At 40.1% G+C, this 72,089-nt stretch overlaps 2 long non-coding RNA genes across 17 annotated transcripts; both read right to left on the bottom strand.

Moving 5' to 3' along the window:
• Window positions 1-26,622: 26,622 nt before the first annotated feature.
• Window positions 26,623-27,582, bottom strand: LOC138357693 (uncharacterized). The gene is made up of 2 exons (XR_011225115.1): window positions 27,245-27,582; window positions 26,623-27,043 (listed from the first exon to the last, which is right to left on the bottom strand). It is a non-coding gene; the product is annotated as an uncharacterized lncRNA (long non-coding RNA).
• An 8,173-nt stretch (window positions 27,583-35,755) lies between these two features.
• Window positions 35,756-65,042, bottom strand: LOC123764537 (uncharacterized). 16 transcript variants are annotated; one of them, XR_011225077.1, is made up of 22 exons: window positions 64,909-65,042; window positions 60,577-60,654; window positions 58,289-58,339; window positions 52,715-52,765; window positions 51,046-51,108; window positions 50,713-50,745; window positions 49,825-49,852; window positions 49,164-49,264; window positions 48,958-49,004; window positions 48,666-48,698; window positions 48,433-48,504; window positions 48,141-48,204; window positions 45,874-45,950; window positions 45,373-45,394; window positions 43,518-43,563; window positions 43,125-43,183; window positions 42,618-42,710; window positions 40,513-40,558; window positions 37,779-37,824; window positions 37,386-37,444; window positions 36,880-36,972; window positions 35,756-35,860 (listed from the first exon to the last, which is right to left on the bottom strand). It is a non-coding gene; the product is annotated as an uncharacterized lncRNA (long non-coding RNA). The 16 variants fall into 16 exon arrangements; XR_011225076.1 differs by having other exon boundaries at window positions 64,925-65,038; XR_011225080.1 differs by having other exon boundaries at window positions 36,880-36,968; window positions 64,925-65,038.
• Window positions 65,043-72,089: the final 7,047 nt, after the last annotated feature.

Raw genomic sequence — 72,089 nt, 5'->3', positions numbered from 1 at the left:
TATCTGAACTACCCAACAACGTAACATAATCGTATGTTACAGCATTGATAATAGTAGGTAAGTTTCACAACCCAGGTGGGACCTGAAAACTAAAATTTTCATTAAAATTGAACCAATCACGACTATTCTGCGGTCTACGGCGATGGACGGGTACTCTGAGACGTAAATTGGTACGTGAGGAAGAGTTAGTGCCTTGAAAAAAATAACTGGGAATATACAACATATGTACTAATTCATAAGCAAAATATTGATTATAAGCATTAAGTCATATATGTGCTGTCTTATGCGAAAACGGGTTGAACACCTGTGTGAATTAAAACAAAATATTGTGAATATTAAAGTCAGGCTTCAAAGTGGTATAGAAAACCACGACCAAAGACTTCCGTCGAAGTGTGGAGAACAGAACACGAGTAAAATTTAAAAGATTAAAAGTTAATATTATATATAAATAAAAATTTATTCATTATTATTATTTTATAAAATATAAAAAAAATATTAATTTTTGTCAAAAAATTTGCAAATTTTATTCATATATTTAAAAATTAGTATAAAAACTTACGAATTACAAAAATCTTAGATTTAAATTAAAGGTATCATAAAAATGTCACATATATTTAATGTATTTATATGATATATAATAATTTTTACTGCGTTTACGCGCTATAAATAGAATATTGTATTGGTTGATATATGAGTCTGTGTTCATAATATCACGGCGTACGTCGGCAAGCAGTTGTCACTTAGCTACTGTGTCAGTGTTCACTGCTAGGGAGAGTGGGAGGGGTCAGTGTTCACTGCTAGGGAGAGTGGGAGGGGTCAGTGTTCACTGCTAGGGAGAGTGGGAGGGGTCAAGTGTTCACTGCTAGGGAGAGTGGGAGGGGTCAGTGTTCACTGCTAGGGAGAGTGGGAGGGGTCAGTGTTCACTGCTAGGGAGAGTGGGAGGGGTCAGTGTTCACTGCTAGGGAGAGTGGGAGGGGTCAGTGTTCACTGCTAGGGAGAGTGGGAGGGGTCAGTGTTCACTGCTAGGGAGAGTGGGAGGGGTCAGTGTTCACTGCTAGGGAGAGTGGGAGGGGTCAGTGTTCACTGCTAGGGAGAGTGGGAGGGGTCAGTGTTCACTGCTAGGGAGAGTGGGAGGGGTCAGTGTTCACTGCTGGGGAGAGTGGGAGGGGTCAGTGTTCACTGCTGGGGAGAGTGGGAGGGGTCAGTGTTCACTGCTAGGGAGAGTGGGAGGGGTCAGTGTTCACTGCTAGGGAGAGTGGGAGGGGTCAGTGTTCACTGCTAGGGAGAGTGGGAGGGGTCAGTGTTCACTGCTGGGGAGAGTGGGAGGGGTCAGTGTTCACTGCTGGGGAGAGTGGGAGGGGTCAGTGTTCACTGCTGGGGAGAGTGGGAGGGGTCAGTGTTCACTGCTAGGGAGAGTGGGAGGGGTCAGTGTTCACTGCTGGGGAGAGTGGGAGGGGTCAGTGTTCACTGCTAGGGAGAGTGGGAGGGGTCAGTGTTCACTGCTGGGGAGAGTGGGAGGGGTCAGTGTTCACTGCTAGGGAGAGTGGGAGGGGTCAGTGTTCACTGCTAGGGAGAGTGGGAGGGGTCAGTGTTCACTGCTAGGGAGAGTGGGAGGGGTCAGTGTTCACTGCTAGGGAGAGTGGGAGGGGTCAGTGTTCACTGCTAGGGAGAGTGGGAGGGGTCAGTGTTCACTGCTAGGGAGAGTGGGAGGGGTCAGTGTTCACTGCTAGGGAGAGTGGGAGGGGTCAGTGTTCACTGCTAGGGAGAGTGGGAGGGGTCAGTGTTCACTGCTAGGGAGAGTGGGAGGGGTCAGTGTTCACTGCTAGGGAGAGTGGGAGGGGTCAGTGTTCACTGCTAGGGAGAGTGGGAGGGGTCAGTGTTCACTGCTGGGGAGAGTGGGAGGGGTCAGTGTTCACTGCTAGGGAGAGTGGGAGGGGTCAGTGTTCACTGCTAGGGAGAGTGGGAGGGGTCAGTGTTCACTGCTGGGGAGAGTGGGAGGGGTCAGTGTTCACTGCTAGGGAGAGTGGGAGGGGTCAGTGTTCACTGCTAGGGAGAGTGGGAGGGGTCAGTGTTCACTGCTGGGGAGAGTGGGAGGGGTCAGTGTTCACTGCTAGGGAGAGTGGGAGGGGTCAGTGTTCACTGCTAGGGAGAGTGGGAGGGGTCAGTGTTCACTGCTGGGGAGAGTGGGAGGGGTCAGTGTTCACTGCTGGGGAGAGTTTCGACTAGTTTTCCTCGTTTAGTCTACTTCCACACACACCAATATGAAGTCCGTGAAAGCCAATAAGAAAGGCTTACATAGTTTACAGTTAGAATGTTCACCATTGGGGGATTCATTACCTGCAGCCACCTGCCATATATATCGATATCCCAGCCTAGTTCTGGCAATTACACTGTCACACTGTCTAGTGGATGTTTCATGCTTCCCGTACATATAATTCTCGGTTCTAAACATGTCATGGCTCCTTAGACTCGTGCTTTCTGGCCTTTGAGTGTCAGTAACTGCTTTTCTGTCTTCCCTAATTTCCTGAAATATTGCTACTTCTACAGCAGAGATTGAAACGCTAATATCTAACTCAATTTCAGGTTTATCACATGTAGTTTTAGCTGACTTGTCTGTATCATCATGCTGGACAAGGCCTATGTGAGATGGAGATGAGTTACAAACAGAATGTTTGATTTCTAGAGAGACCTAGTACATATCATGCCTACCTGCTTCACTGGGTTCTGGGAGTTCTTCTACTCCCCAAGCCCGGCCCGAGGCCAGGCTTGACTTGTGAGAGTTTGGTCCACTAGGCTGTTGCTTGGAGCGGCCCGCAGGCCCACATACCCACCACAGCCCGGTTGGTCCGGCACTTCTTGGAGGAAACAATCTAGTTTCCTCTTGAAGATGTTCACGGTTGTTCCGGCAATATTTGTCTGTGCCTAAAGGCCATATTGGCTTTAGGCACTGGGCACATCTTGCCCATACGCACAGCGTTTTGGGCAAGATGTGGGAAAAATAGTTATTTATTTATTTAATTATTTAGTTGTTTGTATATATACGAGAAGGTACATTGGGTTTATGAGAGTACATAGCATTGATAATGCTATGTTTTTACTGTAATATTTTTACATTCTTCTAAAGTCTCTAACACGCATAGCGTTTCGGGCAGGTCCTTAATATAACAGATGATTTTAAGTAAGTAATTTATAGCAAAATTGAAAAAATGTTAACATGTACATTGTAAGAAAATCTGAAGATCAGTAGGTACATTATAGTAAAATTTGAGGGTTATCAACAGGCACATTGTAGCATAATTTAAGGATTATTTCTAAGTATAATGCGGTAAAATATGCGCTCAGTATAACAGCCATGATATAAGATAATAGCAATGATTACAGCGGTAAAGTTGAATGGCTTAGGTACATATATCCTGGGGAGTGGGTAACACAAGATGCTGCGAGAGTTTGAAGCACTAGGTAGAAAACTATGAGGATGAAATTTGGTACTTTGGTATACTGCCTCGTATTAGGTATACGAGGCAGCTCCTATTTATAACCACCCAATCCCATTCATATGCATGTCCAACCCATGCTTGAAACAATCAAGGGACCCCACCTCCACCACGTTAAGAACATAATAACAATTCACTTAGGGTATATTACACTAACAGTAGAAGTCTAAGAAATAAAATTAACGAATTAAATGCTCTTGTCTGCACAGAAAAAATAGATATTATTGCACTTACCGAAACGTGGATGAATGTAGAAAATAGAGAACTATTAGCTGAATATCAAATATATGGATTTAAACTATTTCACACAGATAGATATATTAGACGAGGAGGTGGAGTAGCCATATATGTTAGGGACAATTTGAAATGTAGTCTCAAAGAGGGAATCAAAACAGAGCCACACACAGAAACTATTTGGATTGAATTAAACGAAAAAGCTAATAATATTATAATAGGAGTAATATATAGGCCACCAAATTTAGACAGAATGGAAGCAAAGCATCTATGGGATGAAATATCTAGAGCATCTAGATCTAACAGTATTTATGTCATGGGTGACTTTAATTTTAGCGGAATAAACTGGTTGAACAAAACAGGGAATAGTGAAGCAGAAGATTTTCTAGAATTAATTGACGATTGCTTTCTTACGCAACACATTAGGGAGCCAACACGGGAGGATAATATTTTGGATTTGGTGTTGACTAACAGGGAAACGCAAATTAATGACATCGAAATAGGGAGTGAGCTAGGGAGCAGTGATCACAAAGAAATCAGATTTAGCATAGAATGGAATAGACCAGTAGGAGAAAATTCTGTTAAAGTGCCAGATTTTCGAAAAGCTGATTTTAATAGCCTAAGAAATTTTTTGGGTCAAATTGATTGGAAAAGCTTGGGTATGGGGTGTGGGCCGGTCTTGGAGCGAGACATGAACCCAGCGATAGGTGACTTAAATGGGGATTTCGATGTGGATTCAATATATAACTTATTTAAGAATATTCTAAACAAAGCACAGGAACGTAGTATACCATACAAATTGAATAGATCGTATACTAATGACCCAAAGTGGATAACAAAGAATTTGAAGAACCTTATAGGTAAAAAGAGAGCTTGGTACAAAAGGATTAAAAATGGGGAGGTCACTTTAGAACAGGAATTCGTACAACTGGTTAGAAATGTCAAAAAAGAGATAAGGAAAGCAAAAAGAAACTATGAAGTTCGCATAGCAGGGCAAGCAAAGACAAATCCTAAAGGGTTTTTTCAGTTATATCGTACTAAGACTAGGGAAAGGATAGGTCCATTAAAAACTGAGACAGGTCAAATAACAGATAGTGATGAAGAGATGAGTAGTATTTTTAATAAATATTTTGTATCTGTATTTACTAAAGAGGAACTTAACAATATGCCTTCAGCCGAACAAGTCTATGTGGGTGGGGACGAGGACAGGTTGACGAGTTTAGCAGTTACCAGGGAGGATGTTCTTAAACAAATAGTAAAACTCAAACCAAACAAATCCCCAGGGCCGGATGAAGTGTTTGCCAGGGTGCTTAAAGAATGCAAAGAGGAGCTTTGTGACCCACTGTCAACCATATTTAATAAATCAATAGAGTCAGGCAGAGTGCCAGAGTTTTGGAAAGTTGCTAATGTGATACCAGTTTTTAAGAAAGGAGATAGATCACTTGCGTCTAACTATCGACCAATTAGCCTAACGTCTATTGTGGGAAAGTTACTCGAATCTATAATAGCAAATAAAATTCGTCTTCATCTTGAAAAACATAAATTAATATCTTGCTCTAGTTAGGCCCCATTTAGATTATGCAGTTCAGTTTTGGTCGCCATATTATAGAATGGATAAAAATTCACTTGAACGTGTCCAGCGTAGGATGACTAAGTTAATTCCCCAAATTAGAAATCTTTCATATGAAGAAAGATTAACAAAGCTTAAGTTGCATTCACTGGAATGGCGAAGAGTTAGGGGTGACATGATAGAGGTTTACAAGTGGATGAATGGACATAACCGGGGGGATATTAATAGGGTATTAAAAGTATCAACACAGGACAGAACACGAAACAATGGATATAAATTGGATAAGTTTAGATTTAGGAAAGACTTGGGTAAATACTGGTTCAGTAACAGGGTTGTTGATTTGTGGAACCAATTGCCGCGTAACATTGTGGAGGTGGGGTCCCTCGATTGTTTCAAGCACGGGTTGGACAAGTATATGAGTGGGATTGGGTGGTTATAGAATAGGAGCTGCCTCGTATGGGCCAATAGGCCTTCTGCAGTTACCTTTGTTCTTATGTTCTTATGTTCTTATGTAATAATTGAGTCGCAACATGGTTTTATAAATGGCCGTTCATGTTTAACAAATTTGTTATCTTTTTATTCTAGCATTGTTGAGGCAGTTGATAGTGGTAAGGATTGCGATGTTGTATACCTTGACTTTAGCAAAGCTTTTGATACAGTGCCACATGAAAGACTGATTAAAAAAATAGAGTCTCATGGTATTGGGGGTGCTATATTAAGCTGGATTAGGGCATGGCTATACCAAAGGAAACAGAGAGTTAGTATAAATGGAATCAAGTCAGAGTGGGAAAATGTTGTAAGTGGAGTGCCTCAAGGCTCTGTCCTGGGACCTCTGTTGTTTATAATATATATAAATGATTTAGATTCAGGTTTGAGTAGCAACATTTGCAAATTTGCCGATGATACGAAAATCGGTAGGGAAATTAATTCGGAGGAGGACTCACTATCACTTCAAGTTGATCTAGATAGGGTTTTGAAATGGTCAAAGGATTGGCAGATGCAGTTTAATGCTGATAAATGTAAAGTTCTGAGGTTAGGTAATGATGATAGAGTTACAAGATACGAGCTAGATGGTGTTGTGATTGCGAAGTCGGATTGCGAAAGGGATCTGGGAGTTATGATTAGTAAGAATTTAAAACAAAAGGATCAATGCATAAATGTTCGTAATAAGGCAAATCGGACACTTGGATTTATTAATCGCAGCGTTAGTAACAAGACACCTGGTGTGGTTCTCAAGCTATATCTTGCTCTAGTTAGGCCCCATTTAGATTATGCAGTTCAGTTTTGGTCGCCATATTATAGAATGGATATAAATTCACTTGAACGTGTCCAGCGTAGGATGACTAAGTTAATTCCCCAAATTAGAAATCTTTCATATGAAGAAAGATTAACAAAGCTTAAGTTGCATTCACTGGAAAGGCGAAGAGTTAGGGGTGACATGATAGAGGTTTACAAGTGGATGAATGGACATAACCGGGGGGATATTAATAGGGTATTAAAAGTATCAACACAGGACAGAACACGAAACAATGGATATAAATTGGATAAGTTTAGATTTAGGAAAGACTTGGGTAAATACTGGTTCAGTAACAGGGTTGTTGATTTGTGGAACCAATTGCCGCGTAACATTGTGGAGGTGGGGTCCCTCGATTGTTTCAAGCACGGGTTGGACAAGTATATGAGTGGGATTGGGTGGTTATAGAATAGGAGCTGCCTCGTATGGGCCAATAGGCCTTCTGCAGTTACCTTTGTTCTTATGTTCTTATTTACTAAAGAGGAACTTAACAATATGCCTTCAGCCGAACAAGTCTATGTGGGTGGGGACGAGGACAGGTTGACGAGTTTAGCAGTTACCAGGGAGGATGTTCTTAAACAAATAGTAAAACTCAAACCAAACAAATCCCCAGGGCCGGATGAAGTGTTTGCTAGGGTGCTTAAAGAATGCAAAGAGGAGCTTTGTGACCCACTGTCAACCATATTTAATAAATCAATAGAGTCAGGCAGAGTGCCAGAGTTTTGGAAAGTTGCTAATGTGATACCAGTTTTTAAGAAAGGAGATAGATCACTTGCGTCTAACTATCGACCAATTAGCCTAACGTCTATTGTGGGAAAGTTACTCGAATCTATAATAGCAAATAAAATTCGTCTTCATCTTGAAAAACATAAATTAATAATTGAGTCGCAACATGGTTTTATAAATGGCCGTTCATGTTTAACAAATTTGTTATCTTTTTATTCTAGCATTGTTGAGGCAGTTGATAGTGGTAAGGATTGCGATGTTGTATACCTTGACTTTAGCAAAGCTTTTGATACAGTGCCACATGAAAGACTGATTAAAAAAATAGAGTCTCATGGTATTGGGGGTGCTATATTAAGCTGGATTAGGGCATGGGCCCCCAATACCATGAGACTTTCGACTAGTCGGTCAGGTGAAGTCACAGTGAGAGGTTGTGTTAACCGGAGCTCCTGAGTGTTGTTATATTATCATAGCAATATGGAAGTTGTAGTGAAGGACCTGGTGACTCTAGTGGGAGCCCTGAGGACAGAGTTGGACTCTCTGCGGGAGGAGGTGCGTCAGCTTAAAAAACAACGAGAAGTAACGAAGGAGGAGACCAGCAGTAAAGGGACCTCGTCTTGGAGAGTTGCGAAAGACAGGGGCCTTAAGAAGACTTTGATAAAGCCACCTTCAAACGCCATAGCAACTTCAAATTCATTTGACGTTTTGGAGGACGAGTGCTGTGGAGAGACTGTGGATCGCGCAAAAGGGAAAGCAACGAAGAGAAAGGAAGCGCAGGCCCCTCAGAAAGTAAAGGAAGTACCTAAGCAAACATTAGTTGTGGGAGATTCCCAGATAAGGTATTTGGATAGAACGTTTTGTGCTAGAGATAGGGGGAACAGGTTAAGGGTTTGCTATCCCGGAGCTGGCATTGGTGATATTATAAACAACATGAATGATATTATGGCTGGTAATGGGAACAATCCCATTATTTGCATTAGCGTGGGAGGAAATGATGTTGGTCGAGTCAGGAGTGAGGAACTGATTCAGAGGTATAAAACAGCCATAGAGTTAGTGAGGAGCAAGGGAGGAATCCCGATCATATGTGGCATTCTTCCAAGAAAGGGAGTGGGAAATGAATGGATATCGAGGGCACTTGGTGTCAATTGCCGGCTGGAAAGATATTGCAAATCAAATGCAATATCTTTCATAGACAACTGGGAACACTTCTATGGAAGAAATGAAATGTATGCTCGTGATGGGGTGCATCTATCGAGAGCTGGGGTTGTTGCTGTTGCGAACTCGCTAGAAGAAGTGGTTAGAGGTGTTTGTTTGGGTTTAAACTGTTAGTAGATAGAGGTATGGGAATTGATTTGGAGGAAGGAGGTAATAAAAGTATGTGTTTGTGGGAGAAAGGAATTGGCAAAACGATCAGGGAAAGAGAAGGTCCGCAAAATAACAATTCACTTAGGGTATATTACACTAACAGTAGAAGTCTAAGAAATAAAATTAACGAATTAAATGCTCTTGTCTGCACAGAAAAAATAGATATTATTGCACTTACCGAAACGTGGATGAATGTAGAAAATAGAGAACTATTAGCTGAATATCAAATATATGGATTTAAACTATTTCACACAGATAGATATATTAGACGAGGAGGTGGAGTAGCCATATATGTTAGGGACAATTTGAAATGTAGTCTCAAAGAGGGAATCAAAACAGAGCCACACACAGAAACTATTTGGATTGAATTAAACGAAAAAGCTAATAATATTATAATAGGAGTAATATATAGGCCACCAAATTTAGACAGAATGGAAGCAAAGCATCTATGGGATGAAATATCTAGAGCATCTAGATCTAACAGTATTTATGTCATGGGTGACTTTAATTTTAGCGGAATAAACTGGTTGAACAAAACAGGGAATAGTGAAGCAGAAGATTTTCTAGAATTAATTGACGATTGCTTTCTTACGCAACACATTAAGGAACCAACACGGGAAAATAATATTTTAGATTTAGTGTTAACTAACAGGGAAACGCAAATTAATGACATCGAAATAGGGAGTGAGCTAGGGAGCAGTGATCACAAAGAAATCAGATTTAGCATAGAATGGAATAGACCAGTAGGAGAAAATTCTGTTAAAGTGCCAGATTTTCGAAAAGCTGATTTTAATAGCCTAAGAAATTTTTTGGGTCAAATTGATTGGAAAGGCTTGGGTATGGGGTGTGGGCCGGTCTTGGAGCGAGACATTAACCCAGCGATAGGTGACTTAAATGGGGATTTCGATGTGGATTCAATATATAACTTATTTAAGAATATTCTAAACAAAGCACAGGAACGTAGTATACCATACAAATTGAATAGATCGAATACTAATGACCCAAAGTGGATAACAAAGAATTTGAAGAACCTTATAGGTAAAAAGAGAGCTTGGTACAAAAGGATTAAAAATGGGGAGGTCACTTTAGAACAGGAATTCGTACAACTGGTTAGAAATGTTAAAAAAGAGATAAGGAAAGCAAAAAGAAACTATGAAGTTCGCATAGCAGGGCAAGCAAAGACAAATCCTAAAGGGTTTTTTCAGTTATATCGTACTAAGACTAGGGAAAGGATAGGTCCATTAAAAACTGAGACAGGTCAAATAACAGATAGTGATGAAGAGATGAGTAGTATTTTTAATAAATATTTTGTATCTGTATTTACTAAAGAGGAACTTAACAATATGCCTTCAGCCGAACAAGTCTATGTGGGTGGGGACGAGGACAGGTTGACGAGTTTAGCAGTTACCAGGGAGGATGTTCTTAAACAAATAGTAAAACTCAAACCAAACAAATCCCCAGGGCCGGATGAAGTGTTTGCTAGGGTGCTTAAAGAATGCAAAGAGGAGCTTTGTGACCCACTGTCAACCATATTTAATAAATCAATAGAGTCAGGCAGAGTGCCAGAGTTTTGGAAAGTTGCTAATGTGATACCAGTTTTTAAGAAAGGAGATAGATCACTTGCGTCTAACTATCGACCAATTAGCCTAACGTCTATTGTGGGAAAGTTACTCGAATCTATAATAGCAAATAAAATTCGTCTTCATCTTGAAAAACATAAATTAATAATTGAGTCGCAACATGGTTTTATAAATGGCCGTTCATGTTTAACAAATTTGTTATCTTTTTATTCTAGCATTGTTGAGGCAGTTGATAGTGGTAAGGATTGCGATGTTGTATACCTTGACTTTAGCAAAGCTTTTGATACAGTGCCACATGAAAGACTGATTAAAAAAATAGAGTCTCATGGTATTGGGGGTGCTATATTAAGCTGGATTAGGGCATGGCTATACCAAAGGAAACAGAGAGTTAGTATAAATGGAATCAAGTCAGAGTGGGAAAATGTTGTAAGTGGAGTGCCTCAAGGCTCTGTCCTGGGACCTCTGTTGTTTATAATATATATAAATGATTTAGATTCAGGTTTGAGTAGCAACATTTGCAAATTTGCCGATGATACGAAAATCGGTAGGGAAATTAATTCGGAGGAGGACTCACTATCACTTCAAGTTGATCTAGATAGGGTTTTGAAATGGTCAAAGGATTGGCAGATGCAGTTTAATGCTGATAAATGTAAAGTTCTGAGGTTAGGTAATGATGATAGAGTTACAAGATACGAGCTAGATGGTGTTGTGATTGCGAAGTCGGATTGCGAAAGGGATCTGGGAGTTATGATTAGTAAGAATTTAAAACAAAAGGATCAATGCATAAATGTTCGTAATAAGGCAAATCGGACACTTGGATTTATTAATCGCAGCGTTAGTAACAAGACACCTGGTGTGGTTCTCAAGCTATATCTTGCTCTAGTTAGGCCCCATTTAGATTATGCAGTTCAGTTTTGGTCGCCATATTATAGAATGGATATAAATTCACTTGAACGTGTCCAGCGTAGGATGACTAAGTTAATTCCCCAAATTAGAAATCTTTCATATGAAGAAAGATTAACAAAGCTTAAGTTGCATTCACTGGAAAGGCGAAGAGTTAGGGGTGACATGATAGAGGTTTACAAGTGGATGAATGGCCATAACCGGGGGGATATTAATAGGGTATTAAAAGTATCAACACAGGACAGAACACGAAACAATGGGTATAAATTGGATAAGTTTAGATTTAGGAAAGACTTGGGTAAATACTGGTTCAGTAACAGGGTTGTTGATTTGTGGAACCAATTGCCGCGTAACATTGTGGAGGTGGGGTCCCTCGATTGTTTCAAGCACGGGTTGGACAAGTATATGAGTGGGATTGGGTGGTTATAGAATAGGAGCTGCCTCGTATGGGCCAACAGGCCTTCTGCAGTTGCCTTTGTTCTTATGTTCTTATGTGATTGCGAAGTCGGATTGCGAAAGGGATCTGGGAGTTATGATTAGTAAGAATTTAAAACAAAAGGATCAATGCATAAATGTTCGTAATAAGGCAAATCGGACACTTGGATTTATTAATCGCAGCGTTAGTAACAAGACACCTGGTGTGGTTCTCAAGCTATATCTTGCTCTAGTTAGGCCCCATTTAGATTATGCAGTTCAGTTTTGGTCGCCATATTATAGATTGGATATAAATTCACTTGAACGTGTCCAGCGTAGGATGACTAAGTTAATTCCCCAAATTAGAAATCTTTCATATGAAGAAAGATTAACAAAGCTTAAGTTGCATTCACTGGAAAGGCGAAGAGTTAGGGGTGACATGATAGAGGTTTACAAGTGGATGAATGGGCATAACCGGGGGGATATTAATAGGGTATTAAAAGTATCAACACAGGACAGAACACGAAACAATGGATATAAATTGGATAAGTTTAGATTTAGGAAAGACTTGGGTAAATACTGGTTCAGTAACAGGGTTGTTGATTTGTGGAACCAATTGCCGCGTAACATTGTGGAGGTGGGGTCCCTCGATTGTTTCAAGCACGGGTTGGACAAGTATATGAGTGGGATTGGGTGGTTATAGAATAGGAGCTGCCTCGTATGGGCCAATAGGCCTTCTGCAGTTACCTTTGTTCTTATGTTCTTATGTTCTTAAGATGAAGACGAATTTTATTTGCTATTATAGATTCGAGTAACTTTCCCACAATAGACGTTAGGCTAATTGGTCGATAGTTAGACGCAAGTGATCTATCTCCTTTCTTAAAAACTGGTATCACATTACCAACTTTCCAAAACTCTGGCACTCTGCCTGACTCTATTGATTTATTAAATATGGTAGACAGTGGGTCACAAAGCTCCTCTTTGCATTCTTTAAGCACCCTGGCAAACACTTCATCCGGCCCTGGGGATTTGTTTGGTTTGAGTTTTACTATTTGTTTAAGGACATCCTCCCTGGTAACTGTTAAACTCGTCAACCTGTCCTCGTCCCCACCCACATAGACTTGTTCGGCTGAAGGCATATTGTTAAGTTCCTCTTTAGTAAATACAGATACAAAATATTTATTAAAAATACTACTCATCTCTTCATCACTATCTGTTATTTGACCTGTCTCAGTTTTTCATGGACCTATCCTTTCCCTAGTCTTAGTACGATATAACTGAAAAAAAACCTTTAGGATTTGTCTTTGCTTGCCCTGCTATGCGAACTTCATAGTTTCTTTTTGCTTTCCTTATCTCTTTTTTAACATTTCTAACCAGTTGTACGAATTCCTGTTCTAAAGTGACCTCCCCATTTTTAATACTTTTGTACCAAGCTCTCTTTTTACCTATAAGGTTCTTCAAATTCTTTGTTATCCACTTTGGGTCATTGGTATTCGATCTATTCAATTTGTATGGTATACTACGTTCCTGTGCTTTGTTTAGAATATTCTTAAATAAGTTATATATTGAATCCACATCGAAATCCCCATTTACGTCACCTATCGCTGGGTTCATGTCTCGCTCCAAGACCGGCCCCCACCCCATACCCAAGACTTTCCAATTTGACCCAAAAAATTTCTAAGGCTATTAAAATCAGCTTTTCGAAAATCTGGCACTTTAACAGAATTTTCTCCTACAAGTCTATTCCATTCTATGCTAAATCTGATTTCTTTGTGATCACTGCTCCCTAGCTCACTCCCTATTTCTATGTCATTAATTTGTGTTTCCCTGTTAGTTAACACTAAATCTATAATATTATTTTCCCGTGTTGGTTCCTTAATGTGTTGCGTAAGAAAGCAATCGTCAATTAATTCTAGAAAATCTTCTGCTTCACTATTCCCTGTTTTGTTCAACCAGTTTATTCCACTAAAATTAAAGTCACCCATGACGTAAATACTGTTAGATCTAGATGCTCTAGATATTTCATCCCATAGATGCTTTGCTTCCATTCTGTCTAAATTTGGTGGCCTATATATAACTCCTATAATAATATTATTAGCTTTTTCGTTTAATTCTATCCAAATAGTTTCTGTGTGTGGCTCAGTTTTGATTTCCTTTTTGAGACTACATTTCAAATTGTCCCTAACATATATGGCTACTCCCCCTCCTCGTCAAATATATCTATATGTGTGAAATAGTTTAAATCCATTTATTTGATATTCAACTAATAGTTCTCTATTTTCTACATTCATCCACGTTTCGGTAAGTGCAATAATATCTATTTTTTCTGTGCAGACAAGAGCATTTTATTCGCGGTAATTGGTTCCTCAAATCAACAACCCTGTTACCGAACCAGTATTTATCTAAGTCTTTCCTAAATCTAAACTCATCCAATTTATACCCACTGTTTCGTATTCTGTCTTGTGTTGATACTTTTAAAACCCTATTAATTTGCCCTTTGTTATGTCCATTCATCCACTTATAATCCTCTATCATGTCACCCCTAACTCTTCGCTTTTCCAGTGAATGCAATTTAAGCTTGACTTGTGAGAGTTTGGTCCCAAAGTTAATTCCCCAAAGTTAATTTGGGGAATTAACTTTGTCATCCTACGCTGGACACGTTCAAGTGAATTTATATCCATTCTATAGTACGGCGACCAAAACTGAACTGCATAATCTAAATGGGGCCTAACCAGAGCAAGATATAGCTGAAGAACAACACCAGGTGTCTTGTTACTAACGCTTCGATTAATAAATCCCAGTGTCCTATTTGCCTTATTACGAACGTTCATGCATTGATCCTTTGGTTTGAAATTCTTACTAATCATAACTCCCAGATCCAACTCATCATAACTAATCATAACTCCCAGATGTTGGTAAGGAACCAACACGGGAAAATAATATTTTAGATTTAGTGTTAACTAACAGGGAAACGCAAATTAATGACATCGAAATAGGGAGTGAGCTAGGGAGCAGTGATCACAAAGAAATCAGATTTAGCATAGAATGGAATAGACCAGTAGGAGAAAATTCTGTTAAAGTGCCAGATTTTCGAAAAGCTGATTTTAATAGCCTAAGAAATTTTTTGGGTCAAATTGATTGGAAAGTCTTGGGTATGGGGTGTGGGCCGGCCTTGGAGCGAGACATGAACCCAGAAAAGGATCTGGGAGTCTCATGGTATTGGGGGTGCTATATTAAGCTGGATTAGGGCATGGCTATACCAAAGGAAACAGAGAGTTAGTATAAATGGAATCAAATCAGAGTGGGAAAATGTTGTAAGTGGAGTGCCTCAAGGCTCTGTCCTGGGACCTCTGATGTTTATAATATATATAAATGATTTAGATTCAGGTTTGAGTAGCAACATTTGCAAATTTGCCGATGATACGAAAATCGGTAGGGAAATTAATTCGGAGGAGGACTCACTATCACTTCAAGTTGATCTAGATAGGGTTTTGAAATGGTCAAAGGATTGGCAGATGCAGTTTAATGCTGATAAATGTAAAGTTCTGAGGTTAGGTAATGATGATAGAGTTACAAGATACGAGCTAGATGGTGTTGTGATTGCGAAGTCGGATTGCGAAAAGGATCTGGGAGTTATGATTAGTAAGAATTTAAAACAAAAGGATCAATGCATAAATGTTCGTAATAAGGCAAATCGGACACTAGGATTTATTAATCGCAGCGTTAGTAACAAGACACCTGGTGTGGTTCTCAAGCTATATCTTGCTCTAGTTAGGCCCCATTTAGATTATGCAGTTCAGTTTTGGTCGCCATATTATAGAATGGATATAAATTCACTTGAACGTGTCCAGCGTAGGATGACTAAGTTAATTCCCCAAATTAGAAATCTTTCATATGAAGAAAGATTAACAAAGCTTAAGTTGCATTCACTGGAAAGGCGAAGAGTTAGGGGTGACATGATAGAGGTTTACAAGTGGATGAATGGACATAACCGGGGGGATATTAATAGGGTATTAAAAGTATCAACACAGGACAGAACACGAAACAATGGGTATAAATTGGATAAGTTTAGATTTAGGAAAGACTTGGGTAAATACTGGTTCAGTAACAGGGTTGTTGATTTGTGGAACCAATTGCCGCGTAACATTGTGGAGGTGGGGTCCCTCGATTGTTTCAAGCACGGGTTGGACAAGTATATGAGTGGGATTGGGTGGTTATAGAATAGGAGCTGCCTCGTATGGGCCAATAGGCCTTCTGCAGTTACCTTTGTTCTTATGTTCTTCTTATGATCCCTTTCGCAATCTCATCACCATCCAGCTCGTATCTTGTGACTCTATCATCATTACCTACCCTCGAAACTTTACATTTATCAGCATTAAACTACATCTGCCAATCTTTTGACCATTTCAAAATCCTATTTAGATCAACTTGAAGTGATAGTGAGTCTTCTTCCGTGTTAATTTCCCTACCGATTTTTGTATCATCGGCAAATTTGCAAATGTTACTACTCAAACCTGAATCTAAATCATTTATTTATATTATAAACAACAGAGGTCCCAATACAGAGCCTTGTATTGGGACCTCCACAATACTCCACTTACAACATTTTCCCACTTTGACTTAATCCCATTTATACTAACTCTCTGTTTTCTTTGGTATAGCCACGCCCTAATCCAACTTAATATAGCACCCCCAATACCATGAGCTTCTATCTTTTTAATCAGTCTTTCATGTGGCACTATATCAAAAGCTTTGCTAAAGTCAAGGTACACAACATCGCAAACCTTAATAACAATTCACTTAGGGTATATTACACTAACAGTAGAAGTCTAAGAAATAAAATTAACGAATTAAATGCTCTTGTCTGCACAGAAAAAATAGATATTATTGCACTTACCGAAACGTGGATGAATGTAGAAAATAGAGAACTATTAGCTGAATATCAAATATATGGATTTAAACTATTTCACACAGATAGATATATTAGACGAGGAGGTGGAGTAGCCATATATGTTAGGGACAATTTGAAATGTAGTCTCAAAGAGGGAATCAAAACAGAGCCACACACAGAAACTATTTGGATTGAATTAAACGAAAAAGCTAATAATATTATAATAGGAGTAATATATAGGCCACCAAATTTAGACAGAATGGAAGCAAAGCATCTATGGGATGAAATATCTAGAGCATCTAGATCTAACAGTATTTATGTCATGGGTGACTTTAATTTTAGCGGAATAAACTGGTTGAACAAAACAGAGAATAGTGAAGCAGAAGATTTTCTAGAATTAATTGACGATTGCTTTCTTACGCAACACATTAAGGAACCAACACGGGAAAATAATATTTTAGATTTAGTGTTAACTAACAGGGAAACGCAAATTAATGACATCGAAATAGGGAGTGAGCTAGGGAGCAGTGATCACAAAGAAATCAGATTTAGCATAGAATGGAATAGACCAGTAGGAGAAAATTCTGTTAAAGTGCCAGATTTTCGAAAAGCTGATTTTAATAGCCTAAGAAATTTTTTGGGTCAAATTGATTGGAAAGGCTTGGGTATGGGGTGTGGGCCGGTCTTGGAGCGAGACATGAACCCAGCGATAGGTGACTTAAATGGGGATTTCGATGTGGATTCAATATATAACTTATTTAAGAATATTCTAAACAAAGCACAGGAACGTAGTATACCATACAAATTGAATAGATCGTATACTAATGACCCAAAGTGGATAACAAAGAATTTGAAGAACCTTATAGGTAAAAAGAGAGCTTGGTACAAAAGGATTAAAAATGGGGAGGTCACTTTAGAATAGGAATTCGTACAACTGGTTAGAAATGTTAAAAAAGAGATAAGGAAAGCAAAAAGAAACTATGAAGTTCGCATAGCAGGGCAAGCAAAGACAAATCCTAAAGGGTTTTTTCAGTTATATCGTACTAAGACTAGGGAAAGGATAGGTCCATTAAAAACTGAGACAGGTCAAATAACAGATAGTGATGAAGAGATGAGTAGTATTTTTAATAAATATTTTGTATCTGTATTTACTAAAGAGGAACTTAACAATATGCCTTCAGCCGAACAAGTCTATGTGGGTGCGGACGAGGACAGGTTGACGAGTTTAGCAGTTACCAGGGAGGATGTTCTTAAACAAATAGTAAAACTCAAACCAAACAAATCCCCAGGGCCGGATGAAGTGTTTGCTAGGGTGCTTAAAGAATGCAAAGAGGAGCTTTGTGACCCACTGTCAACCATATTTAATAAATCAATAGAGTCAGGCAGAGTGCCAGAGTTTTGGAAAGTTGCTAATGTGATACCAGTTTTTAAGAAAGGAGATAGATCACTTGCGTCTAACTATCGACCAATTAGCCTAACGTCTATTGTGGGAAAGTTACTCGAATCTATAATAGCAAATAAAATTCGTCTTCATCTTGAAAAACATAAATTAATAATTGAGTCGCAACATGGTTTTATAAATGGCCGTTCATGTTTAACAAATTTGTTATCTTTTTATTCTAGCATTGTTGAGGCAGTTGATAGTGGTAAGGATTGCGATGTTGTATACCTTGACTTTAGCAAAGCTTTTGATACAGTGCCACATGAAAGACTGATTAAAAAAATAGAGTCTCATGGTATTGGGGGTGCTATATTAAGCTGGATTAGGGCATGGCTATACCAAAGGAAACAGAGAGTTAGTATAAATGGAATCAAGTCAGAGTGGGAAAATGTTGTAAGTGGAGTGCCTCAAGGCTCTGTCCTGGGACCTCTGTTGTTTATAATATATATAAATGATTTAGATTCAGGTTTGAGTAGCAACATTTGCAAATTTGCCGATGATACGAAAATCGGTAGGGAAATTAATTCGGAGGAGGACTCACTATCACTTCAAGTTGATCTAGATAGGGTTTTGAAATGGTCAAAGGATTGGCAGATGCAGTTTAATGCTGATAAATGTAAAGTTCTGAGGTTAGGTAATGATGATAGAGTTACAAGATACGAGCTAGATGGTGTTGTGATTGCGAAGTCGGATTGCGAAAGGGATCTGGGAGTTATGATTAGTAAGAATTTAAAACAAAAGGATCAATGCATAAATGTTCGTAATAAGGCAAATCGGACACTTGGATTTATTAATCGCAGCGTTAGTAACAAGACACCTGGTGTGGTTCTCAAGCTATATCTTGCTCTAGTTAGGCCCCATTTAGATTATGCAGTTCAGTTTTGGTCACCATATTATAGAATGGATATAAATTCACTTGAACGTGTCCAGCGTAGGATGACTAAGTTAATTCCCCAAATTAGAAATCTTTCATATGAAGAAAGATTAACAAAGCTTAAGTTGCATTCACTGGAAAGGCGAAGAGTTAGGGGTGACATGATAGAGGTTTACAAGTGGATGAATGGACATAACCGGGGGGATATCAATAGGGTATTAAAAGTATCAACACAGGACAGAACACGAAACAATGGATATAAATTGGATAAGTTTAGATTTAGGAAAGACTTGGGTAAATACTGGTTCAGTAACAGGGTTGTTGATTTGTGGAACCAATTGCCGCGTAACATTGTGGAGGTGGGGTCCCTCGATTGTTTCAAGCACGGGTTGGACAAGTATATGAGTGGGATTGGGTGGTTATAGAATAGGAGCTGCCTCGTATGGGCCAATAGGCCTTCTGCAGTTACCTTTGTTCTTATGTTCTTATGTTTCCACTATCAACTGCCTCAACTATGCTGGAATGAAAAGATAGCAAATTTGTTACACATGAACGACCATTGCAAAATCATGTTGTGACTCGTTTATTTATGTTTTTCAAGATGAAGACGAATGGTATTTGTAATTATCGATTCAAGTAACTTTCCCACAATAGACGTTAGGCTAATTGGCCGATAGTTTGATGCAAGTGAAATAGCTCCTTTCTTAAAAATTGGTACCACATTAGCAACCTTCCACGACTCTGGCACTCTACCTGACTTTAATGTTTTATTAAATATGGTATACAATGGATCGCAAAGCTCCTCTTTGCATTCTCTTCCATGTTTTCTGTGTTCTTTGTCATTTTTTTAATGTCCATCGCTTGTTCTCTGTACAACTGTAATACTCATTATTCATGTTCTCTTCACGTTCAAATCATATTTTTTCATCTGTTTCTCCTTGTTCTCTATATTCTTCAAAAAATGTTCACAGCATGTTCTTACTCATATTCTCCGCTTTTCATGTTCTTTGTTCTTTTTAACCAATTGTTTTCGTCCATTCAGTAGCTGGTTCTTTGCCAAAATATTATTAACCACATTACAGTTCCCTCAACAAGTTTAGTCAGTCACCCAGTTTTATTTTCAAAACAACGTCAATGTAATTCTCTTTATCAACTTATTATTTCTTACCAACATTATTCTTACACAAATCTGCACTTTATTCAGTACTCTTCCCAAGATAAACTTTTCTTGTCAATAATTAAACTAAAAGTTTTCGTCAATCAACTAAAAAAAAATAGTCAAGATTAACCTCGTTTAACGCTGTTCTTAACTAAAATAACCTTTTTCTCTTAGTTAAAATAGTCAAAGAAACTTTTCAACACAGTTCATAGCTAACTTTATCCATCGTCATTCAACTAAAAATGGTCTTAATAATAGACTAATAAAATAAATAATTAATTATTAATAATTTTATAATTAATAAAAATAGTCTTAGCTAAACGCTTTTGCCAATCAACGGAAAATAGCCACGTTCATCATTTTTTCTTATCGTTTTTTAACTAAAATTATTCTTCCCCTCAACTAAAAATAGTCAAATGTAACTTCTTTCAGCACTTTCATAACTAACATTATACATCGTGGAGTAATAATAATAATAATAATAATAATAATAATAATAATAATAATAATTTATTTAGGAACAGTACATACATAGTTGCAGCGTTACAGTACAAACATTCTGTTATATTTAAAGATAGAGTTAGTACATACAATACCTAAAGCCACTAGTACGCATAACGTTTTGGGCAACGTACAAAAATAGTCAAATGTAGCTTCGTTCAATTCTTTCTAAACTACAATCTAATCTCAGAGCTATCAAAAGTTAATCTCAGTTGTCAAAGTTGTTCTCTAAGACATCAAAGTATTTCTCAGAGTCATCAAAGGTAATCTCTAACTCACCTTCATTCATCAGTGTTGTTCTCTAAGACATCAAATAACACTCTCATACATAACTAATTCAGCTTTTCAAATCAAACTTGCACTCTAAAAACTTTAAAAAATATATCTAACCTAACGGAGGGAGGTTAGATATATACAAGGGAGCCGGTCGGCCGAGCGGACAGCACGCTGGGCTTGTGATCCTGTGGTCCTAGGTTCGATCCCAGGCGCCGGTGAGAAACAATGGGCAGAGTTTCTTTCACCCTATGCCCCTGTTACCTAGCAGTAAAATAGGTACCTGGGTGTTAGTCAGCTGTCACGGGCTGCTTCCTGGGGGTGGAGGCCTGGTCGAGGACCGGGCCGCGGGGACACTAAAGCACCGAAATCATCTCAAGATAACCTCAAGATATAACCTATCTTAACCTAACTGACCTAACCTAACCCAACCCAACCTAACTTAACCTAACTTAACCTAACCTAACTTAACTAACCTAACGTAACCTATCCTTACTTAAGGTATCTTACTTAACCTAACCTAACTTGTAAAACCTAACCTATCCTAACTTAATGTTAATAACCTAACTTAACCATATCTAACCTAACTTAACTTGCATAACATAACCTATCCTAACTTAATGTATCTTACCTAACCTAACCTAACCCAACTTAACTTGCATAACCTAACATAACTAACCTAACTTAACCCAACCCAACCTAACTTAACATAACATAACTTAATATAACCTAACTTATCATATCCTAACTTAACGTATTTTACCTAAACTAACCTAACTTAACCTAACCTAACATAATTTGCATGACCTAACTTAACCTAACCTAACTTAACTTGCATAACCTAACTTATCCTTACTTAGCGTATCTTACCTAACCTAACCTAACCTAACTTAACCTAACTAACTTGCATAAGCTAATCTATTTAACCTAACCTAACCCAACCCAACCTAACCTAACTTAACCCAACCTAACTTAACCTAACCTAACTTAACCTATCCTAACTTAACGTATCTAGCCTAACATAACCTAACTTAACCAAACTTGCATAACCTAATTTAACTCAACCTAACCTAACTTAACTTGCATAACCAAACCTATCCTAACTTAACATATCTTACTAACCTAACCTAACTTAACTTGCATAACCTTACCTAACTAACCAAACCCATCCCAACCCAACCTAACTTAACCTAACCTAACTTAACTTGCATAACCTAACCTAACCTATCTTAATTTAACTAACCTAACCTATCCTAACTTAACTAACCTAACCTATCCTAACTTAATGTATTTTATCTAACCTAACCTAACCTAACTTAACCTGACCTAACTTAACTTGCATAACCTAACCTATCCTAACCTAACCTAACCTAACTTAACTTGCATAACCTAACCTAACTTAACTTGCATAACCTAACCTATCCTAACTTAACTAACCTAACCCAACTCAACATAACTTAACCTATCCTAACTTAATGTAACGTTCCTAACTTAACCTAACCTATCTTAACCTAACCTAACTTAATATAACTAACCTAACCTATCCTAACTAAACGTATCTTACGTGACCTAACTTAGCTTACCTAACCTATCCTAAGATAGCTTACCTAACCTCCTCCACCTAATGTACCTTACCTAACAAAACTTACCCAAGCTGACATAACCTAATTTACATAAATATTCCTGCCTGTCTTTTTGTGTTTCGTCAATCAATGTATCATATTTATTTGTTCGTTTCAAGGGATAATTTCTCAAATGGTCATTTATGCCTTTCAATGGTTATTTGTTAAAGTTAGGGCACTGTAGCATTTAAAGGGATATTCGTTAGGTATGACAGTTTATGCACTTTGTATCATTTTTTACTTAAAATTCGTCAAGTTGCTCATAGGTTGTATTTACAATGTTTGAAAAATTTGTTCTTATTTTTTTCCCCTTTAACCTCTTGTGATCTTAGTGTATTTATTAGGTTTTATATAAATTGTTCTTATTATTTGACTTTTAACCTAACCTTTCAGATGTAGTTTATTGTATTGGACATATTTTGTTGAATATATTATCCTTAACCAAACCTTACAGATATATTTTTTTTTCCTTTTGTATATTTTACCCAAACCCACCTCCCTAAACTTAGGATAGGTTAAGTTAGGTTAGGTTAAGGTAGGTTAGGTTAGGTAAGACTCATTAAGTTAGATTAGGTTAGTTAAGTTAGGATAGGTTTGGTTAAGTTAGTTAAGGTTATGCAAGTTAAGTTAGGTTAGGTTAGCTAAGATACATTAAGTTAGGGTAGGTTAGGTTATGCAAGTTAAGTTAGGTTAGGTTAGGTTATGCAAGTTAGGTTAGGTTAGCTAAGATACATTAAGTTAGGATAGGTTAGGTTATGCAAGTTAAGTTAGGTTATGCAGGTTAATTTAGGTTAGGTTAAGTTAAGTTAGGTTATGCAAGTTAAGTTAGGTTAGGTTAGGTTAGGTAAGCTACGTTAAGTTTGGATAGGTTATGTTATAGGTAGGTTAGGTTAAGTTGGGATAGGTTGGGTTGGGTTAGGTTAAGTTTTGCAAGTTAGGTTAGGTTAGGTAAGATACATTAAGTTAGGATAGGTTATGTTATTCAAGTTAAGTAAAGTTAGGTTAGGATAGGTAAAATACATTAAGTAGGAATAGGATAAGTTAGGTTAGGTTAAGTTAGGTTAGGTTAAGCTAGGTTAGGTTGGGTTTGGTTAAGTTAGGTTAGTTAGGTTAGGTTATGCAAGTTAAGTTAGGTTAGGTAAGATACGTTGAGTTAGGATAGGTTACTTTAGGTTAGTTAGGTTAGGTTAGGTTAAGTTAGGTTAGGTTGGGTTAAGTTAGGTCAGGTCAGTTTAGTTAGGATAGGTTAGGTTAGATATTTTTTAAAAGAAGGGCAAGTTTGATATGAAAAGCTGAACTAGTTATATTTGAGAGTGTTATTTCATGTCTTAGAGAACACCACTGATATCTTAGAGAACAACTTTGATGAACGAAGGTGAGTTAGAGAATAACTTTGATGAATGAAGGTATACATTATACCTTGATAGTATATATCAGCTATATACTTTATATATAGATGATATACTACTATCAGCTATATAGTTAGGCCCCATTTAGATTATGCAGTTCAGTTTTGGTCGCTTTACTATAGAATGGATATAAATTCACTTGAACGTGTCCAACGTAGGATGACTATCTTATCTTGAGGTTATCTTGAGATGATTTCGGGGCTTTTTAGTGTCCCCGCGGCCCGGTCATCGACCAGGCCTCCACCCCGAGGAAGCAGCCCGTGACAGCTGACTAACACCCAGGTACCTATTTTACTGCTAGGTAACAGGGGCATAGGGTGAAAGAAACTCTGCCCATTGTTTCTCGCCGGCGCCCGGGATCGAACCCGGGACCACAGGATCACAAGTCCAGTGTGCTGTCCGCTCGGCCGACCGGCTCCCGGTCTAAGTTAATTCCCCAAATTAAAAATCTTTCACATGAAGAGATATTAAAAAGGAAAAAATAACTTAAATTGCATTCACTGGAAAGGCGAAGAGTTAGGCATGACATGATAGAGGTTTACAAATGGATGAATGGACATAACAAAGGTGATATTAATAGGTTATTGAAAGTATCAACACAAGACAGAACAGGAAACAATGGGTATAAATTGGATAAGTTTAGATTTAGGAAAGACTTTAAAGTAAATGCTGGCTCGGTAACAGGGTTGTTGATTTATGGAACAAATTATAGCGTAACGTGGTGGAGGTCCCTCGATTGTTTCAAACGTGGGTAGGACATGTATATGAGTAGGATTGGGTGGTTATAAATAGGAACTGCCATGTATAGGCCAATAGGCCCTCTGCAGTTACCTTTATTTGTATGTTCTCCCTAGCAGTGAACACTGACCCTTCCCACTCTCCCTAGCAGTGAACACTGACCCTTCCCACTCTCCCTAGCAGTGAACACTGACCCTTCCCACTCTCTCTAGCAGTGAACACAGACCCTTCCCACTCTCCCTAGCAGTGAACACAGACCCTTCCCACTCTCCATAGCAGTGAACACAGACCCTTCCCACTCTCCCTAGCAGTGAACACAGACCCTTCCCACTCTCCCTAGCAGTGAACACAGACCCTTCCCACTCTCCCTAGCAGTGAACACTGACCCTTCCCACTCTCCCTAGCAGTGAACACAGACCCTTCCCACTCTCCCTAGCAGTGAACACAGACCCTTCCCACTCTCCCTAGCAGTGAACACAGACCCTTCCCACTCTCCCTAGCAGTGAACACAGACCCTTCCCACTCTCCCTAGCAGTGAACACAGACCCTTCCCACTCTCCCTAGCAGTGAACACTGACCCTTCCCACTCTCCCTAGCAGTGAACACTGACCCATCCCACTCTCCCTAGCAGTGAACACTGACCCATCCCACTCTCCCTAGCAGTGAACACTGACCCCTCCCACTCTCCCTAGCAGTGAACACTGACCCCTCCCACTCTCCCTAGCAGTGAACACTGACCCCTCCCACTCTCCCTAGCAGTGAACACTGACCCATCCCACTCTCCCTAGCAGTGTACACTGACCCATCCCACTCTCCCTAGCAGTGAACACTGTCCCCTCCCACTCTCCCTAGCAGTGAACACTGACCCCTCCCACTCTCCCTAGCAGTGAACACTGACCCCTCCCACTCTCCCTAGCAGTGAACACTGACCCCTCCCACTCTCCCTAGCAGTGAACACTGACCCCTCCCACTCTCCCTAGCAGTGAACACTGACCCCTCCCACTCTCCCTAGCAGTGAACACTGACCCCTCCCACTCTCCCTAGCAGTGAACACTGACCCCTCCCACTCTCCCTAGCAGTGAACACTGACCCCTCCCACTCTCCCTAGCAGTGTACACTGACCCCTCCCACTCTCCCTAGCAGTGAACACTGACCCCTCCCACTCTCCCTAGCAGTGAACACTGACCCCTCCCACTCTCCCTAGCAGTGAACACTGACCCCTCCCACTCTCCCTAGCAGTGAACACTGACCCCTCCCACTCTCCCTAGCAGTGAACACTGACCCATCCCGCCCATAGTGGCCTCAGAAAACGGTACACAGTAGATAAGTGACAACTACTTATCGACGTACTCCGTGCTCTCAGAAACTTATATCTTTATCAATATTATAATTATAGCGCGTAAGCGCAGAAAAAATTATATAACATACAAATACATTTGACATTACGTGACAATGTTATGATGCCTTTAATTTTATATATAAATTTTTCTAAGTCTTTACATTTTTATACTAATTTTTATTTTTTTTGTAAATTTTGCAATTATTTTAACAAAAATTAGTTTTTGTTTTATATTTTGTAAAACATTGTTGAGCAAATTGTTATTTTTGTTTAATAGTAATTTTATTATTTTAAATTTTACTCGTGGTCTCTGTTTTCTTGCACTCCGAAGGACGTCTGAGGTCGTGGTTTTCTATACCGCTTTAAAGCCTGCCTTTAATATTCACAATATTTCGTACTAAATCAAATCAAATGTTTATTTAGGTAAGGTACATACATACAAGAGATTTTACAAGGAGTGATGGATTTATAGATAGGGCTAGTACATACAATGCCTAAAGTCACTATTACGCAAAGCGTTTCGGGCATGAGTTAGTTAAGTTAGTTATGAGTTACTAATTCATACAGGTGTTACAGCAGAACAATATTGATTGATAACAAGTATAACAAATTACAACTAAGTAGCTTAAAACTTGTAATCAGACTGCCCAGAGTTATATTCGCAATATATTTAGCATAACATTAGGATGAAGAGACTTTACTGAAATTACATGAAATTATAGTAAATGCTTCGAAGGACCAATATAAATATCAAAGATAAGAGAACCAGTGGCTTATGGAAGTCTAATAATAAATTCATAAATGTAATTATATATATTTAGAGAAATAGAATGTAATATTAATAATAATTCAGAACTAAATTCTTGCACCCTACAACTTGGGGGGGGGGGTTAATTAATGGGAAGTTAATGGACTTCAGTAATGAATTATTGAGATGTTAATACACATCTATTAGTGAAAAATATATAAATATAATTTGACTCTTAATAATAATAAATGACTATCTACAATGGAAGACTGGAAACGTCTTACACTACACTACACACAGAAATCACAATTGCGTGATGTATCAAATGAACAAATCCACGTCTTAGCTGTTTCGGATGATCGTAGATCACGTCCAGCCTCTACCACACGTTTAAACCAGTCCGAGACAGTTATCCGTGGGAATACGTGATCATGGAATCAGTAACACGTTTCCCTCAGTCTTAATACAACCCTGAAAGACAAAACTTATATAATTTTCATTCCAACCTAGTATTCGCGCATTTAACCGCAAGATAACCTCAAGAATCTAAAATAATTTGAGAGATAAGAGCTGCACTTACATGGGTGTTTTATATCGCCTGAGTCGTTACGACAGAGCACCTACATTAAAGTATTAAATCAGGCCTAATCATATATAAATGAGGTATAATACCTTGCCGAACGTGGTGTCCGTAAGTTGTGAAAGCTGCACCCTCAATCGGAAGCTCGTAGGAGTACGGATGCTTGCAAAATCGATTGATAGTTGTTGAGCCGCTTCGGAATACCTTTCTGTTAGCATAATATGGAGAGTCTTCCGCCTTCCTCCTTCCAGTGACGCATGCGCACTCGCGCCTATACAATGACTCTTGGGTATAATTTGTAATATTTCAAACAGAGTACCAAAAGGATGGAGACTTGTATGACGAATATTTATGTCATAATACGGAGTTTTATAAGATAGTAAATGATGTTTCGTAGCGCGGGTCAATTAATTTAGCTGACATTAAACGCACGTAAATATTAAAAGTGGAAATCAAGTTTATTGTTTTATGTACTGGAACAGCTGATCGAGACAGTATAAATTATTTCCAGTAAACGAACATATATAATATTAAAGGAAACTAAATATATTATTAATTAATTATCCTTAATAAAGAAAGGTAAATGAGGTTGGATTCAACTCAATCCATTAATATGTAGAAATTATTCCTTGTGGCTGGCTGACTGACGCAACACGGCCATGATTCTAGGAGGAAAATCGGGCGGTATTACGCCTTAATTAAATGAATTTAATTTCACTACTCTACTGGTTAGTAGTGTTAGTAGATTATAATGCCTAGTACAATAATTACATCTTGTTGTACTAGGGGTTAGTAATTAAGTGTTGGAAATTTCCAACAAATATATCTGTATGTGTGAAATAGTTTAAATCCATTTACTTGATATTCAGATGATAGTTCTCTATTTTCTACAATCATCCACGTTTCGGTAAGTATAATAATATCTATTTTTTTGTGTGCAGACAAGAGCATTTAAATAGTTTATTTGGTTTCTTAGACTCTTACTGTTCGTGTAATATACCCTAAGTGTATTGTTATTTTGAGGCCCTTCTCTTACCCTGATCATATTGCCCGTTTGTTTCTCCCACAAACACACACTTTTATTACCTCCTTTCTCCTATCAATTCCCATACCATTATATATTAACAGTTTAAACTCCAAACAAATCCCTCCAACCACAGGTTCAAACTAGTTTGCAACAGCAACAACCCCAGCACTAGCTAGATGCACCCCATCCCGAGCATACATGTCATTTCTTCCACAGAAGTGTTCCCAGTTATCTATGAAAGATATTGCATTTGATTTGCAATATCTTTCCAGTCGGCAATTGACACCAAGTGCCTTCGGCAACCATTCATTTCCAACTCCTTTTCTTGGAAGAATACCACATATGATCGGGATACCTCTCTTACTCCTAAGTAATTCTATAATTCTATGGCTGTCTTAAACCTCTGTATCAGTTCCTCCTAACTCGTCCAACATCATTTCCACCTACACTGATACAAGCAGTGGGTTTGTTCCCATTTCCAGCCATAATATCATTCATGTTGTTAACAATATTACCAATTCCAGCTCCCGGATAGCAAACCCTTAACCTGTCCCCCCCCCCTATCTCTGCCACAAAAAGTTCTATACAAATACCTCACCTGGGAATCTCTCACAACCAGAACTCGCTTAGGTACACCCTTTACACCGTGAACAGCTTGAGGTACCTGCACTCCCTTCGTTGCCCTCCCTCTTATGTTGTCTGAAGACAGAGTTTTGCTGAATGATGATAGACTTCAAATCATCAGCGACTTCATATTTGTGCAGTGGTTTAACCCATGGACAGATACACATGTTTCACAGGGATAGATTTGTGAGTGGTATAGTGCGAGAAGAACAGAGTGGAGTACTTGGTATCTGATACCATAGGACTCTGGTACATGGTCTTTAATACGCGTATTTATTTATTATATATTTATTTATTTATAAGGTACATTGGGTTTGTGAGAGTACATGCCATTGGTGTTCTTGCATTCTTGCAAAGCCACAACACGCATAACGTTTCAGACAAGTCCTGAATAAAGTAATCCACATTTATCCACAGATAATTATTAATAGGTACAGTGTAGCAAAATTTGAATAATAATAATAATAATAGGTACATTGAAGCAAAATTTTAAGATTATTAATAGGTACACTGCAACAAAATTTTCACTTAACATAATAACTAAACTTACTCTTCTTTTGATAATTACTTTCTTAACAGGCTTAAAGCACTTTACTAATGCAACTAATGTATGTACTATTGTTAATTAAAATATTATCATCATCATACTATGGTATCCGAGGCCCTTGCTCTGAACTATATTCGTTCCTATCTCAGTGACAGACACCAGTATGTAGCCATCAATAACATCACCTCCCCCACTCTACCATTAACTGTAGGGGTGCCACAGGGCAGCAGCTTAGGACCCTTCTTATTTCTTGTATACATCAATGATTTACCAAATGTTTCTTAAATTTTTAAACCTATATTATTGGCTGACGATACTACCTTCATCTATTCTGACCCACACACTAAATAATATTGTCAATAATGAATTTAAAAAGTCCACTCATGGATGTCAACCAACAAACTCACACTTAACAGATAAGACCTGCTACATGCTGACTTTCTCCAGGATGGTGACCTAGATTACGATCGATGAAACTATCAGGGAAGGACCATCCACAACCATGGGGACCATCCACAACCATGAGGACCATCCACAACCACGAGGACCATCCACAACCATGAGGACCATCCACAACCATGAGGACCATCCACAACCATGAAGACCATCCACAACCATGAGGACCATCCATAACCACGAGGACCATCCACAACCATGAGGACCATCCACAACCACGAGGACCATCCACAACCATGGGGACCATCCACAACCATGGGGACCATCCACAACCATGAGGACCATCCACAACCACGAGGACCATCCACAACCATGAGGACCATCCACAACCATGAGGACCATCCACAACCATGAGGACCATCCACAACCATGAAGACCATCCACAACCATGAGGACCATCCATAACCACGAGGACCATCCACAACCATGAGGACCATCCACAACCACGAGGACCATCCACAACCATGAGGACCATCCACAACCATGAGGACCATCCACAACCATGAGGACCATCCACAACCACGAGGACCATCCACAACCATGAGGACCATCCACAACCATGAGGACCATCCACAACCACGAGGACCATCCACAACCACGAGGACCATCCACAACCATGAGGACCATCCACAACCATGAGGACCATCCACAACCATGAGGACCATCCACAACCATGAGGACCATCCATAACCATGAAGACCATCCATAACCCATGCAAGTACTGTAACCATGGGGACCATGGAGCCGGTAGGCCGAGAGGACAGCACACTGGGCTTGTGATCCTGTGGTCCCGGGTTCGATCCCGGGCGCCGGCGGGAAACAATGGGCTGAGTTTCCTTCACCCTATGCCCCTGTTACCTAGCAGTAAAATAGGTACCTGGGTGTTAAGTCAGCTGTCACGGGCTGCTTCCTGGGGGTGGAGGCCTAGTCGAGGACCGGGCCGCGGGGACACTAAAGCCCCGAAATCATCTCAAGATAACCATATATCATACATAACCAGATATCCATATCTATGGGAATGCAGGCTTACGTTTCTTAAGACAGGTGTGCCAGCAACAACATACTGGGCAACAGTCTCCGTTGAAGATGGCTGGGAGGATGAGGGACAACAGCCTGGACAGACAGGCAGTGTGCAGCCTGGAGGGTCCAGAGACAGGGAGGAGAGCTGGGAAGAAGGATCGGGGGGAGATGGGAAAGAAGACATAGGAGACATGGCAGACTGAGAAGAGAGGAGGGAAACACCAGATGGAGAACCAGGACCCCGTAGTTCAGAACGTAAAGGAGCAGGGAAGGGGCAGTGGGCGTGTCCGGGTCTAAGGCTTGGAAACGGTTACGAGACTGAGAAAGGAGGGGAAGGGCGAGGAAAACTGGAACGCCACACACGAGCGTAAGATATGTCAGCGAAAGAGGAGAGACGGTGGACTTTGTGTCTCGCCTCAGGAAAAGACAAACGTTCGCAGAGCTTCAAATTGAGGATGGCTTCCTCAAACTTGTAGTCGATACACCGGCGGGATAAGGTAGGGTGGGCCTCACCGCAATTGAGGCAGGTAGCCTAGAAATAAGAGCACTGTCTTAAGAGTGACCAGAGACCCCACACATGGGACATAGTAAATAATTATCAAAAGAAGGCACTAAACCGGGAAGGCTATGTAGCACCATCAAATGTGCGGGATAATCAGAGGGCGCTAAATATCACCAAGGATGCCTATTTGAGAACTGAAAGGCATAAGGGGAACGGTATCAAAAGTATCCGATTCACCAAGAATTCTATCGAAGGACAAGTGACCGCGGGGGACGGTCGGAAAGCAAGACACGCTCGTCCTGGAAGTCAGGACATTCAACAAGGATATGCACAACTGTAAGAGGGACAATGCAGTTAGGACAATAAGGAGGATGGCGCTCCATTAAGTGTCCTCGAGTTAAGCGCGTATGGCCAGGCCATACGCAACCTTGCCAGAGCAATTTCCCACCGCCGGTTACAGTGGTAGGAAGGCCACAGGCACAAATTATTGAGAGGCAGGACCAAAGAGCCAGAACTCAACCCCCGCAAGCACAATTTGGTGAGTACACTACTCTTAAGAGAATGCAGTTTGTTACCAGTAACAGAAGACTAACAGCCCTGCCAATGGGCAAGGATGGAGGTATGAATAACTGGGTAAATTCGGAATAAGGAATACCTTTACGGGAGATGGGACAAGTGAAGACAGCTTCCCTAGCGGCAGCGTCCGCACGCTTATTTAAAGACACCTTTGACAGGGTGGACAAAGACACTCTTCAGCACGGGTGGGACACGAACAGGGGGACACAGGTGGAAACTTAGTACCCAGATGAGTCACAGACATTAGAGAGAATTTTTCAGTGTCATAGTAGTTAATAAATGGAATGCACTAGGAAGTGATGTGGTGGAGGCTGACTCCATACACAGTTTTAAATGTAGATATGATAGAGCCCAGTAGGCTAAGGAATCTGTACACCAGTTGTTTGACGACAGAGAGGCGGGACCAAAGAGCCAAAGCTCAACCCCCGCAAGCACAATTAGGCGAGTACACCTGTATGGCTGGGAACCCAGCAAAACTCAACTGTCTTAAATATAATAGATTAGAAACAGCCAATGTTGAATTTCGACTACCACCGGATGGACTGGATTAAAGGACTAGCCATGAGAGTACTGCAAGAGTCAACTACAACCACAAAGGAGAATTGACAGCGAGAAAGCAGGAGACGAAGAGCATAGAGAATAGCATAAAGTTCTGCCGTAAAGATGCTAGTCTCCGGAGGCAGGCGACACATACAGATGTGTGTGGCCAGGAAAAACAACAGTAGCCTACAACGCCTGCAGACTTAAAGGCCCATCGGTGAAGATGGAAACCGAGTGGGAATTTGAAGAAAAGTCTTCAAGGAAAAGGCGTTTCAGAACTGTAGGAGGAGTAAAAGTTCGTGGGACAGATACACTGCACTTGTGTATTTCAGGGCACCATGCCCAAATTTCCAGCATTTATTGCAAAGCCTAGGAGAGGGAATGTACTCCTGAATGGAGCATCTGGCACCAGCAAAAATTATAGAAGGCGGAAGGGTCTACTATCAAAAAGTGATCTTTACAACTCGAAGAGGTTGATGACGACCATGAGGGGGTCGGGTGAACGTATCAACCTGGACAGAATGGCCTTGGGCTTCGAAGATATGTTTAATATCCTCGAGGCTAGTTTTTCAGGTCCCAAACACCAGTCGCAACATGGTGCAGAACAGTGCCAATACTGGCATTTAACCGGCCATTTTTGGAGAACCTAACAGAGGGTCTCCCCAATACTGGCCAATGCAGCCAAGCAGGTAGCTGCAGCCTGAGCAGCAGCAGCAACGACACTACCAAAACGGGTGGGGTTTAAAGTCGGTCATCCACCGAGTCAACGAGATGTTTATGGAAGGAGACATCGTTAGTTAGTGAAGACTCCAGATGGTCGAGATCAAAATATTTAATTCATGTAGCAGGACCAAACAAGGTGTGGAACGTATCGGCATTGAAAGGAATCGTTTGTGTGTGTTGGGGGGTCGGCGCCGAGCACCCCCTCCCAAGTAAGAGGGGTGGGGGGTTAAAGGGGTCAGTTATCTGTGAGGAGCCACTCCACTTGTGGTGGTCACCACAGGGGGGCTTGGGGCTCAACCCTACTAGAGGAGGGAGAGGAAAGGGAAGGGTGGGGGAGTCTGGAGGGTCAAAGGAGTAGCTTAGTCTGGGCCGAATGTAGCGTGGGCTAGAGCCCGGTCTTCCAACACAGACTTGTGGGCTTGGTTGCCCACCCCACAAGCCTAAGAAGTTATAAGATGATCATTCAGCGACAAGGAAGCAAGGAGGTAAAAATTTCAATCACGAATGAGCCCCCACACCTATAATGGAGCCACAATTAGAGGATAGGACACCCAACAATTGAGGCCAGGGCCCCCTAGGGGTGCATCGTGAGTATACGCCCCGCAATCGCCACCTTAATAACCGTCAGTCCATTGAGATCGGGTTCAGCAATGAAAGGAGGATTGACAAAAGCGTCACCTCACTCGCATCGTCGGGTACCAGTTCTACAGGCAAGTATGTGCCGCCCCAAACACCCGGGCGTAAAAAATGATGTCCGAAAGAATAATAAATGGCAAAAGGTCGGCAGGAAAGATGATGAGAAAAGAGAAAGGGGGATGAAAGATAAGCATGAGGAGATATTGACCAGCAGAAGTAAAGACGCCAGCAGGAGCATAAGGCTCCAAAAGGAGACAGGACCGTCCCATGGAGCATCACACTCCTACAGCCATCAACCAAACCCCCACACGACAACGGGCTGGAAAGGGAGGGGGGCCCATTAGGAATGCAAAACACGATCGTCCTGAAAATCTGAACAATCCACACGTTGCAGGACTGAGAGCACGGTTTGGACAGAAAGGGGCACGGCGGCACTCCATTACAAGTGCCCACGAGTTAAGCAGGTACAGCCAACACGTAAGCTGGCCAATGCCATATCAAAACTTCGGTGGTAGGAAGGCCAATAGCATGTTACCTTTGAAAGCGTGCAGTTTCTTAGCCCTAGTACAGCCTAAAGGCACCAAACCGGAAAGGCTATGTAGCACCATCAAATGTACAGGATATTCGTAGGGCGCTAAATATCAGATACCAATACGAGTAAAGTGCGAACGATATCAAAGGTATCAGATTCAACACTTAATTCTATCGAGGGACAAGGGACCGCGAGGGATGGTCGGGAAGCAAGACACGTTCGTCCAGGAAGTACAGTACTGACATTCAACAAGGATATGCACGACCGTAAGTGACTGCAATTTGGGCAAGGAGCATGACCAATATTTAATCTCGCCAGAGCAGTTTCCCACCACTGGTTACGATGTAATGCAAAAAAAAGCAACCTAACCTTTAGTTTCCTATGACTAGTTGAGTACAAGTGTACTATATTAGGCCCAAAATTGCATATGCAAGCCTACGGAGAGTTCGGCCTACGAAAAGTTCTGGCCAATCCATGCAAAACGTAAATTATTGTACAGCAGATGGGTCATTTAATACATATGCGAAGAGATACTAACATTCGTACAAGTTGTGGTTTACACAGATGTATGCCGTAGTTGCAGCACAATGCAGTTAAGTCCTAGACTATACATGACTAACCTATAGTTGTCTTAACCCTCTAAAGGTTGGTAGGCCCTATGTACATTGCTACCCTTCTAATTTAACTTAAATTATGGTTTGCTTGGATACTCTTAATTTTCAGAAAATTGCTTACTAATGGCTTACAAAATTGTTAACATAGCAAATCTTATCTAAGCAACTAGTCTACTCTACTAAAACTATTTTAAATATTACATGAATTCTTACAATTATTTGAAAAGGGGCAATGCAGTCAGTCACTCAAAACTGAAGCCTTTGATACAGGAAGTATAACTTCAGCAAGCAAAGACTATACCTTCCGATGGAAAATATTGAAAGGGGGCACCAAGCAGGAGAGACTATGTAGCTGTTCCAATTTTAAGCTTTCCTAGACATATTGGAAGCCATGTCACTCCTGACAGGCAGTATATGGAAAACATTCTATAGCTGCATCAGGTTTAGGTCTACTTAATTAGCATTCAACATATCTTTTACTGGAAAAATGTGAGCCTTGTAAACCTCTTCAATTAATCAGCATGAAAAATGCCCAATAACCTCACTTGCAACCAACCACAAGGTTGATTGTACCATTTACTCCAATGTATATACCTTGGTTGATGGGGTTCTGAGAGTCTTGGAGCGGCCCGCAGCGTATATGCTCAAGGAGTATAAACATTCTGTACACATTCAACGCATTCAGAAAATATTAAAATGTTTACAATGTCAAAAATTACGAGGAATTTAATTTCTCAATTTGAGGAATCCGTTTCATTTTAACCCAGAAACAAAATTTAGTCAATTGAGGAATATAAAAACAAGAATGCGTACAACTTTTATTGCAGTAATGTATTTTATCACTTGTTGAACATTGACACTATCACTTTGAAAGAGGCTGCATGATAACTTGTCGCACTGGAACAGTTTACCTGGAAAGAGAGATCTGTTAACACCACAAGTTACCCTAAAATTAGCTTTGTACAAGAATGCTTATCAGATGGCCGTTCTTGCTTTCTTCAAAAACAATTACAGAACAGGTCTGCGAACAATCATCACTTTAGTTTCATATACAAAGCTCATCAAGGATCCTTCCATACCGCTTTCTCATCCACTTGCAAAATCAAATCATTAAAATCAACGTTATATCTTCCTAGACTATGCAGCTTCGGGAGGTTGGGGGAGCATAACCATAGAAATTGCTTCAGTTCATGCATTTATGCCAGATTTCAAGTAGGGAAGGCAATACAGTATCCAGCTACATACAGAATTCACAAAGGCTTGTATCCATGTTGAAATATCCACCCAGCCACCTCAAACTCTGGAATTATTTGGTGGCTAATACCAACATAAAATAAGAATGTAGACACTTTTTTAATTGCAACAATGCAAGACAATCTCTCCCAGCAATCCTAGTATTTGTTATTAGGCCATATATAATACATAGATTGCTATACTATGAATATGTAAGTGCAGTTTTTAAGCATCTTTTTGGTCAATAAATGCATAAAAGGGAATTTACTGGTGGTCTATCAGTATATATTTCTATTTTCGACCAAATAAGTTACTTTCAAGTACTATTATATTAGGATGGGATGAAATTACCCAAGAGGTAAAATTTGAATATCATACCTAGGTTATTACTGCCTTTCACAGTATTTCACAAGAAATTGCATTAACTGTACTGAAAAAAAATCATAGGTCTGCACAATTGGCTGCAACTTTAAAATTGAATTTGGCTAAATTTTATTTTTGAATCTTTGGTTAGGAAACAGTTTGGGGGCAAGAGGTGGATTAGTAATAAAAAAAAAAATATTGCACCCACTTCTATTCATTGGGGAAAAAAGGCTGTAAGCTACACTACCACAATCTCAAATTTCTATCCTTGGCCATGTGTAAGTAAATAGACACAACACCCACCGAACATTTTAAACTAACACTAACAGCCTACCAATTAGGAATTTAGTTGAGCTGGCAGCAAGAAACTCAAAGCTTGACTCCAGACACTTCAGACAGTCACCTCAACACCACAACAGCTGCCTATCTGGAAAAAATATACCTGTTAACAACACACACTACACTAAAATTTATTTTATACAAGAATCATTATCAGATGGACGTTCTTATTTTCTTCAAGAGACTTACAGAACAGGTCTGTGAATCATCACTATTGTGTAATCAATACCAGTGAGTTGAAAATCCCTCAAGAGTTGAGTGGGAAGGTGTGGACTGTAGAGCATTAGAAAACAGTCTATACCATAATGTGTTGATACATGGCATAAAGCTAATCCTCAACAATGTTGCATTGCAATAAGTGTTTAGACATGATCAACCCCCAATGCAGTACACAAAGTACATGAACTATTTAGGCATCTAGTGCTATTGCATTTCCATATCTCCACAAATCTTAAGACTGCAAATTTACTACACAATACTGGACAACTTGGGACCACTTACCTCGAGCCCTAAACTAGAGTAGTTTCAGTTGGGAACTTGCAGAACCTAGCAACTCATTCCTGGAAAAAGTGATTAAATAAGGCACTGTATAAAGAAAAGATATTTTACTCAAATGTATTGAAAACGTTCAGAATGTATTGAACATCACACTGTCAGACATATGCTTGTCTATATTCATCATCAACACGAGGGAAAAATTTTACATTTATACAACCATATAGATTACTCAGTTGCCACTACCACACAGATCAGACCATAATATGATCCACGTACATGGCAGTTGTTAAAACTTTATTCTTCAATATTTAACATTTACTCTAGTTCAAAATTTAGCACTAAAGGAACATTTCACTCTTGGCTATGGGCTTAATCAGAATAATGTTAAGTTATTACCTTCACAGAAGTGATGCCATCACCAAAAACTGCAACACCCTTTTTCCTGGAAAGAAACGTGATTATTTAAAAAAAAAAATTGGTTGGCTAAAAATAAATTCTAGAGAACAACCGTAATCAGATGGCCGTTCTTGCTTTCTTCATACAATTACAGAACAGGTCTGCGAACAATCATCATTTAATATTCTCATCTAAGAAATCCATTGACCAATAATTTAGCTTTAAAATATAATGTGCTTTTTATTACCGATTGGCATTTCAATTTGCACACCTGCAGTTTTTATATACCCATATTAGCAGACTTTCCCAATACTTGCCAAGTGACTCACAGCCAGTATGCCCAAACAATTTGTGTTGGTGCATATCCATGATCCATCACTAATTTAGGATCTGCAATAGGGCATCACTAAGTAAACAAACCTTAACACTTTCGCGCGCCCAAGTGCACCCGGCGAACAAGGAAAAGAGTCAGCGCAATGTGCTCTCTGTGTTTGCGGGCGATCGAGCGGAAACACTGAAAAGTGTATACTCTTTTCACTGTCCTGATCTTAATTTTCGATGTACAGATTTCATTTTTTTACCAATGTGTTCGCAATAGAATGTTTTAGAAGAACATACGTATAAAATGTCACCAAACTGATTTAAAGCACTACCAATAAAGAAAATACGTGGATCACTAGCCGTGAGCTAGTGCACGAGCTCCAAACAGCGAAGAGATGTTTCCATTCTTTTCAGGGTTGTCAACTCCACACTTGTCCTACAGCGTTAAATTTGGTATCTTTGAGATCGCAATAAAATTCCCTACACGGAACCATTAACACTTTCATCCAGGCATGACGCAATGTTGCGTCATCCGTTTACTGTCGGTCTGAGATAACACAATGCTGCGTCGTTCGCTAAAATAGCCAAAAATTAGGTTTGTTCGATTTTGGGGGGACTGGTTTTAAAATGCGCGCCTATCGTGATGGAGCAACCTCAGTGCAGCAGGTAACTCAACAAGCCAAATACAATCTGACTACAATACAAACATGAAAGGTGTTGATCACTTTGACCAAAGTATCTAATATCACTCACAAGGAAAACTCACAAATGGACGAGGAAAATTACCTTCTATTTTGTGCAAATGGCTATCTACAATGCTTATGTGATGTACAACTACTACACAACAGATAGAAGGACTACTAAGCGTGGGCTGGAATTGGTTGTGTAGCTGGAAGGCGTCTGGGCGCTCGCGGCTAACGCGTGGCCCGTCTTCAACTCTTCAGCGGGTGGAGCGTGACCAGGTTTTTTTATTTGATATGCTAATGTTCCTCTAGAGAATTCTATTGCAAACCCATTGAGACCAAAATGAAAGACCTAGGATAAAAATCGAGGTGACCAGAGTGAAAATAGTGAAAACATTTTATCGCGTTTGCGCGCTCCTGGGTAACTCGTTCGCACTTTGTTTGCTGCGGGTAATTAGCCGGGCTTTTGGAGTTTATATGCATTTAGTGCTGTAGAGAATTCTATTGCGAACACAATGATACCAAACTTAATCTCGTAGGACGAGAATCAAGGCGACAAAGTTGGAGAGTATACACTTTTCAGATTTTACGCGCACTCCCGTGACACCCTGGGTCCCATATCGCACAGTTGAGGGGTGGCGAGCGGGGTGCACCAAAGTGTTAAATAAGGCACTGTATAAAGACATTTTACTCAAATGTATTGAAAACGTTCAGAATGTATTGAACATCACACTGTCAGACATATGCTTGTCTATATTCATCAACATGAGGGAAAATTTTTACATTTATACAACCATATAGATTACCAAGTTGCCACTACCACACAGATCAGACCACAATATGATCCACGTATATTATAGCACTAGTCAAGTGCATTAGTCCAAATTGGCACAAATGCCACCTAAGAGGGGTAGCTGGGGATGCTGGCCTGCTTTGATATCACGCCAAACATGTCTCCTGAAGCCCACATCAAAAGAATAACATCGGCGGCATATGTGAGGCTGGCTATCATAACTGCCTTCAGAAAGCGTAAGGAATCTTTCAAAACCTTGTATATCACGCACGTAAGGCCAATCCTGAAGTATGCAGCCCCAGCATGGAGTCCGTACCTTGTCAAGCACAAGACCAAGCTGGAAAAGTTCCGTTATGCCACTAGGCTAGTCCCAGAACCAAGAGGCATGAGTTAAGAGGAAAGCTGAGTGAACTGCACCTCACGTCGCTGAAGACTGAAGAGCTCCGAGACATGATCACTACTACAAAATTCTCAGGGGAATCGACAGGGTAGACAAGGACGGATTATTTAACATCGGTAGTACACACACAAGGGGACACAGGTGGAAGCAGAGTACCCAAATGAGCCACAGACATTAGAAAGAACTTTTTCGGTGTCATTAGTAAGTAAATGGAATGCACTAGGAAGCAATGTGGTGGACGCTGACTCCATACACAGTTTCAAATGTAGATGTGAGCGCAGGCAGCTCAGGAATCTGTACACCAATAGTGACGGTTTAGACCAAAGAGCCAAAAGCTTAACCCCCGCGAGCACAACTAGACGAGTACCTTTAACCTAATCTTTCACTTTGCAAAATGTACTCTTACTAAATGGCAATTGTTAAAACATTATAACTTTATTCTTCAATATTTAACATTTACTCTAGTTCAAAATTTAGCACTAAAGGAACATTTCACTCTTGGCTATGGGCTTAATCAGAATAATGTTAAGTTATTACCTTCACAGAAGTGATGCCATCACCAAAAACTGCAACACCCTTTTACCTGGAAAGAGATGTGCTTATTTAAAAAAAAAAAATTGGTTGGCTAAAAATAAATTCAGAGAACAACCGTAATCAGATGGCTGTTCTTGCTTTCTTCAAAAACAATTACAGGACAGGTCTGTGAACAATCATCACTTTAGTTTCATATACAAAGTTCATCAAGGATCCTTCCATACCGCTTTCTCATCCACTTGCAAAACGAAATCATTAAAATCAACGTTATATCTTCCTAGACTATGCAGCTTCGGGAGGTTGGGGGAGCATAACCATAGAAATTGCTTCAGTTCATGCATTTATGCCAGATTTCAAGTAGGGAAGGCAATACAGTATCCAGCTACATACAGTAATCACAAAGGCTTGTATCCATGTTGAAATATCCACCCAGCCACCTAAAACTCTGGAATTATTTGGTGGCCAATACCAACATAAAATAAGAATGTAAACACTTTTTAATTGCAACAATGCAAGACAATCTCTCCCAGCAATCCTAGTATTTGTGTTATTAGGCCATATATAATACATAGATTGCTATACTATGAATATGTAAGTGCAGTTTAAGCATTTTTTTGGTCAATAAATGCATAAAAGGGAATTTACTGGTGGTCTATCAGTATATATTTCTATTTTCGACCAAATAAGTTACTTTCAAGTACTATTATATTAGGATGGGATGAAATTACCCAAGAGGTAAAATTTGAATATCATACCTAGGTTATTACTGCCTTTCACAGTATTTCACAAGAAATTGCATTAACCGTACTGAAAAAAAATCATAGGTCTGCACAATTAGCTGCAACTTTAAAATAATTGAATTTGGCCAAATTATATTTTTGAATCTTTGGTTTTTCAGTACGGTTAGGCAACAGTTTGGGGGCAAGAGGTGGATTAGTAATAAAAAAAATATTGCACCCACTTCTATTCATTGGGGAAAAAAGGCTGTAAGCTACACTACCACAATCTCAAATTTCTATCCTTGGCCATGTGTAAGTAAATAGACACCACACCCACCGAACATTTTAAACTAACACACTAACAGCCTACTGTTACGAACCCGGATCTAGCGTCCGATCCCGGAGCAGTCACGACCGCGCCATCTGTGGGTCGGCTCCCGAAACCCCCACCAAATGGACGACGACACCTGGAGAGGGCGACGTGTACTAGCTACGAGGGTCAGTTTCCAGTCCCGTTCAGCACTCTACACCGCCGCTGCTGACCTCTGGTGAGGTGGTGCTCAGACACCAGCGCCATCTACGGAGTGGATAGGTGGGCGTTTGTGTCTGAGCCTGTAAGCGAGGTGCCTTAGTGTGTCCGAGTTATTGATGACGTGTCTGCTTACAGAGTCGACCTGGGACTGCTGTGATGGGAGATGAGTCAGTCTACCCGAGGCAGCCGTCTCCGAACCTTGAGCTTTGCTGCAGCAGTTGCGAAGTTGTCCCCCCCGGAAGAACACTGTGGTGTGTTAGCCTGCCAGTGGAGTGGCAGTAAGAGGTTTACCCGGGACCGACTGTTGGAGACTATCGTCCACTGGGGTATCGAGGACAGGAGAGCGATTTGTGGTGTCACACGAGGCTCCTGTCTAGGGCGTTCCCCTTATATCGTTCGTGGAGTGGCCTGACCAGCGTTTGTAGGTCTGGAACCTGCCAGCAGACCGGCTGGATTTGTGGTTGACGGCCTCCACGGCGGTGCCCCCAGTGGACCTGTGTTTTGGCTGACCTGTGGCCAGGGTAGGCTCGACGTCTCAGAGGAATTCGTTGTGAGGCCACGAAGAAGCACCGAGAGCGAGGATCCATAGTCTTCAAGCAGAAGACTAGTGTATTTTCCCCTGTAAATAAGTGTTTATTCCCCTCCCCCTTGTGAACTCATTTTATATCTTATTTATATATTTGGTGACGGTGAATTATAATAAGTTCTTAGCTTTCTTTCCCTTCCCCCTTTAAGTTACTTGCGTCACGGATCACATCCCTTGATAGCCACTACTGGCTTGGGAACGGATATATATCTTCCTCTAACAACATCAGAGTAAGAACCCCGTTGCGTCCCGAGAGGGCCGTAACACCTACCAATTAGGAATTTAGTTGAGCTGGCAGCAAGAAACTCAAAGCTTGACTCCAGACACCTCAGAGAGTCACCTCAACACCACAACAGCTGCCTATCTGGGAAAAAATATACCTGTTAACAACACACACTACACTAAAATTTATTTTATACAAGAATCATTATCAGATGGACGTTCTTATTTTCTTCAAGAGACTTACAGGACAGGTCTGTGAACAATCATCACTATCGTGTAATCAATACCAGTGAGTTGAAAATCCCTCAAGAGTTGAGTGGGAAGGTGTGGACTGTAGAGCATTAGAAAACAGTCACCATAATTTGTTGATACATGGCATAAAGCTAACCCTCAACAATGTTCCATTGCAATAAGTGTTTAGACATGATCAACCCCCAATGCAGTACACAAAGTACATGAACTATTTAGGCATCTAGTGCTATTGCATTTCCATATCTCCACAAATCTTAAGACTGCAAATTTACTACACAATACTGGACAACTTGGGACCACTTACCTCGAGCCCTAAACTAAAGTAGTTTCAGTTGGGAACTTGCAGAACCTAGCAACTCATTCCTGGAAAAAGTGATTAAATAAGGCACTGTATAAAGAAAAGATATTTTACTCAAATGTATTGAAAACGTTCAGAATGTATTGAACATCACACTGTCAGACATATGCTTGTCTATATTCATCATCAACACGAGGGAAAAATTTTACATTTATACAACCATATAGATTACTCAGTTGCCACTACCACACAGATCAGACCATAATATGATCCACGTACATGGCAGTTGTTAAAACTTTATTCTTCAATATTTAACATTTACTCTAGTTCAAAATTTAGCACTAAAGGAACATTTCACTCTTGGCTATGGGCTTAATCAGAATAATGTTAAGTTATTACCTTCACAGAAGTGATGCCATCACCAAAAACTGCAACACCCTTTTTCCTGGAAAGAGACGTGCTTATTTAAAAAAAAAAAAAAATTGGTTGGCTAAAAATAAATTCAGAGAACAACCGTAATCAGATGGCCGTTCTTGCTTTCTTCATACAATTACAGAACAGGTCTGCGAACAATCATCATTTAATATTCTCATCTAAGAAATCCATTGACCAATAATTTAGCTTTAAAATATAAAGAGCTTTTTATTACTGATTGGCATTTCAATTTGCACACCTGCAGTTTTTATATACCCATATTAGCAGACTTTCCCAATACTTGCCAAGTGACTCGCAGCCAGTATGCCCAAACAATTTGTGTTGGTGCATATCCATGATCCATCACTAATTTAGGATCTGCAATAGGGCATCACTAAGTAAACAAACCTTAACACTTTCGCGCGCCCAAGTGCACCCGGCGAACAAGGAAAAAAGTCAGCGCAATGTGCTCTCTGTGTTTGCGGGCGATCGAGCGGAAACACTGAAAAGTGTATACTCTTTTCACTGTCCTGATCTTAATTTTCGATGTACAGATTTCATTTTTTTACCAATGTGTTCGCAATAGAATGTTCTAGAAGAACATACGTATAAAATGTCACCAAACTGATTTAAAGCACTACCAATAAAGAAAATACGTGGATCACTAGCCATGAGCTAGTGCACGAGCTCCAAACAGCGAAGAGATGTTTCCATTCTTTTCAGGGTTGTCAACTCCACACTTGTCCTACAGCGTTAAATTTGGTATCCGAGATCGCAATAAAATTCCCTACACGGAACCATTAACACTTTCATCCAGGCATGACAATGCTGCATCATCCGTTTACTGTCGGTAGTCTGAGATAACGCAATGCTGCGTCGTTCGCTAAAATAGCCAAAAATCAGGTTTGTCTGATTTTGGGGGGACTGGTTTTAAAATGAGCGCCTATCGTGATGGAGCAACCTCAGTGCAGCAGGTAACTCAACAAGCCAAATGCAATCTGACTGCAATACAAACATGAAAGGTGTTGATCACTTTGACCAAAGTATCTAATATCACTTCACAAGGAAAACTCACAAATGGACGAGGAAAATTACCTTCTATTTTGTGCAAATGGCTATCTACAATGCTTATGTGATGTACAACTACTACACAACAGATAGAAGGACTACTAAACGTGGGCTGGAATTGGTTGTGTAGCTGGAAGGCGTCTGGGCGCTCGCGGTTAACGCGTGGCCCGTCTTCAACTCGTCGGCGGGTGGAGCGTGACCAGGTTTTTTATTTTATATGCTAATATTCCTCTAGAGAATTTTATTGCAAACCCATTGATACCAAAATGAAAGACCTAGGACAAAAATTGAGGTGACCAGAGTGAAAAGAGTTAACACATTTTATTGCTTTTGCGCGCTCCTTGGTAACTCGTTTGCACTTTCTCTGTTTGCTGTGGGTAATTAGCCGGGCTTTGAGTTTATATGCATTTAGTGCTGTAGAGAATTCTATTGCGAACACAATACCAAATTTAATCTCGTAGGACAAGAATTTATGTGACAAAGTTGGAGAGTATGCACTTTTCAGAATTAACGCGCGCTCCCGTGAAACGCTGGGACCCACATCGCATAGTTGAGGGGTGGTGCGGCGGGTGCGTCAAAGTGTTATTTAACAACTCTGGATGGTTGGTAGGAAACTGGAATGCACTTTAGAGATTGAAGCAAATTCCATCCACAACTTCAATATGAAAACATTAATATTGAGAGGGGTAATTAGTACACTATGAATGAACAGCTAGGAGCACAGGCAAGCACTAAACTTGCTTTTCACTACATCAAGCCCTAAAATACTCACCATTATGCCAGCTGCCAGTCACCTGCAGAATAGAAACCCCCATTAGAAGCATTACTAAGCACACACAACTATAAATGAGCAGTATGTCAGTTATCATATTAATCAACATATATCGTTAGACTCTTCCAGATATCATCATAGAAATGGTAAACAAATGCAAATATTAGGGATTTACATCCTCTTTCAGTGGATAATTACCAGCGATTAGCATTCGCTAGAGGGGTCGTTTTTGTTATCAAGGTTAAAAGCTTGTCCTTAAAAGGTACATTAGAGCTTTATTGGACAAATTTGTTGTCACTATACTGAGAAAAAACCTATGCAGTTCAATGCACTCCACTGAACTTTGATTAAGCTATGACGGTGAATGGCATATTCACCAGCTTTTGTAAAAAAACAGCAACTTTTCTTCAAAGAAGTTTCCAAAACTCCCTTAATTCGCTGTAAAATTTACCCACGTTAAGAAAATGCAAATTTTTAATCTTATCTTATGAAGACAATTACCTGGTACAGGCCTGGAGCTGCTGCAATCTTTGAGAAGCTTTGATCCTATTAACAATCTTTATCAATCGATGTACAACCTGAAGCAGAAGTAATATTTAGAGAAGTAACAAAGCCTAATAAAATATTGAATTATTCCATAATCAGACATCACAAGCATCATTGCCTGAAGTAATCTGCTGGAAACCATAAATGTCACTGCGTAACTGCTGGGTGACTGTGGCCTCGGGTCGTGCAGCCTTTTAAGCATAAAGTAGTGTCCCATAGGTTAAAGTTGCACCTAACAATAGCAAGCAACTTCTCAAAGGCAGCAACAACAGTGCAACATGCACCACAAGTGTTAAAACAATTTGGGTAAGTTATATTCACTGTCCACAATTATTACTAGTAGCAGTAGTTATAAAGAGCATAAATACAATTTGTAATTCAATCTTTGGCCAATAAAAAATTATCTACTATGAAATCAGTGTTGTATGAAAACATTTCATTGGTTAAGTTGAATTTGGGCTAATGTTTGCAGAGCACACCACACCGTAAATTACACAAATTAATGAACAGTTCAAACTGAAGTACTGTACTGTATTTAATCTATGTCTGCAATGGGTTAACCCAGTGAACCCACTTTTTGACTGCTTGTGATAGAATTACTTGCCATCTTTTAGATTATAATTGTTCAAGGGCTAATTAACAATTCCACAAGGGCCATGACGAGGATTCAAACCTGCGTCCAAGAGCATCCCAGACGCAGCCGTAATCGACTGAGCTACGACATGGTAAAAGAATTGCAACCATGTAAATTCAGACAAATTTCTGGTTGCAATTCTTTTTACCATGTCATAGCTCAGTTGATTAAGGCAGCGTCTGGGATGCTCTTTGACGCAGGTTCGAATCCTCGTCATGGCCCTTGTGGAATTGTTCATCGATGCCACACACTATTGTGTGTAAGTCAACCACACGGGGCCAGTGGTTGTGTGGACAGCACTCTGAATTCGAAGTCCTAGGGTCCAGGTATCGAGTCCCAGCAATGCCGTTAACAAGTGGGCATAGTTTCTTTCACCCTGATACCCCTGTATGCCTAATAGTAAATAGATACCTGGGAGTTACACCAGCTGCTACAGACTGCTTGCTGGGACTGTGTAACAAAAAGGAGGCTTGGTCAAACACCAGGACGCCACGCCCAAGATCATCTCAAGATGTGCCCCACACTACACATTTACAAAGGTTACTCAAATGCCATCAACTTGCATAAAGAAACCATTATTACTATTATTGTTAGTTCAGATAGTTACAACTAATTAAGCAATGTCCGTTTTTCAAATTAATTTAACACTTTCAGCCTACCGGCGAAAGCAAAAAAAACAACCCTAAGTGCTCCCTGCGTTTTGCCGCGTAAGCGTAAAAACAAAAATGTGTATACTCTTTTTACTCTCCTGACCTTAGTTCTCGAGCTACGTATTTCATTTTGGTACCAACGTATTCGCAATAAAATTCTCTAATAGAACATCAGTAAAAAGTCACGAAACGTATAGGGATACCAGCACCAAATAAATAACTACGAAGATGACTCGCCGTGAGCGCCCAACAGCAACAAAATGTTTTTACTCTTGGGATTGTTATCACCGCCACACTTGTCCTACAGCGTTAATTTTGGTATCAATGGACTCGCAATGAAATTCCCAACACGGTGATATGAATATAAGCGTAGAATAATGATTGCGGCCCGCCCGCAAGAGTGTGGGAGGTGGTGAAATTGTTACCCGGTGTCGGTGACGGGACGACGTACGGCGCTTTGAAAGTTTATATTTCATTCTCATGACATTATTATTCTATGTACGTCATTCATTTTTGTGTCAATGTGTTCGCAATAGAATGTTCTATGAGCCCGTGGGTAAAAAAGATCAACAAAGCGTAAGATAGAATAGCGCCAAATATAAAACAACTGGAACATATCAGTGAGAGTCAAACACACAAAATGTTTTTACTTTTGTCATCTTTGTGAACCTTTCATGAACTTATTGTACCATGCTGCCTATTGGTGAGAGCCTGATGGCGCGCAGTTTGAAACAAACCCAAAGTAAATCGGATAATAATTGAATTTTATACAAATATTTTAAAAGAGGACATAAGTTATGTCCACATAGCGGGAGCTGGTAGGCGAAACAGGACGCCGGGAGGCGTCCTCATCCCACGAAAGTGTTAACGTGTATCGTTAGGCTATGCAGTTATGTGTACATACATAATACTTAAATATAATGCAGTTGTGCCCGTACCAGTTCTCCCCAAAGACGATGCTCCAGACAACAGGAATTTTTGCCAAAGCATAAACCAGTTTGCCTGTAAAGGGAAAATAAACCCAATGTTAACTACCAGAGAAACACCACAAGCAGGATCAATGTTATACCAGTCTCAGAACACTGTTGTCGTCACTCCTTTGTCAGACATCTAAGGAAGGATTAATTATCATCATACTGAAGTTACATAGTTTAGCAATAAACTTATTTTGCAGCACTAGGTTTAGATTAATTTAATCTAATCTAAGTCTAGATTAATTAAACTACTTACTAGGGACGTAGCATGGCACTGCATAACATGGCATAAGGACGTAGAGAAGGCCAAGTGCTTAAGACTGCCCATCTGGGGGAACAAGAAACACATTACACTTGTTCTAGGTGTGGGACACGAGTCTGCTCTAAGTAATTCAGAAATGAGGAATTCACTAGTCAACATTATTATTATGTTAGAATATTCATCACTTTAATTGGATCAAAAGTTAATATTGTTGTGCACACGCTCACCTTGAGTGTCCATGTGTCGTGTTCCGGCACTACCTGGAACGTTAGGTTGAAGGTTTTGTTAATATATTTGAAGAAAACTAAATACTTCTGAAGTTTAACTCTAGAATTCAGAATCCTTTTGACTTTCTCTCACAGAGATCAAGTGTAAAAATTTGTCATCATTGCATAAAATTACCCATAACTTTTATATGAAAGGAAAGTGGCTACAACTTAAAAATATTAATCATTTGTGGGGCCAGACTTTACAGTACAAACCACACAAAAAAATTAATAAATTTAAACATTTACTTACAAACAAATTTCTGCACCTTAATCTGGACACTTTGCCACATCCCAAACCTGAGGAAAGATCTAAACTTTAGCTTCATCAACATTAAAGACACAAGGCTCGTGTATATAGTGGTCAGACCTGTTGAGCTTGAACCTTCAGGTGTCAGGATATGATTACAATTTCATCATTAACAGCAATTAGAACTAAAACAAGTCTGAGAAACTAACCAGAGTGCTACGTAACCACTAGCCCAGCTGACAAACTTGCTCTAATGTGCAGTCAGTGATGCATCATGTTGCTTTCTTAGGGGAATGGCAGCTTATGTCACCTTGTGGGGAAAAATATTTTTTTTGAACAATATTTATGTTAAGGCCCACCATTACTTAATGTACACTAACAGCATTTCATCAGACAGCCTTGCGGCCAATTTGACACACTGCCTCTAGTCCACAGCAGTGGGTTCCACCATTGCTGGCGCTGCTGTGTAGTGACTACAGGATTAGTACAAGTGTTTTGTCATCATAAACTATGTGAAAGTTACAAGAATTTTAAAAGCCAAATTGTGAAATATATTGTAGCGCCTCGTTGGTACAAGGCACAAAATATGGACTATGGTATTAAATTAATTTTGCATATGGGGCCAAGGGAAAATTTAAGTTCCTAGGCCATAAATGCTACATTGCTTACTAAATTTGGCCCAAGACTACTATTGTTATGTCTGGGCAAGTAAGGCCTACAACAGGTTAATGCTTACTCTGTTCCACTATTATTTCAACAGCACAAACTAGCTCTCCTGGTAAAACATTTTTCAAGTTCAATGCAATGATTCAAGATTCTAAAATGTGGAGAATTGTCATTTTAAGTACATACTTAGTACAGAGTACTCACCATTCACCACAGTCTTCAGTGCCACCATCTGAAAAAGGGAGTAGTCATGTTATGTCACATTCTACACACCAAAATTAACAAAACTGGTGCAACATTCAGCGTACGAATACTTGTTAATCATAAAGATCTCAGTAGAGGTGTCATTTTTTCATCAAATAAAAGTAATTCACAAAATTTTAATATTTCCAGATTCATTGGGCAGAAATCAACTACGCACATAGAAAGCAGTTTCAATATTATATGAAATGTCAACCACAAAATATATGCTTTTCAACCTAAAAATTACCTGGTAGTAGGGGGAAACCCCCCTTCCCCCTCTAGGAGGGGGAAGGGGGGAGGGGGAAGGGGGGGAGGAGGGGGGGGGAAGGGGGGAGGAGGGGGAAGGGGGGGGAGGAGGGGGAAGGGGGGGAGGAGGGGGAAGGGGGGGAGGAGGGGGAAGGGGGGAAGGGGGGGAGGAGGAGGGGGAAGGGGGGGAGGAGGGGGGGGGAGGGGGGGAGGAGGGGGGGGGAGGGGGGGAGGAGGGGGGGGGGAGGGGGGGAAGGGGGGAGGAGGGGGAGGGGTATTTTTTTACTTACTTCATTGACACATTGACTTACAACGTTCATATATTCGAGTATGAATGCCAAGCAATGTTCATTAAAACATACAAGAACATTCATACATTAGAACCATCACATTCTGTCGATAACCAACTATTTCTAAAACCGGAATTTCAACTTTGAGACTAAGAATCCAGTTTGAGAGATTCTCACCATTTTTTCCAAAATGTGCATAGTTCAGTTCTAAGATTTAATCCACTTTATTCATAAATCCATAACTTTGCATTGGTGGAAGTAAACATCGTAATAATGGCCTCTAGAATAAAAAGGAAAGTAGGAACACACTTACCATTGTTAAGGTGTGCAGTTCCAACACAACTGCCTGAAATAACAAAACCACATTTAGTCAAATTCAAAACAAAGTATTATTCATTACACTTTCCATTCAGCGTACGAATACAGGTTAATCAAAGATCTCAGAAGAGGTGTCATTTGTATCATCATTTAGGTAAAATATTTGAGTATTTCATTTTGATTTAAGGGGCTTGATCTAAACTTTAAATCTCTGGTTGGAAATGGAACTTTGGTTACCAACAGTAACCGTGTTAATCAAGCATGCAGCTGTATCCTCATACTAATATTAGCTACAATACAAATTGGTTAAAACTATGGTGTAACTTACCGCAACGTATTCTGGTACCTTTAGCTGGCCCCTAGTCATCCTTCGTCATGACAACCATGCATTCTTGGTAGTCAACATGAAACAAATTTATAAATTAAAAACCATTTACAAAAATCAGCAAGCAAAAATTAAGTGAATGCTATATTATCAGACATCACATGCCATCATTGGCCGAAGCCATCTGTTGGAAACCGCGAATGTGAACAGGACAATCATCATTATCAACAGTTTTGCATCAATTTAACAGCACACAACTGTACACTGCATCAAGACAACTCTAGCAATGCACATGAACCCTGTTTTCAGATAACACAGACAGGTTGCATGACAATTTACTGCAGTTAATTTGTGCATTATACAATTGCCACTGATTAATGCTACATGCACTTATATCAGTGCAGTATATCACTATGCAACAATATTTTTGCTTGCTGATCATGGCAGACAAAGCAACAAAAGTATTATTTTACCTTTAAAAATCAACACTTGACTAACCCCATCAAACTGCTTCACCATTTAAACTTGCCACAATGATTTCCTTTCCTAAAGGAGATTTACCTTAAATTTACAATCTTGAAGTTATCTCGAGATGGTTTTGGGGCTTTAGTGTCCCCGCGGCCCAGTCCTCGACCAGGCCTCCACCCCCAGGAAGCAGCCCGTGACAGCTGACTAAAACCCAGGTACCTATTTTACTGCTAGGTAACAGGGGCATAGGGCGAAAGAAACTCTGCCCATTGTTTCTCGCCGGCGCTCGGGATCGAACCCGGGACCACAGGATCACAAGTCCAGCGTGCTGTCTGCTCGGCCGACCAGCTCCGTAAGAGCCGATAAGACAATGTACAAGGTAACATCCATTTCACAGCATTTTCACGACCCCCCCCCCCCAGGAGGAACACTGGCAGCAACAAGCACACAAGTACCATAGGAGGAATTGGGATGTAATCTCTGCTGACGAAGTCAATAAAATAGAAAAATAAAAATTAAAAGGCCCAGTTGTAGTCTGGTTCGTTCAACACTTATCTGGAATGCCAGGTTCAAATCCCAGACATACCATCGTACACACGTTATGGACAATCCCGGGCGTACCATCATACATGGTAGCAGTTGATCGACAGTCGAGTGACGGGACCAAAGAGCCAAAGCTCAACCCCTGCAAGCAAAATTAGGAGAGTACATACAGCCATTATTGCCAATCCTGGGGTACCATCATACATACAGCCATTATGGACAATCCTGGACATACCATCGCACATACAGCCATTATGGACAATCGCAACTAAAATATTTCTAGGTCTAGTATAGCACCTATGTACAATACTAGACCTCATAGCATGTATTAGGTCTGGGAAGGTTGAATTGTTTTCTTTGCTACAGTTACTAATGTTTCCCCTGTGTCAAATTAGTACAAAATTTCTACTTTTCTAATTGCCATTTAAGTCTATGCTTGTATGATGGTCATTATTTTAAGTACTACTAGATCAGGAGGATAAGTACTACTAGATCAGGAAGATGAACTACATAAAATTTTACTAAAATTAATGTCTGCAGGATGCAATACTGCTGCCTCTGCAACAGTACATTCAATTAAACTAAGAAATTGTTGAGAAGCTTGTCAGTTACCTGCAATCTTTTTCTACTGCAAGAATCAAACAGTAGCACAAACACTAACCTTTCACAATGGCCAACATGTATGCTCCAGACTGGAAGACTGACATTTCCTCTGCAAAGAGAATATTACATCAACCACCACCCTCCTCTCCACGAAAATATTAAAATGTTATTGCCATTATCAGATCAAAATTCTTAACATCTTGCCCCAGTGGCAATCATTAGGTGTCCTAAGGCCTAGGATTAAATCAATATGGTACACAAAGATTTACTTCATTACAGCCCCTAGGAAGGCCATGCTCTATATGCAGACCAGATACTTACTAATGTTTTAACTACAGCTGAACAAAATCTACATTTCTAGATAAACTATTAGTATAGTTTTAACAATTATTTCAAGTGGTACTTTTATGATGTAACCAAAGCTGTAAGATCATATCAGAGTTGGAGAAATTTGAAAAGGAACATGCTATCCAACCCCGATTAAGGAGCCCGGTGCATGTGCACGGAAACTGCCTCGCTCAATTTTTTTTTTGTGCACAATCTTCAATGGTAAATGCTCCAACTTTTCTGAATGATCATCATACTGTACCATGAAATAAAAATATATAACTCCAAATTGCTAAAAATATCTTATGTCACCAATTGCTATTTTATTCATTATGGTCTCAATGTCATTCATTTTCCTCTGATAAACTTATTGTTGAAGAGTATAGTTTCCTGTAAAACTGAATGTGACCATCAAATTCTGTGCCAATTTTATACAAAATATATTTAACTCAAAACTTTATGGCTTTATGACTAAATGATTCAAAGGAAACCTTAGAACTAAGAACTTTTGCACATGTAAAAATGGCGACAATCTGTCAGGAACTCTTATTTTTAAATAGGTCTTGGAACATGAAATTCCTGTTTTAGAGATAATTGAAGTTTAAGTTATTGACAATGAATACGGGTAGTTCTATTTAATGAATTTTCTTGAATGTTTTAACACTATCGGTCACTTTGGACCGGACTCGTCCATTATTTTTCTCCCGAGTCCTAACCGAGGACCGGACTTGCGTCCACTACAAAAATATTTGTATAAAATTCATTTTTTATCCAATCGACCTAGGGATAGTATCAAAATAAGCGCCTTTAGAAGGCGCACAATTTGATACCAAAATGAAAGACGTAACATGAAACTGTCCGAACACTTATGATTATAAATTAGGTTTTTGGTCAAAAATTTTATATATTTGTTAAAATTCTATTTAGTGCGCTATTATGTTGGGACTAGTTTTAAAATTCGCGCCTTTACGTCATGAACAATTTGATACCAAAATGAAAGAACACGAAAATTGATGTAATCAAACTGAACGAGTATACACATTAGGTTTCAGTATACAAATTGGTGCTCGTTCACGGGTAACTTAAGGCTTTTTTGCGAGGAGGCACTCCAGGCTTTTGTACATTATGTTCACACACATCTGTAGGGAATTTAATTGCGAACACAATGATACCAAAATGAGTGACGTAGCACGAGAATTAAGGTGAGAAAAATGGAACAAGTATGCACATTTTACCGATTTTGTGCGCTCACGGGTAACTTTAGGCTTTGCTGTTGGTAGTCACGCCAGGCTTTTGGACATTATATTTACACTTGTAGGTAATTTAATTGCGAACACAATGATACCAAAACGAACGATGTAGCACCAGAATTAAGGCGGGAAAACTGAAACGAGTATACACATTTAGGCATTGCCGCACACTCGCCCGCACCATTGGGGCCATGACGTCGAAGTCTGCGGCGTGCTCGTGGGGTGCGCGATAGTGTTAATAAACACTGCTTGGTATTCGTACTCGAATGTGAGAGTTGTAGGTCAATGTGTTGAAATGATGTCAAGAAAAAATAGCCCAAAAGACAAAATATAAGGACACGTTGGGGATAACTGTAAAACAAGACTCGTGCACCAGGCCCGTTAACTGTAACAGTAGGTTAGACATATGAATGAGATTGGGTGGATATAAATGGGAGCCACCTCAGATGGGCCAATAGGCCTTTGAATCTGTAAATAAATCAGCCAAAAATATAAACAAGTCACCATTTCTGCCACCTGTGGGTGATTAACATGATCAATTTCGTTCCAATTTCACATGCTTTGTGCCAGATATGCATTCTCCAAGATATTGCCAGTAAATAGGGGGGGGTTATGGTTATCAGTACCAGTTGCTGCCCGTCACATACGCATTTTTTTTTAATTTATAAAAAAAATCCATTTCTTAACATATTGGAATGAAGTTTTCACGATGCTAATGCCAAATAACGGGAGATTTGTTTAAAAAATTTCACGTATATACATGGAAAAATACTCCTCGTGCACCAGACCCTTTAAGGTATATTTTATCGCTATTAAATTAAATCCTAAACCATACCTAGTAGACAAATGCAAATGTGGACACTCGCATCCTCAAAATACCTGTACAAGAACCAGAAAGTACACAAATCTGAGGGCAAACTTTCCATGGGTTCAAGAAAGGAAGAGTTAACAAGTCTGCTGCCCTCACAACGTTGCCAAAGACTGGAGACTTCCCAGTTACACACAATGTTCCCAGGGACAAAGAAATAAATGCCAGTCAGCATTTGCTGATGGTAAGGACCCCAAGAGACCACTTCAGACTGCAGGAATGTGGACAAATCTATACTACAGCTTAATACCAGAAACTAATAAGGTTTGAATAGGGAAGGATAAACAGTTAAGAAATGACTTGTGGGGGAAAAAATGAACAGGTACATATAACTTTTCAACCCAAAATATATTGAAACTTAAGCACAAGTACTGCAAGCATTTTAGAGCATCTGTAAACACATGACTATCTTAATTTACTGGAAAGGTTCTTTATTTGATTATAAAGCAAATTTTTCTACTTTCACATTAAAAACTATATAAACAATTTTGGTAAAAAATAAATTGGTGCTAATGAAAGACTGAAAAACCCATATATAATGCAGCCGCCCCTCCAACTAGATAGTATGCTTTAATACTAAATGTAATAAGTACACTCCTGACTATAGGCATAGTATATAAACAAGTCAGCATCGCACCAAAATATTGTAAATATTAGTTAACCTGAAAAGAACCACGATACCTGAATATAAAACCACGACTTAACCTAACCTTGGGAGTGTAGGAAGACAAGTACGTAAATAGCATTTATTGCTGCTTAACACTTTCGTGCCCCCGGTGTGCGCTCAGTTTGTATGCATGAACTGCTGCCCCCGGTGTGCGCTCAGTTTGTATGCATGAACTGCTGCCCCCGGTGTGCGCTCAGTTTGTATACATGAACTGCTCCTGGCAGTGCGCTCGAGTGCATGGGCGAGCGTGCGGCAACACCGAAATGTGTATACTCGTTTCAGTTTTCTCATCTCAATCCTCTTGCTACGTAGTTTTGGTATCATTGTGTTCGCAATTAAATTCCCTGCAAGTGTAAATGCATATATTGTCTAAAAACCCAGCACGACTTCTTAAAGCCTAAAGTTACCCGTGAACGAGCACCAATTATCACACCCGCAACCTGATGTGTATACTCGTTCAGTTTGATAACCTCAATTTCACGTTACATCGCTCGTTTTGATATCAAATTGTGCGCAATATAAAGGCACGTATTTCAAAACTAGTCCCATAGAGCAATAATTGGAATCTTAAATTATAATTTTGGATGCTCATAAAATTTGTTATATCTTTCCATTTGACATCAAATTTCGTGTTACATCTTTCATTTTGGTATCAAATAGTTTGCAATCTAAAGGCGCACATTTTAAACCCACTCCCAGATTAATCTGATAAAATTTAAATATTTAATAAATATTTTAAAATTTGGACACAGCTAGCGTCACGGGCTAGGACACTAGAGAAAAATTGGGGACGCCAGGGGCACCATGAGTGCCAAAGTGATAATTACAATAATTAATCTATAGCTATATTGATATTACAATTTTATAAAAAAATAAAACAAAGGTCTTTCAATAAATTATAAAGCAACTGATATTTTCAAATTTTTTATAAAATCTATTGTTTAATAAAACTGAAAAAGAATCTTTATATTTAAAGCTTGTGTATACAGAATTGAAAACGAAAACTTCAACCTTAAATTTTTAGCGTATTAACAGAAAATGATAATATGGGGAGGTAAATGTAAGGGCACAATTACATGTATTTATGTACACTGCAGACGGTTAGGAATGTACTTTAATACATTTAGTATTAAAATGTTCTGTATTTGGACAGTACGATGACAGTGGCACCAGTGTGTCCATAAGCAATAGAATATACCAAACCAATATGGCACAATTGACAGTCCAACAGTCCAACTCCCCTTTCCCCCCCCTCAACCCAAACCATTCCTATTTAATATACAAAAAAAGTTTATGAAATAATATTGACATTGCAAAGTTAAAGAGCAGCAGCCACAATATACAAAATACTGGCTTTAAGAGCCAGACAGCTTTTAGATTCGCCGTTATACAAGGAATAACTTGGGCAGCTCCCGACATACAAGAAGTAATAGTGAACACTCCATATCCCCAAGACATGATCACAACATACAAGATAAGAAAGGAGCAAGCTAATCTAGTGATTAAATAAGACATGCAAGTGAATTTTAACACTTTCGCGCTTTGGCCGCGCGAGCACCGCACCACATCACACGCACTAGGGGACACAGGTGGAAACTGAGTGCCCAAATGAGCCAGAGATATTAGAAAGAACTTTTTTAGTGTCAGAGTGGTTGACAAATGGAATGCGTTAGGAAGCAATGTGGTGGAGGCTGACTCCATACACAGTTTCAAGTGTAGATAGAGCCCAATAGGCTCAGGAACCTGTACACCTGTTGATTGACGGGACCAAAGAGCCAGAGCTCAACCCCCGCAAGTACAACTAGGCGAGTACTTTCATTAGAGCATGCAGTAATACTGAAAAGTGTATTCTCTTTTCAACTTTCGTCATCTCAATTCTCATCCTAGGTTTTTCAAATTGGAATCAAGTGTGTTTGCAATAAAATTCTCTACAGGACTAAATGCATATAAAGCCCAAAAGTCTGGCGAGAAAGTGAGAGCATGTTACCCGTGAGTGTGCAAGAGCAATAAAATGTGTACACTCTTCACTTTGAACATCTCAATTCTCATCCTGGGTCTTTCATTTTGGTATCATTGTTAAATACATACTTGCAGCCCAAATGCAAGTATGCAAGACATGCAAGTGGCCTTTAACAAGATTCAAATGTAAAATATGACTGAGCACTTCATAAAGTTGGACAGTGGAACTACACCATCCAAGTCATACTAAAATTGTGTAGCACAAACCTCCCCCACATTGAGGCATTCAGTATCTCAATACAAATACTTGTATTAAAAGTTTCCATCACTTTGCACCCAGAAGATAGCATAAACTTGGGTTTTAAAATGTTAATGCTAGGTTTTGCAGGGTTGAGACTTTCCAGCTGCATCTCAGTACAAGTGAATGATTAACAACCCAGTAGGGTTCTTTCTACAAGGGAAGGGAGGGTTTTACACGTTGCTTTGGTGGTGTGTTAACGACTAACTGCCCAATAAACAAATTAATAAAAGCAAAATTAATTTAGACAAGTATCAACTCACCTTCCACATTCTTGGACATTCCTATTCCTTGAAGTTACTAGCAACATTTCTCTGCAAAGACAAAATTGATTGTACAATTTTTTTTACCATTTCCAGCATTATTAATAAAGTAATCTTATTAAGTATTCTTAAGAAAAAAAAACAACTTTTTAGCAATCTATCAGTGTGTCCTAAAGCCTAGGAGATAGAGAAGTAATAATAGGCCTTACATTACAAGATTATTACATCTCTTGTGAGATCTTGGGATGATTTCGGGGCTTTGGTGTCCCCACAGCCCGGTCCTCGACCAGGCCTCCACCCCCAGGAAGCAGCCCGTGACAGCTAACACCCAGGTACCTATTTTACTGCTAGGTAACAGGGGCATAGGGTGAAAGAAACTGCTCGTTTCTCACCGGCGCCTGGGATCGAACCTGGGACCACAGGATCACAAGTCCAGCATGCTGTCCGCTCGGCCGACCGGCTCCCTCTATGTATTATATACGAGGCATTTTATATTATATTATATATATTATATTATGTATTGTATCATGTCAAGAACCCAACATAGTACATTGGGTTGATCAGGGTTGACAACCCGACATTTAGTGAACATAACCAAGCAAATACAGTGGTGGACAAGAAACTATACAGACCACAAAGACAAAACATCTAAGCTACAATCCATCCTCCGAATTCACAGTACTGTTTTAATACTAAGTGTAATAAGTACATTTCCTTACTGTCATACATAGTACATAATTGCACTTACGGGGCTGTTACATTTACCTCCCCATTTATTCTAGTTTTCTGTCAAGACCCTCAAATTTTAGGATGAAGTTTTAAAGTTCAGTTCGCTATACACAAGCTTTAAATATCAGGAATTTTTCCACTTATTAAACAAGAGATTTTATACAAAATTTGAAAATATCCTTAGTTATTTTACAATTTATTGAAATATTCGCTTTTTTATAAAACTAATATCAATATAGGTATAGGTTAAGTAGTAATTGTAATCAAGAAGCAATAAAATGCTTATCTAAGAAAAAAACTAAGACGGTTAGGTTGGATCGTGGTTTTCTATTCAGCTTTTAAAGTAAACTCATTTACAATATATTTGACAGTACGGTTTAATACTAAGTGAAAATAAGTACAATTCCTGACTGTCATACATAGTACATAATTGCACTTGAGCCGTTACATTTACCTCCCCATTTTTGGAAGACGGGCTGCTAAATTATTTGGCCCTTTAATTCCAGTCCCAAATTTGCAGAGTAGAACAACATACTGGAGCAAAAGATACAAAAGGAAATGCAAAATCGACCTAGCAAGTAGGTGCCACAGGCACAATTGGAGAGCACTGTTGGAACATTAGGGCTGTTCAAAACCCTATCAGCAAGCATTAAAAATATTGCCAGAACAAAGGTGGGCATCTTCAAGAAGCACTCTAGAAGAAATGCAGAATGCCGGACCAACCAGCTTTTAGTGGATATGTGGGCCTGCGGGCCACTCGCAAGCAACAGCCGGTTAGACCAAATTATCACATTTAGAGCCTGGGAACAGAACTGAACCCACTAAGATTTATTTAGAACCACAACATTTAGAACCTGCCCAATTGGATTACCCACCATCTCCCCAGGGGCCTCGTAGCCTGGTGGAAGGGGCCTCGTAGCCTGGTGGATAGCGCGCAGGACTTAATTCTGTGGCGCGGGTTCGATTCCCGCACGAGGCAGAAACAAATGGGCAAAGTTTCTTTCACCCTGAATGCCCCTGTTACCTAGCAGTAAATAGGTACCTGGGAGTTAGTCAGCTGTCACGGGCTGCTTCCTGGGGGTGGAGGCCTGGTCGAGGACCGGGCCGCGGGGAGACTAAAGCCCCGAAATCATCTCAAGATAACCTCAAGATAACCCTTTGACAGATTCATAAACATCAAACCTATTCTATACCAGTAAGATTCAGAGATCTGTTTCAAAGCAAAGTAACATTATATCTTTACAAATGGATACTAAACTCTCCAATAAACAGAACAGGCAAAAAAATATGGACTTTTAGAAAGTGCAGATAAAAAGTAGCTGCAATCAAGGGAGTTGCAATCCCACTGCAAGAAGAAATATTAAATATTCCAAGCAATAATTGCATTTTCATACATGATTTTACATTTATCACAAAATTCTTAACATATTGATCCTTGGCAATCATTAGGTTCCCTAAGGATTAGGATTAGATCTCATTACAAAACAGTGGATCATTTAAAGGAATATTAAATATTACATTTCAGTCTGCATTTTAATACACAATCGCCTAATACTTACAATTTTACAAGACAAATCAACCAACCCCTAAATGTCTTCCACTCTTGCCAGAAGTGTTGGGCCCGTTCAGCAATTTATCTACAAAGGAAATTTCACATTAAACTATGTCTATCCTTAATTTTAAGCAAGTACATCTCTTATATATTCATCAGTTACAAGTTTCTAAACATATTGCCTACTGGCAATCTTTAGGTGTCCTAAGGGTTATATCATCACAATGTTCTATGACTAGACAAGTTCCCCAAGTGTTTGCCAACTAATATTAATTTAAAACCTACTTAATAAAAAAAAAAAAAAAAAAAAACGTCCTGGTGGTTTTGAACTAGATATCCAGCCCGTCCCCTCAAGTGTTTACAGTGTCACAACTGATGTACTAAATTGCCCAAACCTAACCTAACCCAATGACCCCATGATGAGAAAACTGGACATTACGTCAATTATGCAACAGTTTTTGGTGTTGGGGGATTTATGCAGCTTGAGATATTTATGACTGCTTGAGATATCACATGGCAAGACTGCATCAAAGACAAACATATCAAATGCGCGAGTTGAAAAATCAGACTGTTTGCTGGTTGTTTGCACCAGCAAATGTACGTTTCAACAATGCCGACTAGCAGTTATAACTAAACTGCAGGCATAATACTGTAGTTTTAACATGCCTGTATGCATTTAATATAGACTAGGACAAGGTGCCAATACAAGACAGACTAGGATAAGACTTAGGTAAATACATTTAAGGGGCCGTCTGGTTATTATAATGAAAGTTGTTCAATGTCAACCAATATTAATTTTCTAGTTGTATATGAAAAGTGCTTAAATTGTCCCAAGTTTCAGTACTGCAGCGTAAATAGAAAGGGAGTTTTTTTTTTTTTTTTTTTTTGAACGTTTTTACACATTTTCAAGTCCACACTTCAGAACACACGTTTCAGATATAATTATTGACACTTTTCTGACACATTAGCATATAATAAAGGATTTGGGGATTTAGAATTTCCAAAACATCTTTAGTTTTCCTAATACAAATGTTCAAAGTTCCCCCAAATTTTTTTGCAAATATGGCATGTTTATTGCTATTATAAAATCAATAAATGAACTTAGAGAAAAATGAAAGCCCCCCAATGTAGAGACATGCCCTCCACATATACTGTGTAAGTTTCATGTAAATTGAATAAAAAAGGAATCAGTTTTGTAAACGTTTGTGTCAATTGAAAAAAAAACAGAAATGAATAAAGTCTAAGGTTCTAAAATCTGTGGCTGGGGTTGACAACCAATTTTCTCCAAAATTGGCATCCTTACAGATAGGCTTACGTACAGTCAGGTGTGTAAGTTTGATGCAAATCGCCCAAAAAAAATGAAAAAAAAAATATTAAAAAAAGAAAAAATTTTTTTTCCTTAAAATTTTTTTCCAATTAAACTAATTATAATATTTGTTTAATATATGCTATTGTGATAGCAAAGAGTCGTAGTTATGATTTCGGTTGACACTTGATTGATAATCGATTTTGACCATTTTTGCATAATTTTCACAACTACTTCAATATTTTTTTTCTCCCTTCCTATTTATGCTACAATGCTGAAACTTGGACCAGATGAAACACTTTTCATATAGAGCTTGTCAAAAAAGTTTGATTGAAATCGAATGAGTTTTCATTTTTGCATTTTTGGACCCATAACTGGCAAACCCCTCACAGTGTTCAAGAGAGAACTGGATAAGCACCTCCAAAGGATACCTGATCAACCAGGCTGTGACTCATACGTCAGGCTGCGAGCAGCCGCGTCTAACAGCCTGGTTGACCAGTCCAGCAACCAGGAGGCCTGGTCGACGACCGGGCCGCGGGGACACTAAGCCCCGGAAGCACCTTAAGGTAGCCTCAAGGTAGGTAGCCCAGATGCCAACCAGACGCCCCCTTAAGTGCAACAAGTCTGTACAAGACTAAAGTTATCAAAAAGTTGAATTGTCAATATTGGCATGAGCAAACAATGGGCCAGTGTGCATCACATACAGGTTACATGTTACCTATGCTGCTGGAAACCAAAAACCATTGTCGAGCAAATATATTGCTTGCATTTTAAAGTAGCAACCTTACAATGAACTACTAAAACTAAACTACCTGTAAAACTAAAATTTAATTAGATTTAAAAATCCCTACGTGTCAATGGTAACAGGACCTGTACAACTGGAACATTAAGGTAAATGACAATGCCCGGCCCACGAGCACAAAATTAAGACCAACAGTGGTATGACTTTTACAACACTTCCATCGTTCTGTTTTCCATCGCCAGAAACATTGCCTCATTACCACAACATTAGCCTTGCTTTGTGATCCATTACATCCACACACAATGTACATGAAGGAAGGTAATTACCTTGAGCACTAGTTACTAAATGTACACAAATCCAAGAACCATCTGAAAAACTAAGTTATCTTTTCTGAAACATCTTTCTGAAAAGAACCATTGTGTGTATCGAGCCCATGTTACATACTCAAGACACCTGGCTAGCATCCCTGACCCTACAGGTGTGCACACATGTGAACATGCCCCTACGGAAGAAAACAAGAACCTCCCTCATTCTGTGCACGGCACCAAACAACTCTTGCTTGCTAGCAATTCTAGTTAGGGAGAACATAGCCGCAGCAGTTTAAGCAGAATCAAGAGAATGAACAATTAATGCCTATATAGCCGTGTACTCCCAAGACAACTACATATCCAAGCCTGCTCACAAATGTGCTTTACAGACTTCTAAAATATTAATTTGGTTAGGTAAGCTCGGTTTTAAATTTTAAGCCAAAGTTGTATGCAGTACAACATGTACCGTACCTGTATATACAGAACTTCCTATACTGCCTCGTAAAGGCCTAAACCTATTATTCAGCACCCAAAAACCAAACAGCCCTATTTAGTGGCAGGGACAGTTATGGCACTTAAGTAGTTTTAACATTTAAAAGACCTTCCATGTTTGACAGTGTTAAACAACCCTTTAGAGACAACTGGAGCATGGTGGGCCGGCCACCATCACTAATACTTGAGTGAACCAGGCAATTGTCCCCCACGACGACCATGTGGCCAACCCCCACCACCCTGCCCCATGTAACTAGCCCCACACAGCCCACAACCAGCCCCCACACGCTGCCCACAACCAGCCTACAACACCAACCACCCCCCCCCCCCCCACACTGCAACCGGCCTACAACACCAACCATCCCCCCCACACGCGGCCCACAACCAGCCTACAACACCAACCATCCCCCCCACACGCGGCCCACAACCAGCCTACAACACCAACCAGCCTACAACACAAACCAGCCCCCACACGCGGCCCACAACCAGGCTACAACACCAACCAGCCTACAACACCAACCAGCCCCCACAACAACCATCCTACAACACCAACCAGCCCCCACACGCTGCCCACAACCATCCTACAACACCAACCAGCCCCCACACGCTGCCCACAACCAACCTACAACACCAACCAGCCCCCACACGCTGCCCACAACCAGCCTACAACACCAACCAGCCCACAACCAGCCTACAACACCAACCAGCCTACAACACCAACCAGCCCCCACACGCTGCCCACAACACCAACCAGCCCCCACACGCTGCCCACAACCAGCCCTTACACGCTGCCCACAACCAGCCCCCACACGCTGCCCACAACCAGCCCTTACACGCTGCCCACAACCAGCCCCCACACGCTGCCCACAACCAGCCCTTACACGCTGCCCACAACCAGCCCCCACACGCTGCCCACAACTAGCCCTTACACGCTGCCCACAACCAGCCCTTACACGCTGCCCACAACCAGCCTACACCAACCAGCCCCCACACGCTGCCCACAACCAGCCTACAACACCAACCAGCCCCCACACGCTGCCCACAACCAGCTCTTACACGCTGCCCACAACCAGCCTACAACACCAACCAGCCCCCACACGCTGCCCATAACCAGCCTTCAACACTAACCAGCCCCCACACGCTGCCCACAACCAGCCTACAACACCAACCAGCCCCCACACGCTGCCCACAACCAGCCCCCACACGCTGCCCACAACCAGCCCCCACACGCTGCCCACAACCAGCCCCCACACGCTGCCCACAACACCAACCAGCCCCCACACGCTGCCCACAACACCAACCAGCCCCCACACGCTGCCCACAACACCAACCAGCCCCCACACGCTGCCCACAACACCAACCAGCCCCCACACGCTGCCCACAACACCAACCAGCCCCCACCCGGTCTACAACAACCACCCCCACACCCGGCCTACAACCAGCCCTCCACATGCTGCCCATAACCAGCCTACAACGCCAACTAGCCCCCACCTGGCCCACAACACACCATCAAGCAGCCACCAGCGCGGGACAGGCGACCAGCAGGTAAATAATATTGGAGGAGCGGCGGCGGCCACGTCTCACGACGACCTGCAGCAGAGTGGACCGTCTTCCCGCCCTCCCTGGCCCTCCTCACTCTCCTCCTCCCTCACTTATACCTCACTTATTCATAACTTATTTTACGTTATAAATATCCTTAAATACTTTAGTGGCATAATATGTAGCCCTTATGTCATGCAAAGCAGGTTTTGATATTACAAATGTTATATGAGGATTTATATTTAAATATTTTTCTAATGTAAAATCAATTATATATATAATATGTTTATAAATAATACATCTAATTGTGGATTTTATAATAAATTTGCATTTATTGCACAACAATAATATACAATACAATAGATTTTAGCACATGTCCAAGGCATTGTATAAAAGAAAACGACACAAAAAGTATGAGTAACTTCTTTATTTATTTTCAAAATTCAAATTCAAAATTCAAATTCAAATATTTATTCAGGTAAAGTACATACATAAAAGGTGAGATACAAAACGTTGATGGATTTATAGATAGACCTAGTACATACAATGCCTAAAGCCACTATTACGCAAAGCGTTTCGGGCAAGAAAAACACTAGGACTAAAACTTGATACTAATTGAGATTAAAGTATAAATTGTGTTGAGAAAATAAAAAAATAAAAAAAAGGGGGGGAACATGGCAGAAAAAATAGCAAATATACAATTTGGTCAACAAACAGCATTGTTTGAAATAGAAGACATGGAATGACATTTTGGGGGTGAGGTAGATTATATAGTTTTAATTGGGTAGTGCTTCGTTTTTATCTTAAACTGGTTGAGAGAGGTACAGTCTTTAACATAATTGGGAAGGTCATTCCACATTCTGGGTCCCTTGATTTGTAAAGCATTTCTAGTTTGATTAAGTCGTACTCTTGGAATATCAAATAGGTATTTGTTTCTGGTGTGGTGCTCATGGGTTCTGTTACAACCTTCAAGGAAGCTTTTGAGGTCAGGATTGGCATTACAGTTCAGCGTTTTATATATATAAAATACACATGAGAGGATGTGCAGTGACTTAATATCTATCATATTCAGAGATTTGAGTAGAGGTACCGAGTGATGTCTGGGGCCAGAGTTAGATATTGTCCTAATAGCAGCTTTGTGTTGAGTAATTAGAGGACGTAAATGATTTTGGGTAGTAGAACCCCAAGCACAAATACCATAGTTGAGATAAGGATAGATGAGAGAGTAATAGAGAGTCACCAGGGCAGGGCGAGGTACATAATATCTGATCTTAGAAAGAATGCCAACAGTTTTTGAAACTTTTTTTGATATATTTAGAATGTGTCCCTGAAAATTCAGCTTGTGGTCAATGAGAGCGCCAAGGAATTTGCCATCTACTTTGTTAGAAATTTGGGTATTATTTATCCTGAGTTTTATTTGATTTGAGGATTTATTGCCAAACAAAATATAGAAAGTTTTGTCAATATTGAGGGGCAGTTTGTTGGCAGTTGGCCAGTGATGGACTTTATTTAGCTCAGTATTCACTGTGACATTTAACGCAAGGGGGTCAGGACTGGAGTATATGAAGGTCGTGTCGTCAGCAAATAGAATTGGTTTGAGGTGTTGGGAGGCATTTGGAAGGTCATTAATGTAGATGAGAAAGAAGAGAGGGCCAAGTATGCTGCCCTGAGGAACACCAATGTTGATGAGTAGGGTGGGAGAATTTGAATTATTCACAGAAACATACTGGAGCCTTTATATTTATTTATATATACTGGAGATCAAATCTACCATACTTTTTTTTTAAATTAAAATTTGCCCCGAGGGGCGAGTTTATTGGGCAGCGCCACTCATCTTGTGAGTGGACACACCGCCATAGTGACAGTATTGGGCAGCGCCACTCATCTTGTGAGTGGACACACCGCCATAGTGACAGTATTGGGCAGCGCCACTCATCTTGTGAGTGGACACACCGCCATAGTGACAGTATTGGGCAGCGCCACTCATCTTGTGAGTGGACACACCGCCATACCAGCATGTACAACACTCCCCAAAAGGAAGAGAACCCGCTGGGTTGTTCATCCTGTCACTTGTACCCAGACACAGCTGGGACTTGCTTAACTGTCTCAAATGAACAGCTTCTCAAACAAGAAGATTAACATCTGTCAACCCTTAAGAGCTTACGTTATCTTGCGGGTGCAAAATGGAGGAATCTTTTAAGAACACTGTCAATATTTGACAAATGGTGTTTTCCTAACTCAAACAATGTGGGGTTTATTATTCTACACATATTTGTAATGTCTCTCAGGTGTTCACATTCACGTAGATAGTGGTCAAGGCGGTGTCCGTCACTCTCATCACAAATTCTGCAACTTCGCTGATCAACAGTCGTTTCCATTCCGTATCTCCATGGATATTTGTATCCCAGACGGATTCTCGCTGTTACTGATTCTCTCCCTCGTCGTCCTCCTCCTATTCGTCCATAATGATTGGGATTGCCAGCTGCAACCATGTTGTACCATCGTACAGATTCACTGGTTTGTGCTTCTATCCTCCTTTCCTCAGTTACTTTGTCACGGTGATGTTGCCTGACAATACCTCTAATTTGTAGTAGAGTCTTGGGTATGAAGTGTTCAATATACTAATATTCTGAAACCTATTTTGTTTGCTGATGATACTACCCTCATCTACTCTAACCCCAACCCACGTACACTAAATAATGTTGTTAATAATGAACTAAAAAAAGTCCACTTATGGATGTCAACCAACAAACTAACACTTAACATAAAAAAGACCTACTACATCCTATTTGGAAGCAAATCTACAAATGCAATTCAGCTTCAGATAGACCATGTAAACATTAGCAATAAAAATGATGGAAAGTTTCATGGCATATTCCTAGACAAGAGACTCAACTTCAGTACCCACATACAACACATAACTAAGAAAGTCTCTAAAACAGTTGGTATACTCTCCAAAATTAGATATTATGTACCTAACTCTGCTCTCATCTCTCTATATTATGCACTAATCTGTCCCTATCTCAATTATGGTATCTGTGCATGGGGTTCAACCACTGCAAACCACCTCAAGTCCATCATCACCCAGCAAAAATCTGCTATCAGAATAATATCAAATTCTGCTTTCAGACAACACTCAGCCCCCTTGTTTAACTCCCTAAACATGCTAAACATAATCTCACTCCACAAATTCTCTTGTGTCAACTACATTTACAAAACCCTGTTCTTAAATGCAAATCCTGCTCTGAAACTCTCCTTGGACAGATGTAATAGGACCCATTATCACCACACCAGAAATAAATATCTCTTTGATATCCCCAGAGTCAAACTTAATTTGTGTAAACACTCTATACAAATAAAGGGACCCAGTCTATGGAACTCACTCCCTATTGAACTGAAAAACTGTCCAACTTTTGCGTCATTCAAAAACAATACTAAAAAGTACCTAATTTCATCTTCATAGTTTGTTACCTTTTGCTTTAAAACTGCACTGTATCTATTGCTACCCAATCTCCCAATCTTTATGTACCCAATCTGAACATCTTTATCATTGTGATCATTGCTGTCTTCTTATATGTGCTGTCAATCTGCTGTATGGTGTCTATTAATCTTGTTTAAATTACCAATCAAGCTGTCAGTGTAATCAATCAGAGCTTTAATATATCAATGTGCTTTAATATACTTACTAATCTCTCTCATCTCATTTTTTTCTTGCAATGTATTTGTTATCATTTTATTAATTCTGATAGAATTTACCTACTTAAAATTATCTGTTAGATTAAGGACCTGCCCGAAACGCTGCACGTACTAGTGGCTTTACAAGAGAGTAAATACTGTACTATGCTATGTATTCTCACAAACCCAATGTACCTTCTTGTATATAAATAAATAAATAAATAAATAAATATAGTCTCCTTCAGCGCCTTCAGCAGCCAGCACATCTGCTCGTTCATTCCAACATGGGAGGGGATCCACAGAAACTTGATGACTCTTCCCTGGTTGGTAAGTACTCTCACAGCTCTATTAATTTCAGCGACTATTGCAAGATTTTCTGCCCGATTTTTACTTAGGCTTTGCAGTGCTGCTTTTGAATCAGTGCAAATCACTGCACCATTAGTGTTTCATTCAAGAAACCTTAACGCCATAACAATGGCAGTTAGCTCTGCTTGCGTTGAAGAGGCATAGTTCTCAACATGCCCTTTTTCTTCATTTCTGCGTTGGAAAGCTTAATCCTTGATTACCGTGTAAGCTGCACCAGCCCTGCCACTGACAGGATTAGATGACCCGTCAGTGTAGATTTGATCTAGTTCATCTCCGGCTTCTTTATAAATTTCCTCGAGATACTTGTGCCTCATTTCTTGTGGTATCATGTTGGATTTTTTCATTGCCATTTCATTGATGATGATCTTGCATGAGTCATCCTCCCAGGGAGGTAACCTCTCTACAGGCAGGAGCTCACGGGCTTGCTCAAGCAGGTGAAGCTCTTCAAGGTAGCAGACTGATCTGTGATGCCATTTTTTGCTTCTCCTGTTTACCCCTGAAAGTAGCACAGAGCTCAGTTTTTTCTTAACAATATCATTGTAATGGGGATCTCTGGCTATCCTAATTGCAAGCTTAGCATTCAGCTCCTGAATTCTGCTTTTAATACTGGGAAGGGACAACTCTCGTAAATTAGACGTTTTGGCAGTTCTTGGAACTCCAAGAATGTTTGTCATGGCTTTATTTTGAATGCTTTCAAGCTTTTTCATATCGCTTTGGGAGTAGGTGCACAGAACTGGTGCGGCATAGTCTATGACGGAGCGCACATAGGCTGTGTACATCATTTTAAGCACGGCAATAGAGACTCCATGTCCATTCCAGGTCATGGCTTTCAGTGCCCTGAGTCGACTTTACATACTTGTACAGCCACCAGAACGCTTTGCGTTTCAGGCAAGACCTTAATCTTAATTTTCACACTCACACATTCCCAGGAAGCAGCCCGTAGCAGCTGTCTAACTCCAAGGTACCTATTTACTGCTAGGTGAACAGATACATCAGGGTAAAAGAAACTCTACCCATTTGTTTCCGCCTTCCGCCGGGGATCGAACCTCGACTCTTAGGACTACTTAGGCCTGGTGTGTGTGTGTGTGTGTGTGTGTACTCACCTAGTTGTGCTTACGGGGGTTGTAATGTTAGATCTGTAAACAAACACTTAGATGATGTTAATGCCCTGATTCAAACAGTTCACAACAAATTCTCTTTTATTGTGTTTACTGAAACGTGGTTAAAAGAGGACACTTCTCAACTCTTCAACATACCTAACTACTCAGCCATTCACAACTGTCGTCCTGTACAAAGAGGTGGTGGTACTGCTCTTTACTACCACCATGAACTGACTTACTTACAAGTAATTAAAACTAGAGACCCTTATGGAGAGTATATATTGTCCTGTTTCAGAGTCAAGGGTAGCGAGGCTGTCCTGACTGTGGGAGCAGTCTACAGAATTCCTAACACTGATGTGACTGATACTCTAACCTTAGAAATCTAATACTAGAGAACAGACTGAACAAAAACCACTTAATTATTTCTGGTGACTTTAACATTGACCTCTGCGAGCCTGATAACCCTCCTGCTGCTAGTTTCCTCAACTGTATGAATTCCTGCTTCCTCATACCCATAATCACTAGACCTACTAGAATCACTGATAGTACTGCCAGGGCTCTTGATCACATCTGGACCAACATAACCTCTCCACTTACTTCAGGGATAATCACTGATAGCACTACAGACCATTACCCCACATTTCTCCTAACTAACATTTACAAACCACCTCTAGAGACAAGGGAGATAAGCTTTAGGCTGCACAATGAAACTGCTATAGGCAATTTTATAGCTGCTGCTGCTAATGTCAACTGGGATTACACCAGAAATCACAATAACGTGATGCATCAAATGAACAAATCCACAAGGGCCGTGATGAGGATTCAAACCTGCGTCCGGGAGCATCCCAGACGCTGCCTTAATCGACTGAGCTACGACATGGTAAAAGAGTTGAAACCGAAGTTCTACTGATCTTACTGGATCCCGTAGCCTCTCCGAGACACAAACCAGGCTTTTCAATTGATGCATCACGTTATTGTGATTTTTGTGTGTAATGAAGTAAGGGCGAAGAGAGAGAACGGTCTATTGACATAGCTGGAGTGCATGGGGGAGTTGTGTAAAACCCTGGTTTGTGTCTCTAAGAGGCTACGGGATCCAGCCTCGGTTTCAACTCTTTTTACCATGTCGTAGCTCAGTCGATTAAGGCAGCGTCTGGGATGCTCCCGGACGCAGGTTCGAATCCTCGTTATGGCCCTTGTGGATTTGTTTATCAACTGGGAATCCGAATTAGGGAACATAAACCTAGCAGCTAGTGCAATCATTTCTTCAAAAAACTCTCAGCCTTTATAATACACACTGTCCTATGCTAACGAAACAAGTCACAACTAAAAGGCTAAACAATCCTTGGCTTACAAAGGGAATACTTAAATCCATTAATAAAAAACATGACCTTGAGAAGAAGTGTAGGTTAGGAATCGCCTCCAAAGAATTTTCAAAGAATTACTCATCATTGCTATCTAAAATAATTAGAAGAGCCAAAACTAAATACTACGAAAATAAATTTACCGACACAAAGGGCAACATTAAGAAAACATGAAGCACAATTTCACAAATATTGGGATCAAAGAAGATTTTAAATAACAAACCAATACTCCTGTCAAATAACGATGGTCAGCTTTCAGCCTCTGATACTGCTTTTGAGTTCAATAGGTTCTTCTCTTCCATTGTGTCATCCCTTGCAAATGATATTCCATCTTCCAGTACTGATGTTCAGGACTATCTTACAGGTAACTATCCACAGTCTCTGTACCTAACACCTGCAAATTCCACTGATGTAAATGAGATAATCCTTTCCCTTAAAACCAAGTCTAGTGCCCTCGAGGAGATACCAACTTTAATTTACAAAAAAGCCTCCAGATCTTTAGCCCCTGCTATTGCATTGCTCTTCAACAAGTCACTTGAACTCCAAACCTTTCCAGATATTCTAAAAAAAGCGAGAGTAACCCCTGTCCACAAATGTGGTGATCTCACTGATGTCAACAACTTCAGACCTA

Source organism: Procambarus clarkii, chromosome 79, assembly GCF_040958095.1.
Source record: "Procambarus clarkii isolate CNS0578487 chromosome 79, FALCON_Pclarkii_2.0, whole genome shotgun sequence".
Taxonomy (NCBI): domain Eukaryota; kingdom Metazoa; phylum Arthropoda; class Malacostraca; order Decapoda; family Cambaridae; genus Procambarus; species Procambarus clarkii.
Note: the sequence above shows the minus strand (reverse complement) of the source record. Positions and strands in the feature narration are given on the sequence as shown.